Genomic DNA, 72089 nt, shown 5'->3' on the forward strand with positions numbered 1-72089 from the left:
TCAGTTTAGGCCTTTAAAATGTATTTTGTATTTGTCAGCATTCCCACTTCTCATGAAAGTTGTGATTTATACAAGAAAACACACTCTAGGAGAGAATCTCATCTGTTGACTTAATTTATTGAGCTCTGACTATGTGGCAGACACTGTCCTATCTTTTGAGAACTACACAGATCTATTCTCACGTGGCTTGCAATCTTGTATGAATAAGAATAAACTGCCAGTTCAATTCAGGCATTAAAACCTATAGATGGAGGTTTCATGCAGATTCATCATATTACCAAACTCAATTATTTTATTTTGGCTGCAAGACAAATTTAGGACTGCCAAATGGAAAGATTTTTCTATTGGATGCATAATACACTTTAAAGGTTCTCTACTTCCAAGATGAGGTAATTATTCAATTCATCTGTGTTAATAGCCTCTCGTCCCAAGGAAATTCAAAATCAATACCAGAATAATCTTGATTACAGTCTCCTAACTAATCATGATGGTCTCCCCCAAATTTAGCAAAAGCAAATATAGGTTTTCCCTTTTAGCCATTTGAATAAGCAGTGATGTAAATAATGCAATCTGCCAATTAGAGGACCTAAGCAGACCCCATTTTTGATAGCAGAATTGGGGAGTAGGGGTAACAGATTTTGAGTGGGCCAACAGTGGAATCTTGGCTTGCCAAGCAATGGTAGTGTGTAGGAGTTAGGATAGATTAGGTAATGTCATAGGGCTACATGATCTAAGATGGTCTCGCCATATAATTGGTCCTCAGCTGGGATGTCTAGAATGACTCAACACACATTCTTTCATCTCAAGCTTCTTCACTTGATAGTAGAAGCATTCCAAAATGGCAACCTCAGTATGCTGGCATTTATCAAACCTCTGCTTGTTCCATGTTTGCTAATGTCTCATGGGCCAAAGGGAGTCACATGCTCACGGCAAGAATCAGTATGGGAAGGGCTGCAAAAGGCTTACATGCTAGGAAGTATGGTTCTTTGTGGACCATTACTACAACAATCTACTATAGACCACCTTCTGTCCACATTGATTCTTCTTTTCCCCACATGAAAAATACATTGAACATCATTCAAGACTCCCCAGGCCCCATCCACTCATGGCATCAAGCTCGGTGTCCACAATCTGGTAAATTTCTTCAGGTCCAGATGTGGATAATGCTTCTCTGGGGCAACCCCTTTTGATCCAGAGACCTGTGAAAAGGGTTTACTAGGTACCACCTTAAATCTTACTTAGGTCTTACAAAGAGTTTTACTTCCTCATTCTTCTCTTTATCTCTATCTTGAAGCTATTTCTTACTTTGACATTCTTTTGGAGACAGTAGTGGAGAGATTAAGAAAATATGAAACAGGTTTTTTTATTACTAACCAAGTAAGTCTTGATTATTTTATTTTTTCTCTACATTCTGATTTCAAATGAAAGAATTCTCTTTAGTATGTCTTTTCTGTACCTTATCATACATAGCTCACAAAAGGCAAATGGCATTTTTAATATTCTGCTTGAAAATCTCCTTAACCATATACACAAATTCATTTGAAATATTTTTCATTATTCAAGTTACTGCAAGTGACAGGTTTGTCCAGTGTTCTATGATCATCCTTTTTTCAGTTTTCAATTGTAGTTTTCTTCGCTCACTTCCCACTTCAACTAAAGAATCTCCTTGCTGCCTTTAGTGGGTTGAATTCTACCCTCACACAACACCATGTCTGCCACCTTCTATTGGTCAAAACAACCCATGAGGCCATGCCAGATGAAAGTTTGTGTAAACAGACTTCACCTTGATGAGAGGAATTACCAAAAAATGGCTGGGTTTTTCGATCTACCACGATTTTACCATATGGTTGTTATAATAATGAAATGATAATGTCTGAGAAGCACTTGCTTGACATTAAAAAGCATAAAATTTTAGTTTCTTTGTTCATTATATATGCTAATAATAACAACAATAATAATACTACTTAGTGCTGTATTAGACAAAAATACCTATTGCCAAAAGCTAAAGTTGAAAATATCATTACTACTGAGTTTACTGATTATCTTCTGGTTTTAATAAGTGAAATGTATCTTTGGACAACATGTATTTTTTTGAGGTCTGCATCATGTGGTGATATCTTAAATATTTTTATTCCATGACTCTAAACAGGATTTTGTCAATAATTTTATAGAGGCTATCATCAGAAAAATTATCTGGTCTCTCTGGTTGTCACTTCAGATCCTAATGGCCAGAGTCTGGAGACAGATGGCCTCAGTTACCCCCCAAGCATACCTTTGTTAGTTTTGATCACTCTGGAGCAATTCTTGGCTATGGTTGGCAATGCATAATAGTGGTTTATTTTCCCTATGTCCTTGAGACAGTGGTTTACTTTCTCTGTGTCCCTGTGTCCTGTGCAAATACCCCGATGGTCCTGATGTTTTGGCTGAAAATATACACACAATAACCTCTCAGCCCTCAAACTAATAGCCGGTGTCCAAAGAACTGTTATCTTCTCACTTGTATCACATGATCATATACTCCATTCCTCCCCCAGCCCTGGGATTCTGACTCTCAAGTCTCCATAGTACTACTCTACTTATTATTTTAAAGTCATCATATGTGTGTTTCCATCTCTCCTTCAAAAAACTGTAGGGAAAATGTCCACTCTGGCTCCTGAAGAATGGACTTGATACAAATGTGTAGATACTTTCCAGCTTTCATTTCTCAAATTCTCAAAAACTGTAGGGCTGAGTGAAAGGGATAATGAAGAGAGGAAGCATTTTTTTCTTGGATTTTTAACATAGAAATGACATTTCTACTCATAAATACTCACTGCTAAAATAGAACAACTAGATTCATGTTAATGACTAAATGTCCATGTTTATAGATAGGAAATTACATTTTTTTAAACATTTCAAAAGAAGCAGAGTAGAATCTGAGAATAGAAGAGCTTGCTGTTTAGCAATTCCCACTTCTTGGCATGTGTGCCTAGCTTTGGTTAATTTGGTGAATTAGTACATGCTGCAGAATGGTGAAGACGTGGTTTCCTGGCCCACTGGCACTGTTGAATGGAGCATGCATAACAGAATTCTTGGGCTTATAGGACTTGGTTTATATGTTCTACTGAAAAGCATTTGGGATAGGAAAGAAATTTGGATTAGGGCCAGGAGAGTCCCAGGCATGGTGTTCTACTTATTAGATATAGGAGTATCATAGACCAGTATCTCTAATGCCTCAGCTGTGTCATCTCTAAATCAATGCTAATAATATCCACCCTCTCTATTTAGATTATGGGGATAAAATGAAATAACATATATTAAAGTGCTCTTTAAACTCTAAGAGATCATACAATTGTAACTTATCCTGTTTGATGTTGTGTTCTTCACTATTAGTATTATATTGAACTCTTCTGAGGGTAAAATTGTATTAATTCACCAAAGGAAGCCATGAAGTTGTTTCTATATACAACTGTGCAGAACCCAGGGTTAGGCATTTAGATTTCAAAAATCAATTGCCTAAGTAGAGGAACGAGAAGTCATGCTGAGGCAATAGTTCACATGAAAATGTTATGGGGCAATGAGCTGATCTCAAGCTTAAAATGAATCCACAGTGTGATATGACTGCAAATTTCTGGCATTCTTAAGAAGAAAAGCATTTGCATGACATGGGAAATTGTATTTTCATTCATCTTTGCATTGATCCAACCCCACCCACAATACTCAATGCAATTCTAAGCACAGCATTTTAAAGTTCTAGAGGGAAACTAGAATGGTTTGAGGTTGATAAGGTTTGTGAGGAGGCCTAGAAAACATATCACATAGGAAAGATTTGAGTGAACTCAGGGAAGCTGAGAAAGAATGAGGAAATTTGTTCTGTCTTCCCCTGAGGGCAAAGCTAGAACCAGTGGTAAAATTTATAAAACACCAGATTATAGCTCAGTATAAGAAAAACGTTGATAAAATCAGGAGTTGCTTGAGAGCAAGAAAAGATACTTCTTTGGGTAGAGAATTTATTGTCCTCGGAGGCCTTTAAGAGAAGCTGTCTGACCTTCCCCAACATTTATAATGTATGGGAATTTCCAGTTGTGTTGGAGTTTTCATTGGAGGGCCTACAGGTCTTTTGACAATTCAATATACATAAGGCTATTATACCTAAGATTGCCAAATATTTAGTATATCCAAAGCATCATTTTCTGAAACCCACGGAATCTTGATTTCAAGAGATACTGCTCCATTAAAAATATAAACTACCTATAAAATACAATTGAGGAACCCCATTTACTATAACTGATCTTAGAAAATGACAAAACACATTGGTAAATTGAAAACTCTTCTTCTAACAATAAAGGTACCTGTTAAATATTTTTGGCCCAATTTTTCCTTAAAGTACTTGATTGTGCAGTTTTATTTATTTATCTCGCTATCTATTTGCATATTGTCTCTATTATCAACCTGTAGACTAACGATTGGCACAAGAAATCATATGGATATATGAAAATTCTGGATAATTTTGTAAAGAAATGATCCAGATTCCTTTTTTAAATTTATAAAATATATCTTTTATGTTGAAATTTGGAGACATTGCTTATTCTCAAATATAAGGCAGGTTGCAGAATTCAGCTCAATTAATCTAGCTCCTCGGGTGGGAGAAGAGGTGAGATAAAACTGGGTGCTTAGGGTATCAACACGTCCCAGCATCATTCCAGCTGTTAGTAATGACTATTAAGAAAGTAGTAGAGTAGACTTGCTTCTCAACACAACCAATAGATGCTAAGTAGCATATGAATATTTTCCACCCCACTAAATATTAAAGGGTTGAGCTATTAACCTGCCCAAATGCTGAAGTCTTGAATGTGTCTACAGAGTTTTCCAACATTTTCCTCATAGCTCATCTTGCTATTACCCTTCAGCTCACATCCCTCAGGTGCCAAAGTTTTTGCTTTTGTTTCTTCATTTCTCCAGTTTCAAGAGAGAAACTGGTTTTAAGGAACAAGGGGATTCTTACACTGGGTACCACCAATCTGGCATTGTTCTGCCTTTCCGCCTTATTCATGCCAGTTTTGGATCATGTTGTTCCTCTATCTTTTGTGTGGATTTTTCTAGATAAGACTATTTACTACTGATGCTGACACCACCTCTGCGATTGAGTTCTCAGGCAGACTCTCCTTAAATTGTTGGCTGCTTAGAACCGGAAATCACTGACCTACTTGGACTAGATCTCTGCCTCCCTTATCTGAGTTGACAGTATTTGCTCTATGACCCCGCTGACATCTCCTTTTCTCAATGTCTTCCTTTTTATTTTCCCCTCTAGAGTGTGGCTAACCTCCCACGGCAGTATGTTCTAACCCCATCCTGTGAGAATCAGATAAAATGGTCAGTTTGTGAAGACTCTCATTACAAACACACATCCAGTTACTTTATTGGTTGACTTATGTTCGTCTCTGCATGTGATTATATTCTAGGTTGAATTACCTAACATTTAATGGTGTTGCAATTATTTAATTGTGTAGTAAAGGCTCCTGGGTAATGGGAAGAGGAAGACACAGAGAAGAATTTAAAATAAAAATTTTAAGGGAAAGAGTCACAAATGCATGTGTGCTGGGAATTTGTCAGTGTGCCTGAGTACAGAAGCAGCCATTTTCAGAATTCAGAATTAGAACACCATAGTAGAAGTAGAGTATGTACTGCTTGTCAAGTCTGCCCCTTTTTAATGTGCAAGTTTCATAGTACACAAAAGTCATAGCTTTGTGAAACTGTAAGTACAATCAGATGAAGGACTGACTTTCTCAATAACCAATGTATCCTATAAAGTCGTGGTTCCTGCCAACAGACAGATGGCACTCTAAAAAAAGGGCAATTGAAGAAAGTTTTAAAAAGGGAATCTTTATGAAGAATTCTGGATTAAGAAAAACCAATGGGAGATGGTAAAGCACCTCCCAGCTACCAACAGTATGTGGCCTCTACCACCCTTAGACATGAAAAGACAAAGACAGTGAGTGGTTACCAGAACCCCATGAGAGCTGTAGCTTTAGGTGAGGCTAGGTAGCCTGAAAGGAACTACAGCCTTCATAAGCTAAGACAGCCACTGCCAATCAGTGGCCCATCAGGGAGGAGCATGAGGAATTAATACATGGCTCTGTCTCCTCCCAACCTTCAATCCTTCAATCTTGTGCCAGTAGACCGTCGAAACTCAACCAGAATCTAGGAGGCAATGGAGCCCAGATAAGGCTGTACATAATTATCTGCTATCTGAGGCACAGAAGAGGAGGAGAACAGTTGTGAATGAACCGTAAAAAGCAAGCAAAAAACTATTTAACACCATGCCTGGAACTCAATGGATATTTGTTGAATGGAAGGATGGCTGGCTGGACGACTGGAAGGATGGATTGATGAATGAATGAAAACAAGACTGAAATTTATTTATTTGTTCAGTTTTATGAACATCTGTCACTTTTTGGCAGTTAGGTCTCCGCACCCACTTGTATGAAGAATTTATAATTGTATGAGGCTTGGTCAAGATGGCGGCGTAGGCAGACTCTGAACTCACCTCCTCCCGTGGACGCAGCCAATTTACAACTACTCGTGGAAAAATTACCCCTGAGACAGAACTGAAAACTGGATAAGAGGAACTCCTGCAACAACGGACAATCCTAACTGGGGTAGAAGAGGCAGAGACTCCCTTCTGGAGAGGAAAAACACCACCTTCACAAGCCGCCAGCGTCACGGCCGCCGGGAGCAGCTCACAGGTACCAGCCTCCCTGGAGACGCGGGGCCCTGAGCCGGGGAGCGCCCCCGCTGTGGGCATTTTGTGGACCCAGCACAATCGAGACCAGCGGCATAATATCTGACTGTGCCTGCTACTAAAACACTGGGGAGCACCCCCAGAAAACCCGGTTCACAAAGAAACTAAAACCGGCTCTTAAAGGGCCCGCGCACAAACTCACCCGTTCCAGAAAGCATCCTAAAATCACCAGAAAGAAAGGTGCACAGTGCTTTGGTGACAAGAGACTCACCTAATAGGCCCTGAGTGCATCTCGGTGAGGGGTGAGACCTCTCCAGGGACTGGGACATTGGCGGCGGCCATTGTTGTGGCCTGGTGTGGGTGTGCTGACACAGACGCAATTGGAGTTCTCCCTGAGGCCTGCTAGCCCAGGGTCTGCCCCACCCGCTAGAGCACCGACTTAATCCAGCTCAGCCAGGGCAGGCAGCCCATGCTAGAGACTGGCCCCACCCAACAACAAGCCCTCAGGCAACTTGTGGGTCTGCATAGATTGGTGACTGGATTCTCTGCAGCCTGGCAACTGAGCAGACTTGAGCGGGACAGGGTGTGCACAAGGAGCGGGTGGAGAGTGTGGGGCGGTGGCAGAGTGTGTGGGGCTCCCGCCGTGGAGAGACTGGGTCCGCTTGGGGAGGTCGGGGCGCTCACACGGGGCAGGACTGTGTTGACTGTGTGTGTGGACCTGTGGGCAACAGGGCTTGTCAGCTGCAGAAGACTTGTGCTTCTCAAAGACCCACATAGGAGGTTTGCCCCACCTTCCAAAGCCTGAAACAATTGGGTGCTCCTGTGCCTGAGGCCAGCCCCACCCAGCTGCAATCCTCAGAGAGCTGACAAGAGACCTAATAGGCTAGAGGCTTACAGCAATTGTAAGGCCCTGAGCCTAACAACATGCCACGGTGGGTGCCTACTCACTTAAAAGAAATACTGCAACACAAATGTGGTATTAGAACTTACAACCAACTGTGCTGGGGCTCCCCACACCTGATAAAGAGACTGAAGGGCCCACAACAACTACAAGCAGCTGAGCATTACAACAGCTGGCCAGGAGTATAACTCAGCCTCCCTGGGCGCCTATAGGGAGAGCTAACAGGCCACAATAGAAGGACACACATAGCCCACATAGGGGCCCCCCCTGGAACATTGAGAACTGAGGGAAGCACACTGGAAGCCTCCTAAGGCATCACTTACATAAGGTCACCTATCCAAGAGCAGGAGACATAGCTGACCTACCTAATACGTAGACACAAGCACAGGGAAAGAGGCAAAATGAGGAGGCAAAAGAATACATTCCAAGTAAGGGAACAGGACAAAACCCCAGAAAAGGAACTAAGTGAAACAGAAATGAGCAACCTACCCGACAGAGAGTTCAAACTAAGAGTGTTAAGGATGCTCACTGATCTGGGGAGAAGAATAGATGAACTCAGTGAGAATGTAAACAAAGAAATGGAAGATATAAAAAAGAACCAATCAGAAATGACGAATACAATACTGGAAATGAAAAATTCATTAGAGGGACTCAAAAGCAGAGTAGAGGGTACAGAAGAACGGATCTGTGAGCTGGAAGAAAGACTAGAAGAAATCACCCAAGGTGAACAGGTAAAAGAGAAAAGAATTAAAAAGAGTGAGGACAGTCTAAGGGACCTCTGGGACAACATCAAGCTCACTAACATCCGTGTTATAGGTGTCCCGGAAGGAGAAGAGCGAGACAAGGGGGAAGAGAATCTATTTCAAGAAATAATAGATGAAAACTTCCTTAACCTAAGGAAGGAAACAGACATCCAGGTACAGGAAGCACAGAAAGCCCCAAACAAGATAAACCCAAAGAGGCCCACACCAAGACACATCATAATCAAAATGTCCAGAATTAAAGATAAAGAGAGAATCCTAAAAGCCGCAAGAGAATGTCAAGTTACATACAAAGGAAACCCCATAAGGCTATCAGCTGACTTCTCAGCAGAAACCTTACAGGCTAGAAGAGAATGGCACGATATATTTAAAGTGCTAAAAGGAAAAAATTTACAGCCAAGAATACTCTACTCAGCAAGGTTATCATTCAAAATGGAAGGAGAGATCAAAATTTTCCCAGATAAGCAAAAATTAAAGGAGTTTGTCACCAAGAAACCAGTGCTACAAGAAATGTTAAAGGGACTGATTTAAGGGGAAAAGAGAAGACCACAAATAGGAAAAATTATCTATTTCCATGATAAGAGGGAAATGGATACAAATGCACAAAAAAGAGGTTAGATATGATATCAAAAACATAAAAGGAGGGAGGAGGGGAGTTAAAGAGTACAGCTTTCAGACAGAGGTCAAACTAAAGTGACCATCAATTCTGTATAGAAGTAAGGAACAGAGAAGGACTATTAAAACACTGAGAAAAAAAAAAAAGTTAAAAAATGGCAGTAAGTACATACTTATCAATAGTTACTTTAAACGTCAATGGACTAAATGCTCCAATTAAAAGGCATAGGGTGGCTGACTGGATAAAAAAACAAGACTCATATATATGCTGCATACAAGAGACACACTTCAGACCTAAAGACACAAACTGAAAGTGAAGGGATGGAAAAAGATACTCCACGCAAATGGCAATGAAAAGAAAGCTGGGGTAGCAGTACTCATATCAGACAAAATAGACTTTAAAACAAAAACTGTAAAAAGAGACAAAGAAGGGCATTACATAATGATCAAGGGAACAATCCAACAAGAGGATATAACACTTGTAAATATCTACGCACCCAATGTAGGTGCACCTAAATATATAAAGCAATTATTAACAGACATAAAAACAGAAATAGACAGTAACACAATAATAGTAGGGGACTTTAACATAAAAATACAATGAAACAATACAGAAAAACAAGAGTCACTGCAAAGAAGAGCCATGGTCAATAATAAATTGTTAAAAGTATGATAAACTATACACTTTCCTTGAGTTAACCACCTATTGTATTGATCTCACAATTCACAATGTCCCTTATAAGTAAACAAACAAGCAAAAAGAAATCAACACTGAACAAATACTTAGGAAAAGCAAAACTATTCTTTCTATAAAGATGAGAGGGATTTCTTTCGGAAAGCTTCATAAATAGGACACTGTATGATGTAATGAACAATGTCCTTGGCAGTACCCTTACAATGAGTGATGAGTTCCACAGGGCTGTTTATTTTTTAACAACTCTCAAACTAGGTCAATGACATCACAGTGGAGTTTGCTTCACCACAAAGACAGCATCCTGCTACATACCAAGTGGAAAAGGTTCTGGATGTGGAAGAGAGAAGGGAAGAACTGGAATGGAGGATTGATTGGCCTTCTCAGATGAGAAAGAAGGCAATGACTGGTGGCAGGTCCATCAGACTGGGAAAGGTGAAACTGAGTTTATCAATTGGGAGATAAATGAACTGGTCATCACAAAAGAAAATTTAAGGGTTATAGGGACACCTTAAATGTGGCTGGTAGAGAAAGTAATGGACACGAACCAAAATCTAAATAAGGAACAGATTCAATTCGGAGCTCTTGGCTCTTATAAGAAAGGAGCAAGACACAAATTCTGTATTGCTGTCTTTGGTTCCCACCTCCCTGCTTTCATCTTCAAACTACAGGGCTTTTGAATGCTCAGAGTTCAATCTGCAGCATGTTGGATGTCTGACAACTTTTTGGGGCTGAGAAAGTTGTCAAAATAAATCCCCTTCATAATGCAAGAGGGAAGCCAAGCTCCGCTTCCTTCTCGATGCAGCAAATGTGCAAACTCAGCATTGTGCTTCAGCAGCCCATGGATTAGGGAGATATTTTGGTCAAGGGTGGATTTCCAAGGACATGCCTTCGGAATTTCTATGCAGTTCTTTGGTTTTTGCATATAAGTCAGTTTCATTTTCCCGGGGCAATGCTTTTCTGATGTGCACATCTACATTTAGTAAGGGAATGAGCCGTTCTAGTGGTAGTAATTTTTAGAATTATTGCCAAAGTTGTTTCTTTCTTATCTAAGGTCAGTCACATTTAACAAATAAATGCTGACTTTTAACACGCGAGAGTTTAGCTGTTATAAATATCTTTCTCTATTAAAATGGGTTTTATGATCCATGGAGTATTTAAATCTCCATTTTTATTTTAAATTCTAGCACTCTGATAATGAAAGTAAAATAAGCTAATGTGAATTTTACTTTAATTCCTAGTTAATACAGAGATTTTCTTCCACATTGGAAATATTTCTATTGGGCCATTTTGTTCATTTTTTCAATAATAATGATCATTGGGGAAGGAAAGCAAAAGGCCTGGTTTGTACTTTTCACTGATTTAGTAATGTCACAGCAAGATATCCTACAACTTGAGACTGTTTTTGACTTTATGTCCTACTAAATATTTTCATTAGAAAATATAGTATAATTATGTTAAAGGAAACAAAAATAATGATGACGTAATGCTTAATCCTACCAACCATATGTCTTTTTTACATGCATGCATAAATTTGCATAATTCCAATCACATATACCAACTAACATTTGCATTCTGCTATTTTCACTCAATATTATGTCATAAAACATCCATGATTTTATTTAGACATCATCATTGCCTTTTTTTTTTTTTTTGTGAGGAAGATCAGCCCTGAGCTAACATCCATGCTAATCCTCCTCTTTTTGCTGAGGAAGACCGGCTCTGAGCTAACATGTATTGCCAATCCTCCTCCTTTTTTTTCCCCAAAGCCCCAGTAGATAGTTGTATGTCATAGTTGCACATCCTTCTAGTTGCTGTATGTGGGACGCAGCCTCAGCATGGCTGGACAAGTGGTGCATTGGTGCGTACCCGGGATCTCAACCCGGGCTGCCAGTAGTGGAGTGTGTGCACTTAACCGCTAAGCCATGGGGCCGGCCCCATCATTGCCTTTTAAAGCTTGTCTAGTGTTTTGTTGTGTGATGCCTAATATTTTGCTGTATTGTTAAACATTTTTATTGGTAAAGCGTTCCAAAACCAAGTGGCTTAAAATAAAACCACTTATTTAGTTCTTAATATTGTGGTTCATCAATTGGAGCTGAGCTTAGCTGAGTAGTTCTCCTAGTCTTAGCTGGGCTCTTTCACTTGTCAGTCAGTAGTCAACTGCGGGTCAGCTGGATGACTTTGCTTTGGGGAGTTGCTTGCTTTCAGCTAGAGCAGTGGGGATGCTTGGACCACAAGTTTTTCATCCTCCAGCAGGCTACCCACAGGCTTGTTCACATGGCAGCTGCCAGAGTTCCAAAAGGGGAAATTAAGAGCTTAGGTTGGAACTGGACAAACTCATTTTCATGGTCTTCTATTGGCCAAAGCAAAGCCTGAGGCCAGCCTAGATTCCAGTGGTGAGGAAATCAGTACAATTCCATTTCTTGATGTTGGAGCTTCAAAGCCACTTTGCAAAGGACACGACTACAGGGAGGGGTAGAAACTTCTGGACATTTCACAATATTAAATATTTCTAAAGTAATTACTATTTCAGTGAACTCCATTGTACTTATAGCTTTTGTTTGTTAGTTTCTACTGAATAATGTCAATAACATCATCAATAAAAATTTCAGGATAAATTCCTGGGAGTGGAATAGTAAATGAGAGGTAAGAATGTCTTTATAATAACATCAAATTAATAGCAAGGTTTGAGTCATTTTCCTCGGTTTCAGCAACTGTTAATGTCCTCAGTTTCTGCAGTGTCTCAGCCCCTTCCACTCCCTTTCCATTCTGCCCTTTCTCCAAAATGAATATCATGTACAGTATCACTGTTGGAACTTAGTGCTCAATAATATTAGCCATTATTATTATTATTACTGTTATTATTAGAACCGTTATTATATTTTGCTCTTATCACCAGACTTTCCCCAACTCTGCTACCTTCAGTTGCTCATTCTCTGCTCTGGGATCAACCAATCATCACAGTTCATTGATTTAAAAGAAATTTCTGTTGTCTAAATAAATATAGATGGAAATATCAGCCATTTACTATGTAATTACTATGTGACTGGACTTTGTTAAATTTATATATATTAACTTAATTCTTCTGGAATCTGGCAAGCTAGATATTTTATTATCCTAATTTTATTGCTGAAAAATCTGAAGCTTAGAGAGGCTAAGTAGCTTGCCCAAAGTCATACAGGATGCATGTAGTGGGGCTGGGACTTGAGTCATGTTTATTTGAATCCAAAGCCTATATAGTCTTAAATACTCTGTGCTTGTCTTTCCTCTTAATGATATATATTCATATACACATCCGTTTAAATCTAAAACAGTGACTGGGCACACAGTAGGTGCTAAATAAATAGAGACAGGATGATCCTAAAGTGGAGTAGACTGAACTTCTGGCTTGGAAACAAAAACTTTGCCTGGGATGCAGGCAAACAGCATCAGTAACATCTTTCAAAAAAGGGAAGCAAGGCTCCAGTTAATAGGTTGTGATTCAGGAGCACAGCTCGCACCACCAGGAAGGACACTGACGAGGATAAGAGTAGGCCTTGGGCTGGAAGGCCCAGTTTACCAGGCAGACAATTCAGACAAGAACTTAGAAATGTTCTAAGTGAATCTTGGCTGTGGGGTGTAGGACACACATGTTGTCTAAATCGTGAGGCAATGGTCAGAATCCAACATAGGATGGATGATCAAAGGGAGACTAGTCTCAATAAACCTTGGTGCTGATTCCAGTGGACCTCAAAGCCTGGGGAGAGGCTCGGTCTGCTTGGTAGAGACGAAGATCACAGCCAAGGTATCCCAGCTAGTTACCTGGCATACAGGATCAGATTTCTTTTCCTCTTCCTTACCCTCTAGTGACTAATCATTTCATATTGAAACCTCCAGCAAATTTTAAAAGATGCAGAAAATCTTCTCCTTTGTGAATTGCTGAGTGGCTTTCAGAAATGGTCTCTGCTTGTGGTATAGTTTAGACAAAACCATTATCCCTCCAAACCGTGCAGTAATGACAGAACACATGCCGTTTAATGTAAACTCACAACCCGGTGCTGGGCAGATATGATTAGGCTGTCATCTTCCCCAACAGCAGCAGCAGGAGAAAAATAAAGAAGTAAAATTGTCTTATTTATATTTATTAGGGGGCTTTGTAATGGGCCTGATGTCCTGGTGCAATTGACATTTTTCTTGCATTCTTGGCTCATGAGCTGGGGACCAATTTAAATTAATTCATTCACAACCTACGAAATACCCTGACTTTTATAAGGTGATATGACACCAGTGCCCCCTTCTTCCCAAAGCTTCACCAAATACGCATATTCATTAATTCTGAAACTGGTCTGATTTCAGATCTAGCATGATTAGATATTGTTTGCAAAATTTAAAAATAGAATAATACAACTGAACCTATAGGCAAATAAAACCTTCAAAAAATTCAATTATTTGTCTTCTAATTTTGTGTTTGTGTACTATACCCCAACATATGCTAATTCACGCACACATAGTCATGCATGCACATTGAAAAACATGCACATGTGCCCATGCATGCATACACACACACTCCTATCTGTGTCTGTCTGACCACCTTAGTGGAAATCAGAGTCCAATGAGAACTCAAAAGTAAGTTGAATGTGCTCTGGCTCACTTTTTATTTGTATTTTAGAAAAATCTGTGCCTATGCATTAATTCTTGGGTATGACCATTGCAGAAAAGGACTTTCCTAATATATGCATGTGCAAAAATCAGAAAAGAGAGAGAACATGAGTTCAACTATAAAATAACAGTACGTTCTCTGTCATTATAGAGAGAAACAGAAGCATGTTCGTTTACAAAACTTTATAGAAACGAGAAAAGGGCTTGCTCTATGTCCATCGCTTTGATTCAAAGCCATTACTCCAACTTTCCTGATTTAATTATGGAATACAGCAGCAGACTGACAGGGAAAGAGATTAAAGATCTGTAACCTTCCTTCAAACAACCTCAGGCTGCCCTGCCCACCTGAATGACAGCACCTAAGGTGAGGGAAGAATACATTCTCCTGGTTCATTCAGCTCTCATCCTCCCTGTCTGACACTGGCAAGGAGAAGCCAATTTCTGCCAAAGTGCCCACTGTCCAGGAGATGCTGAGATTAGAAACTGGCCAGGAAGGCTCAGCTTGTTTCTGTCATTGAGCATTCAGTGTCAGGATGTGAGGAACTTGCCTCCTTGGATGCAGAGATGACATCTTGATACATTAGCTTGCTAAAGAGTCAGCTGGACCATGTCATCTCCTGGCTGTTGGCATCCTGGATTCATTTACTTCCCAAATAGTTAATGCAGCAAACCAACCTTGTCTGATGAACTTCTGCTTACATTTGCAAGGGTCATTGAGCATAAAAAGAGATAATGAGCAAAGTGTTTCTAATACTTTTAACATCCTCTCTCACTCATCAACTCTCACCTGGATTGTTGACAAACCTCTTCTACTAAAGAAATCTTCTCCTATGAGAAATCTCATGTCTGATACTTGTTGGGATAACACTGAATTTGGGCACATTTCTAGGGTCTGTGATGGACAGAGCGTTTTTCTGTAAAGTTGGTCATGACGGATGGGCTCCGCGAGGGTACCAATCAACTATATTTGTACCAACATCGGATGCACAAAATCCATGCAAGGAAAGGCTGCTTTACTTGTGATTCTAAAGTAAATTTATGTGTATGCCATAGGTGCTCTGAGGCCACTACAAATTCCTTAGTTCCAAGCACAATAAATCAACCTCTCTGTAATTTAATGTTTCAAAATTTTAAGGAGAAGAAGTGGAGATCCTGGAATCTCATCCTTTAGCCTCCATTTTAACTGCTCAGGCACATGCATGTATTTGTATCGCCTTCTGTTTTCTTCTTTGCCAAATATGGAAAAACCAATTAGATTTTGATAGGATAAAATAAAACCCTGAGGAGATTTAACAACTGGTATTTTATCTAAAGTAAGTGGAAGTACAGAGACAGTGGTGGTTGCGAATTTTGATGTCTTGACAAAAAGCAGCATTAATAAATCCCTCCCTGCGCCAGGCACACTGCTGTGTGCATTCACCTTTTGTATTTCACTTGGCTCTCACAGCAACCCTATGAGATAGTTAATGATTAGTTTCATTACTTACAGCTGCAAGGAGGCAGAACAGAGGCATTGTGAAGAGCATGCAAGGGCTCTGGAAACAGCTTCTCTGCTCTAATCATGATGCCGCCTCTTACTAGCTGGGTGACTTTGGACAAGTCACTGAAATTCTCGACACATCAGTTTCTTCATTTATAGAAAATGGATAATAATAATGCCTTCCTCCTATATTGGTGATGAGGATTAAATGAGTTAAAACATAAATCTGTTAGTGTAACGCCTAACACAGTGGTTCTCAAAGTGGTCCCCAGACCCTCAGTATCTGCACCTCTGAGAACTCTTTAGAAATGCACATACTTCGGTCTCAACACAGACATACTGAATCAAAAATGGGTCCCAACACAGATATACTGAATCTGGGGATAAGTCTTATTAATATGTGTTTTAACACACTCTCTAGGTTATTCTGATGCTTGCTAACATTTTAGAACACTGGAGTAGAACACAGGAAGTACTCAAAAATATGCTAAGGAAAAAAAATGTTCCCTTTTTGAAAAGAAAACAGTTCCAACCTTGTATATACGGTATTGAACCCTTCCCAACTTTTGGATTAATATAAAGTGATTGAAGAGTCAAGAAGAGATAAAATACATATTGACATGCAGGATTATAGAAAGATATTTCAAGTAATGGGTTGATAAAATTTGCAAAAAGTAATCATATAAAGTTCTGAGCACAACATTATGCACATAGAAGGCTGTAGGTACTCACCGCATGTGGATTAATGTCCCCAGATATGTCGGTGATGACAACAAAAGCTAAAATTTGGCCTAACATCTAAGAGCACAGCTTAGGGGTCAAATCTCAGTTCTGCTATTTTCCGTCTCACTGATACTGGGTAAGTTATTTACCTTCTCTTTATCTTACTTTACTAATTTGTAAGATGGGTACAAAAATCATACATAAGTTTGTTGTGAGAGTTAAATAATATGATTAAAGGCTGGTCTGGTGGTGTAGTCGTTAAGTCTGCACACTCCGTTTCGGCGCCTGGAGTTCGCGGATTCAGATCCCAGGCACGAACCTACATACCACTCATCAAGCCATGCTGTGGCCACGTCCCACATACAAAATAGATGTTGGCTAACCGATGTTAGCTCAGTGCCAATCTTCCTCACCAAAAAGTAAATGAATAGATAAATAAATAAATAATATGATTCATGTAAATTGTAAATATAAGTAGCTGGCAGATGTTAAGTTCTCAAAAAATATTAGCTATTATTATTATTAACGATGCATTTTTTGCTCTATATGAAATCATTTAATCCTCCCAATAACCACACACAGTACCACTATTATTACTGTCCTTGTCTTATTGATAGGGAATCTGAGGATCAGAGAGATTAAATAACAAGCTATACATTACTCAGCTATTAGGTGTTCCCACAGCCGAAATTCAAACTGGAGGGTCTGATTCCTGAACTATCCACTTAAATAAAGATAGGCAGATAGTTACTGGTATTTCTGACTTCCCCTGGATCAATAAAGAAAATAAGTGGTTTGAGGAGAAACCTCAGATAGATAAACTGTGAGGCACTGGCCATGGTTCTCCCCAAAGAGAGAACAGCATCACCTTTTGTCTTTGATGCATCCTGTTGTGGTAGAGGAAGAATTAGAAGCCATTATTTCAAGATTTGATCTTGAAGAAATAAGCAATGTTGGAGGAGAAAAGAAAGAACACCCCAAAGTTGGGGAAACTATTCCCTTCCTGGTCCTCCTTTTTTTTTTTCTTTCTTTTTATTTTATTTTTTTTTCGTTGCGGTAACTTTGGTATGTAACGTTATATAAATTTCTAGTGTCCATTGTTATATTTTGATTTCTCTGTAGATTACATCATGTTCACCATCCAAAGACTAATTACAATCCCTCACCATACACATGTACCTAATCATCCCTTTCACCCTCTTCCCTCCCCCCTCCCCTCTGGTAACCACCAATCCAATCGCTGTCTCTACGTGTTTATTTGTTGTTGTTGTTGTTATCTTCTATTTGTGAATGAAATCATATGGTTTTTGACTTTCTCACTCTGACGTATTTCCCTTAGCATAATACCCACAATGTCCATCCATGTTGTCACAAATGGCCAGATTTCATCCTTTCCTATGGCTGAGTAGTATTCCATTGTGTATATATATCACATCTTCTTGATCCATTCATCCCGTGATGGGCACCTGGGCTGCTTCCAAGTCTTGGCTATTGTGAATAATGCTGCAATGAACATATAGGTGCATATATCTTTATGCATTCATGTTTTCATGTTCTTTGGATAAATACCTAGCAGAAGAATAGCTGGATCATATGATAGTTCTATTCTTAATCCTGTTTGCACTTCCACCAGCAGTGTATGAGAGTTCCCTTTTCTCTACATTCTCTCCAACACTTGTTATTTCCTGTCTTGTTAATTATAGCCATTCTGACTGGCATGAGGTGATAACTCATTGTAGTTTGATTTGCATTTCCCTGATAGTTAAGGGTATTGAACATCTTTTCGTGTGTCTGTTGGCCATCTGCATATCTTCCTTGGAGAAATGTCTGTTTAGATCTTTTGCCCATTTTTTAATTGGGTTGTTAGTTTTTTTGTTGTTGATGTGTATGTGTTCTTTATATATTTTGGAGATTAACCCCTTATAGATGTATGATTTGTAAATATCTTCTCCCAATTGTTAGGTTGTCTTTTCGTTTTATTGATGGTTTCCTTTGCTGTGCAGAAGAAGCTTTTTAGTTTGATGTAGTCCCATTTGTTTACTTTTTCCTATTGTTTCCTTTGCCTGGTCAGATATGGTACTTGAAAATATGCTGTTAAGACCAATGTTGAAGTGCATACTGCCTGTGTTTTCTTTTAGAAATTTCGTAGTTTCAGGTCTTATGTTCAAGTCTTTAATCCATTTTGAGTTAATTTTTGTGTATGGTGTAAGATAATGGTCTACTTCCATTCTTCTGCATATGACTGTCCAGTTTTCCCAACACCATATATTACAGAGACTTTCCTTTCTCCGTTGTATGCTCTTGGCTCCTTTGTCAAAAATTAGCTGATGTGTGGGTTTATTTCTGGGCTCTCAATTCTGTTCCATTGATCTGTGTGTCTGTTTTTGTGCCAGTACCATGCTGTTTTGATTACTACAGCTTTGTAGTATATTTTGAAATCAGGGAATGTGATACCTCCAGCTTTGTTCGTTTTTCTCAAGATTCCTTTGGCTATCCGGGGTCTTTTGTTGTTCCATGTAAATTTTAGGATTCTTTGTTCTCTTTCTGTGAAAAATGTCATTGGAATTTTGATAGGGATTGCCTTGAATCTGTAGATTGCTTTTTGAAGTATGGACATTTTAACTATGTTAATTCTTCCAATCCAAGAACATGGAATATCTTTCCATTTCTTTGTGTCTTCTTCTGTTTCTTTCAACAACATTTTATAGTTTCCAGCGTACAGGTCTCTCGCCTTTTTGGTTAAGTTTATTCCTAGGTATTTTATTCTTTTTGTTGCAATTGTAAATGAGATTGTATTCTTAATTTCTCTTTCTGCTATTTCATTGTTAGTGTATAGAAACACAACTGATTTTTGTATGTTGATTTTGTATCTTGCCACTTTACCATATTAATTTATTATTTCTAAAAGTTTTTTGGGTATTCTTTAGGATTTTCTATATATAAAATCTTGTCATCTGTAAATAGTGACAGTTTCACTTCTTCCTTTCCAATTTGGATCCCCTTTATTTCTTTTTCTTGCCTGATTACTTTGGCTAGGACTTCCAATAGTATGTTAAATAGGAGCGGTGAAAATGGGCATCCTTGTCTGGTTCCAGTTCTTAGAGGGATAGCTTTCAGTTTTTCACCATTAAGAATGATATTAACTGTAGGTTTGTCAGATATGGCCTTTATTATGTTGAGGTACTTTCCTTCTGTACCCATTTTATTCAGAGTTTTTATTATAAACTATGCCCTTCCTGGTCCTTCTTATACTTAAAGATGAATGAAAGGGACTACTTTGGACTGGGCATCTGAAAAGAGATTCAATGAAGACAAATGGTGTTGTGGGAAGCTTTTGACAAGCTGTTTGATTCCTTTGGCAAATCTTTTTCCTTGGCCTCAGTTTTCTTATCTAAAAACGTGACTGTGGAACTAGATAATTAATAAAGTCTTGTCCAGTTACATTAAGCATTTTAAAATATTTTTTCTAGGTATCAAGATGAAGGTACAATATAAAAGAAGAGATATTTTGAGACAGCAAAGAAGGAGACTTGCCAATATTTTGGGTTTATCACTTGATTAAACCATAGCTCAAAGCCCTGGAAGCCTCAAAGTTGTGACCCTGGAGCCAAAGCAATGTGGATTTACTTCTAGCTTTATTTCTAGCTTTGATTCTGAACACTCTGTTTTTATACAACATATATATAAACCATCTCAGTCATGATAATTTCTCCCAATTAGTAATTCTATAAATTGCTTGATTTGTGATTATATGGACTTGCTTTAAAAAAAGCATAGTGAGGGCATGAGGGCATTTTAGTAGTTGAAGTCCACCAGTATACATTTTCCACTTGAATCTTTTTTTTTTTTTTTTTAAGATTTTATTTATTTATTTCCCCCAAAGCCCCAGCAGATAGTTGCATGTCATAGCTGCACATCCTCCCAGCTGCTGCATGCGGGACGCGGCCTCAGCATGGCCGGAGAAGCGGTGCGTGGGCGCGCGCCCGGGATCCGAACCCGGGCCGCCAGCAGCGGAGCGCGCGCACTTAACCGCTAAGCCACGGGGCCGGCCCTCCACTTGAATCTTGATCTTACCATATCCAGCATAATCAATTTTCTCCAATCGCATAGTAAAAAAAAACAAGGTAAATATATCATCCATAAAATATCCTTTTGTGGAGATGGGTAGGGGATGGAGATGGAGGGAAAATTCACTAAGACACATCACAGTTAGATAAGTTAAAAATTTTTATTCCTACTACCAGAAACTACTACATTGTCCAAATAAAAGGGAAAATTTTGTGTCAAAAAAAAGTTAACGTTTCCAAGAAAGGGCTTTGAGGCCCAATTTCTGTGTGTAATGTTCACCAATATTTTCTCATTTTGAGTTTGCCCATGAATGCAGATATGCTGATTTTTCCTAGCAAATCTTCATGCATTAAGTATACCAGACATCAGTAAATACATTTTCCATTATTCTTTCTTTTTATTCAGTAATGTATAATTGACATACCACATTATATTAGTTTCAAGTGTACAACATGGTGATTCAATATTTGTATATATTGCAAAATGATCACTCAATAAGTCTAGTTAACGTCGTCACCATACATAGTTACAGAATTTTTTTTCTTTTCATAAGAACTTTTAAGATTTACTGTCTTAGTAACTTTTAAATATACAGTACAGTATTATTAACTATAGTCACCCTGCTGTACATTACATCCCCATAACTTATTTATTTTATAACTAGAAATTTGTACATTTTCTGTTACTCATGATAGGTTGATAGTTTTTGTGAAAGTCAGTCATGATAATGTTTTGGGTCATTGTGAGATACAAGAAAGGTTTACTTCACATTTAAAATATACGTTTCTAGTGGAAATAATCAGAATATTTTAAAATGACATTTTCTCTCAAGGGTCAATAGTTTAGACAAAAAGGTGAAGCTTTCTGAATTAGCAAGATACTAATGATTATGAAAATGTCATTTTATTACCTTCAACTGCACATAATATACAAATTAATGGACAATAATGTATTTGACAAGTTGCTGTCCTAATAGACCTGCTGTCTAGGTCTTTCTTAATGAGTAAGTATGACTGACCACCAAAATTCAGACTCTTTGGGGGAAAGATCAATAGAGAGAGATACTTCTTTATCTTTATATGAGATAATAGCACTAAAGATAGAATTTGGATCATAATCAAGTAGGAAAGCTTAGTTTATAGATTAAAAGTAGTGCCAACTCCCCAACCCTAAATTATGGTAAGGCTCTAAATTAGAGAATGGGTAAGGAGGTTAGAATTTGGCTATACCAAGAAAAGGTCAGACAAGTCCTACAAGACTAAGGGAAAAATGAGAGTGTAGACATCTGCTTGTACCTTCTGATGGTCACATGACTTAGAGGCTAAGGGTGGGAGTGGGAGCAAAATGTTTGGAGGATCCACACACACTATAATGATACATTTGTTTTACTTGATGAGAATCACTTTGTAACCAGCCCATTAATTCTTATCAAATTCTTATCAGTAAACATTTTATTCTCAAGTGTTACATTGAGCATTTGTCCTGAAATTATGTTTGTACTCTTAATTGGCGTAGAGAGCACTTTTTTTTTCCCCATCCCATAAATGTAAGTTTAGGTTGCTTGGTGACATAATCAAACTTTCTCATTTAAGTGGCCTACAAATGAATGAGATTGATATATTCTGTTTATTTACTATGTTCTTTTTCTTGCTTCTGTTTTAGAAGTACAGCATAAGTACTCCTTAAAGAATCATAAATGACATAAGTTTTACTTGGTATGAAAATTTATATTTCAAGATATATTGTTATAGCTAAGTGTTTCATCAACTTCTATATTTGAAACACTAATTTTTTTACAGTTTTATAGTAAAATGTCCAATAGCAAGGCTATTCAAGAATTTGTATCAAATTCTACCATTTAGGTAACTGCATTGGAAGGTGCTCATTAATATTATTCTCTGATGGATCTATTCCTTTCACTACAGGAATATGAGAAAGACCATTAGAAAGAATGTTTCTAAACCAGTGATGACTGAAAACATAAGTAATAGACCCTAAGCAACAGATGGAGATGAATGGGTTGCAGTATAATACGGCATGTAACAGCATTGGCTTGTGAACCATGCAGCCCTGGACACTATCTCTTATTAGGTGAAATCAACAATTTTCTTAACATTCACGAGCTTCAGTTTTTTTTCATATAAAACGTCTTAGGAGGCTGAGCTTATCAAAGGAAATAATGCACATGCATAGAAATAAACACTTAATTATAAATTTTAGCCATTAGCATTATTAATTATCACAACTTGACTTGGCAAGTTGCTTCCACTGTTGTACCCCACTCCTGACCTCCAATTTTCTACAACACATACATACACACACACCCACGACATAATTATAATGCCCAGAATGGAAAGAATATAATAAAGGTAAAAGTATAATAAAAGTAGGGAGAGAAAGTTCTGGGCCAAGAACCCAGGGTCCTAGGTTGATACTTAGGCTCTGTCTCCGACTTGTTAAGTCACATTGGATATGAAAATTTACCTCTGCAGCCCTCAGTTTCCTTGCAGTTAAGATGGAAACTTTGGTCTAGATGTGTTTCTTGACTGAATGGATAAAAAAAAAAAGATAAAATGATTCACACTACCTCCAAATAGGCACAAGAAAGACAAGAAACCCTACAGTGAGTCTTTTATTTGGTGCTTTAGGAAAGGAAAGAGAAACATTTTTTTTCTTGTGTTATTTTATGTTTAAAAACCCTATTCTTCCTTGCTTCATCTTAATGGACTTATTCTGAATTATGTCTCATATTTTTATTACCCTTCCTTGACACAGTCCTCTGTATTACTGTTTGAAGCTCGACAAACCATTTCTGCAAGAGTCTCTTTGTAATGAAGGTTTCCAACACAGTCCCTCCATGTGTAGATAGGCTACAGTAGCTGCTCCTCAGTCTGGATGCTGCTTCAATTACCGGAATAACTCTTTTTCATCCTTGATCATCCCAAGCAAAGCTGTTGAGTATGCCTTCACTGTATCAAGTTCTTACTAACTTCCCTGGATATATCACACCTTATTGCAGAGATTTTAATTCAAGAAATATTTATTGAAAAGCTACTGTGTGTGCTAAGCACTGAGGACAGACACAAAGATAAATGAGACACATTCATTTGTTCCTAGAAAGCTTATAGTTTAATGAACAGATAGGAAGGTAAACACAATAAATTGAGTATGTGGGTGGCAATATGTACAAGATAGGAGCTGCTATGAGGAGCATCACTTTGGAGTGCAGTCAAACTTTTTTGGATGAGATGATGCTTGAACTGAGTTCGAAAAACGAATAGAAGTTATTCAAGGGAAGAATTATGGGAGGTATTTTCCAAATAGGCTGATCATCAAGAATGAAGTTGCAAAATACCATAATATGTGGAGAACTGCAAGCAATATAAAGAAAAATAAGTTGGGAAATAAGTTTGGACAATGGAGATCAGATAATGGAAAGTCTTTAATTCTATTTCTTAATAGCTTCATTGAAATATAATTTACATGCCATAATTTCACTCATTTTAAGTGTATGGTTCAATGATTTTTGGTAAATTTGCAGACTTATGCAAACATTGCCACAATTTAATTTTTTTAACATTTCCATCACCACACAAAGGAACCTTGTATCCATTTGTAGTCACTGCCCATTCCTACCTCCAGCCCTAGGCAACCACTAGTGTATTTTCTATCCTTATAGATTTGGGTTTTTTGGACATTTCCTGTAAGTAAAATCAGGCAACATGTGATCTTTGTTTCTAGTTTCTTTCCCTTAGCATAATATTTTTGAGATCCATCCGTGTTGTAGCATAAATCAGTACTTTGTTCCTGCCAAATAGTATTCGATTGTATGGGTGTATCAAATTTTGTTTATACATTCATCAGTTGATAGATATTTTGAATTGTTTCAACTTTTTGGCTATTTTGAACTGTACTGCTATGAAAATTTATGTACAATTCTTTTTGTGGATGTATGTTTCATTTGTCTTGAGTAAAACCTAGGAGAAGAATTACTGGATCATAAGGCAACTCTACATTTAACATTTTAAGAAACCGCCAAACTATTTCCCCAAAGTGGCTAACCATTTTATATATTCTCATCTGCAATATATGAGAGTTCCAATTTCTCCCTATCTTTGACAACATTTGTTATGTATTTTTTGTGTGTATGTGTGAGGAAGATCAGCCCTGAGCTACAATCCATGCCAACCCACCTCTTTTTGCTGAGGAAGACTAGCCCTGGGCTAACATCTGTGCCCGTCTTCCTCCACTTTACATGGGACGCCGCCACAGCATGGCCTGACAAGTGGTGCATCCGTGCACGCCCAGGATCCGAACCCGGGCCGCCAGCAGCAGAGCGCATGCACTTAACCGCTACGCCACGGGGCAGGCCCCTTTATCTGTCTTTTTGATTATAGCCATCTTAGTGGGCATGAAGCTGTATCTCATTGTAGTTTTAATTTGCATTCTCTAATAATTTAATAATGTTGAGACTATTTTCCTGTGCTTACTGGCCATTTATATATCTTATTTGGTGAAATACTTGTTCAAATCTGTTGTCCATTTTTCAACTGAGTAATTTGACTTCTTATTGAGTTGCAAGACTTCTTTACATATTCTGGATACGAGTCTCTTATTGGGTATGTGATTTTCCTACAATTCTCCCAATCTTTAGCCTGTCTTTTCACTGTCTTCTTGACATCTTTTGAAGTGCAAAAGTTATTAATTTTGATGACATCTGAGTTATCAACTTTTTCTTATATTGTTTGTGCTCCTGGTGTCTGATCTAAGAAATCTTTGCCTAACCCAAAGACACAAAGATTTGCTCTTATGTTTTCTTCTAAGAGTCTTAGAGTTTTAGCACTTACATTTAGCTCTATGATCCATTTTAACTTAATATTTGTATATGGTTTGAAGTAAGGGTCTAAATTCATCTTTTGGATGTGGATATCCAATTGTACCAGCATCATTTGGTAATAACCATTCTTGCCCTATTAAACTGATTTAGCACCTTTCTCAAAACTCAAGTGACCATAAATGTTAAAGTTTATTTCTGGGCTCTTAATTCTTTGGCATTGATCTATGTCTATCCTCATGCAAGTACCACACTGTCTTGATTACCAGAGTTTTGAATTAAGTTTTGAAATGGGAAAGGGAAAATGTAAGTGCTCCCACTTTGTTCTTTTTAACAATTGTTTTGGCTCTTCTTTTATGCTATTTTAAGGAATATTCCTTTATCCCTTAGGCAATGGAAATTCATTATTTATATCATCTCTCCTAGACTGTAAGCTTCTTTAGGGAGGGAGTTTATCTTACTCATTACTATATCAATAGCAAGTGACACAGTGTACAGCCTCAAAAGATGTTTTTTGTAGCCATAATATTCACGTTATGCAAGATGACATTGTAACTACCCAGTGCAATTATTTCATATATGCTGATGAGAATTGATAGGCTGCATTAGAAAGAGCACTGATTTGGGAGAAGGGAACCCTGAATCTAGTCCCTGATCTATGATAGACTAGATTTGACCTTGACAAATCAGGAGATACTCTGAGCCAGTTTTTGCATCTATAAAGATGAAGTTAGTGCTAATTGTTTTATAGGATATCTTGACTCTAAATTCTTAAGATATCTTTAAGAAAAATGATATTTACTGATCAATTGCCATGTGACAGATAGTGTAATAGAAGGATAAAAGAAATGTAAAGGGTAGGTCATGTTCTCAAGGAATTTGTAATCCAGATCAAGCTGTAGGATACACATATTTAAAATAATGCTTTATTTTCAACTTTCACAAACATCGTTATTATGGAATATATGCCTTCTTTAACTTTTAAATCTTACCTTTGATATGGACAACTTCCTTTTACTTTGACATTCAGGTACTGAATACAATTCTGCAGAATTCCAGCTATACTTGGCACGTCATCAGCACCTTTGTTTTAACACATTTTGAGTTTTCTTATTACTCAAGCTTTGTGCATCAAGCATAGCAACTTAGATGCATTAGCATTCTTTGTTCCTGTGACTTAACTTACATGGCAGAACAATTATCTCACTTGCCGTATTTGAGATTTCAGAAATGAGCACAGGGTTGTTTAAATCCAGTAAGCACGTTTCCTCTGCCCTTTGGTCAGAAGTGCTGCGTGCAATCTAAATATGTTAGAGGAAGAGAGAAATGAGATGAATAACCCAAATATAGTAGCTTATTTCAGAGATCATTTACTATTACAGCAACCAAAGCAACCACTTCTCAAAAATCCCAAGTAGGCAGCTCTATTTCCATGGTTTGCATTATGATTTTTTCAATGAGTATAAAAGTAATATTTTAGCTGCAAGGTCCTGCGGTTTGCTGGAGAGAATATATTTCTATACGAGCTTGTGTATGACATCAGAAATTCACTACCTTTTAATGAATTTTGAAAAACAAACCTCAGTGGGAGCTTTTTAATTTTTCTTCTTTCAAAAAAGTTATTCTTCTGTGGATATTCAGCCACAAGGCAGAGTACTGGAAAGTGTAATTGACTAGAAACACAGATTACAGCAATGAATCCATTTGTATTACCCATGAAGGGTATAAAACGCAATAACTAGAATAAACATTTCCTATTCAAACTTCTTTAGATTCAACCTTAATGATAGTAATGAATGTTTCTTCTTTCTTTAAGGGAGAGGGTGCAGAATAATACCAAAATTACCTTTCAATAAAGAGAAATTTGGTATGTTTAATTCAATTTATACGTTTTGCCCTGAGGGTTTTACACAATACCAGGTCTTTTATTAAATTTGCTTTCTTAGGTCACTAGGGTACAAGCAGAGATTCACAATCAGTTTTATCTGAGTCTCATGGAAGATTATTTGATATAAATGTTTAGGACTAAAGTGTTTAGTCCCGGATTGTGTGGTCCTGGAGTTTTAGGAATGGATGTCAATATCTTTTGTACAAGTTAATAATTTTCCAGAAAGCAAGCCACTTGAGCTATGCTGTCTGTTATTTTGTAGGTTAATTAATCTTTTATCCATAAAAGGAGCCATCAGAGAATTCCAGGCTACAATAACTTTAAAATTGAAGGAAATTGAAGGGATAAGATATATCTAACCAATGGAAGAATTGAGAAAAAGTCAGGGATGTTGCATGCAGAGTGACCACAGTGATCTTCTCTAGAACTTCTAAGGACAAAATTTATAACATGAAATCCCTTCACTGCCATGATCACATGCCTGTCCTCCCAGAGTGGAGACTTGGGGTTTGAGGGAAGGGAGGAAAGCAGAGAAGCAACCCCACGTGTGTGTATATATGCACCCTGAACCAAGACTTACCCCATTCAGCTTCCTCTTCACTTCTAGATCCTACTGTAGAACAGAATATTCAGGAAAGTTGGAAAAACTAACGTAGCTCTAGTAGCTTATCGCAGGGAGAAGTATTTAAAGAAGTCACAGACACAGGGAAGCAATGGAGATCGAGTTAGATTAGAGATGTGCAAAGCACTTAAAGGATGTAAAACTAAGAGGTCTCAGGCTTCAGATGTGCCATGATGTAAACAACAGGGGTGTGAGGCAGGATCATGGGTGGTCCATACCGTATCTTGATGTTAGAAAATAAGTCCTTTGCTCAAGACTTACATTTTGGGAAATTGTTAAAATAAGACATTTTGTTGCCATCTGCTGGAAAAGTGCCATAATAAATATATAAATTCCTGATGTCTAAGAAGTAAATAGCATTCCTTTAGGGATTGGTAAAGTTGTTCTTGGTCATCTCTTAGAACAGAGTGGACATATAATCTGAGGGATTGGTTCTAAATATTTTACTATGTGATATTGGAGGTTCCATGATGGTCGTTCCATAGGCTACTAGTATTTTGGGGGGCCTTATTGGTGTTACTCATGCTTGTCAGTTTGGAATGGCAGCTCCATCTTGGGAGCTCCCTCAAACCTCACATAGAACACTGCTCATATCATGGTGGTGTTCAGATGTCCATCCTTAATCAATAGGTGTATAATAATACCATGGTAACATTTTTATCTAACCCGTCTTTAGGAATCCTTGGTTTATGCACTGAGCTGATTGGGTTGACACAACCAGGCATCCAAAGGTCAAGCTCTGTGGGAGGATCAGAGGTTATTCAACATGGAATCATATATTAGAATTCAAACAAAGGTCTCCTAAAATTCCCCAACCAAGTTTTCCTTCCAGTGTATCGTGTTATGCTTTTCCCAGTAGTTAATAGGCTTCTTGATTATTTCTTGATATGTCAAGTCAAGTATGGTGAAAAGGAGCCACAATCCTACTCCTGGGACACATGTATGAGCATCCTCATCCCCCCATGCTTTCTGTGCCTTCAAGTCTTACGAGAAGTTCTGTCTGTTGGCTTGGCAACATAAGAACCTGTCCTGTCCTTTAGGTAAAAAGCAATATGCTTCAGTGGGTAGGAACTCACTTGGTTCTAAACCACTTACCATTTCATATCCATCTCTTTTCATGCCTTTGAGGACTACATAAGTTGTTAGCATAAAATTATCCTGGAAATTGTTGTCATGCTCCATCAAATGTATTTTTCTTGCCGCTGCCAAGGTGATATTTACATACACTCATTGGAGTACTGGAGTATGTCATTCCTCTAGATAAATCTTTCAATGGCTTCCATTTGCTCTTTGGATAGAATCAAAATCTGTTGCTATGGCTTACAAAGCCTTAACTGGTCTGGATGCTTCTACAGCCTCTCTCTAACACCCCTCCCTCATTCCATTCACATTATATGTTCCAGCCAAGCAAACTGGACAGATACTCCTTCCAGGTCTCTTTTACTTCTCTTCCTTGATCATTTTTTCTGTCTTCCCTTCCTTCCTCCCTGTTTCCTTTTTTGTTTCCCTTAAAAAAATATTCATTATAAACACAATAGAACACTGACTCAGTTGCCACTGATGAAACAAATGATCTTGGAAAAAAGTATAAAGTCTCAAAGATTACCCCCAGAGTGCTCCTCATTTTTCATCCCACCCATTGCTGCTGATTCAAGTCTGACTGATGACTTGTCTCCTGGCTTCCCTGATGGGATGGATGGCTCTGAATTGTTCTTCGTATCCGCTTCCGGATTACGTGACGCTAATTTGTTACGTGTGTACTTTTTTTTCCTTTGAAAGGAAAGGATAATATTGAGATTTAATGGTGTTTGAATCATATTATCATCCTTGACCTAATTGGCCTGGAGTAATAAGGTGAAGGACCACAAAATGGGAAAGAATATTAATCATCTAACTTTTGAAAAAAAGAATCCTGTTCTTTGCATATTTATTCAAGCTAGTGTGCCCTTGGGTATCTCATATGGTCAATTAGAGTTACAGTTGATTTGAGTGACCACTAAAATATTAATTCCATGAGGTCAATACTGTATCTTGCTTATTGTCCCTAATATTTAATGGGGGATGCTATATACTTAGTAGGCTCTCATTAAATATTGATTGAATGACTGTGTACACTCAGGGACAATGGAGCACATAGGGAGTTAACATCTGTGGGTTTTGGTTCTAGGAGTAAAAATTAATCACTGTCCTCTTCACACTCTCAGGTCTGAAACAATTGGGAAGTCAGACACAGGAGTCAGACAGGTAGAAATATAAATATCAGCTTTATCACTAATAAAACTGATTTGGAGAAATGTTTTTTCGACCTGCAACCAAAATTTGATTTCCTAACGCAAACCCCTATGCTCCTGAATTAGAGACTTAATTACTCTGTCAGAGATATGACTACAATTTTCTCTTCAACCTTCTAACTCAACTCCCACTTCTACCCCAGACCTGGGGATAGGCTCTGCTCTGTAGGAGAAAAAATCGTAAGTGAACTTCTTAGAAGAAGAGAGGTCCATATGACTGAGCTACAGGGGCCATGTTCCTTTTCCCATTCTCTTCATCAGATAAGTCACTTCTCCTCTCGTGGAGAAGAGCTCTGGTGAAGGAGACCTTACATGTCCTTCCCATCTATGAAATTCTTTCTTCTTCATGAAAACATAGGAAGTAGGAATTATGTAACCCTCATCTTCCTATTCAAAAATAGGATGAAAAGGAAATCTAAAAGTTCTTAATGGACTTAGAGGAAGATATCAGAGAAAGGTCAAAGTTGTGTTCAGGCTTGAAACTCAGCCTTTAAGATTTGAATGAGTTAGAAGAAAGGAGGAGCCACTTGTAACATGCTCTATGATTATTTTTGACCTATTTTAAGAAAGTTATTTATTCAATACATAAAAATTTACTGATCATCTGTTATGTAGTAGTTGCCATTCTAGGTCAGAGGGATGAAACTTTGAGCAAGAAAGAGAAATGCCTTGATCTCGTATAGACCTTATATTTCAACGTAGAAAACAGAAAATAAAGAGAAAAAGAAAAAAGGACATAATATAAACTGAATAGTGATAAGCACAGTGAATACTATGAAGAAATATGAAGTAGGATAAGAGGTTGAAGAATGATAGGAAGTAGCTAGCTATTCACATAGATCATTGGAAAAGGGTTCACTGAGTAGGTGATATTTGAGCAAGAACCAGAACAAAATCAGGGAGCCAATAAGGCCAAGTTCTAGGCCAGGGCATTCCAACTAGAGCTAACAGCAAGCGTGAAGGTTCTGAGTCAGAAACTAGCTTTGAGGGGAATGTGGCTAATTTGTAGTGAATAAGAGGAGGTGCTTTTGAAATGATGAGAGTAAGGTCTGGTACCTTGGATTTTAAAACAAAAAAAGTGTTGTTGTTTTTTTTTCCTGAAAGTAGTAGAAAATCACTAAATGTTTGGAACATAAGAGTAACATGATCAGATGTAGTTTAAAAAGATATCACTGGATGCTTGCAGTAAAATGGCCATAACAGTGCCAGAATGGAAGCAGCAAGACTCTATTAAGATAGTTCTCTAGAGGAAAAGGAGGGGACTGCAGTAGAGAAGCATTTATGGACAGTGTAGTCATATGATACACTAATCAAAGGACTTGGTGTTTTCAAGAAAGGATGTAGAGAAATAGTCTAAAAGCAGCAATAAAGAGTAAACAGTACACATATTCTACTTCCGAGTACTTAGAGTGGAGGAGGGAGACAAAAACACACACAAGAAAAGAAAAAAAAGAACAGGGCCAAAGATACTAAGAATCCAAGGCATTTAATCCACAAATTGTTGCTGTGCTCCTACCATAAATGTGATGGCATTTTGATTAGCTTGCAAGTTACTGCTGCAAGGTGGACTCATTCCCCAAAGACAGCAATAAAGTATTGCCTTTTAGAGTTATATTCAGACATGTTGTGACAAGGAAAAAATCAGTGTAGATGTTAGATCTGCCTCTGGCTACCTGTATGAGTTTTGGATAAATCTCTTAATCATCCGCTCTTTCCTGTGAAAGATGGATGGTTAAATGATGAAGAACAGAAATGTTCTGGGTTTGATTGAGATGGAGTAGTTTTGCAGAGCTGATATTACATACCCCAGAGGCTCTTAGATAAATAAATAATAATCACTGTTATCAACAGATTACCCCTATGGATGTGTGTATACTTCACAGTACCATAATACCACTACTAATAACTGTTTATTCAGATAGACCCTATGTACTAGAAACTGGCAGGATACTTTCCATACGTTAGCACATTTCATGTGTACCAAAAATTTCACAGAGAACTCCAGTCACACTGCTGCTTATCTTTCTCTATTCTAGAATGAAAAGAAGATCTTTGAAGCTATTTTCATGCTAATAAAAAATGTATTTCATCCTTGCAAGCATATGCCATGTGGCATCTCAATAAGCATCATTCTGATCTGCTCTGATCCACTGCTTTACTTAATTATAGGCCTGGCTGTCAGCATGTTCAGTAACTTTGTAGTTAGACTAAATAGCAGGATGTTGGACTGTCTGAGTTATGCATAAAAACACTGGACAGTACACTTGCTTATGATCCTGAGGGAGTAATTCAACTTCGGCAGAATGAATGAATTAGAGGCAGTTGCATTACTTTCTTCCCTCTTCCAACTGTAGCCCCAATGAATCTCAGAGTGCAATAGCTCAAGAGAATGCCCAAGATTACTCTCTGGATTCAGAGAGGCCACACCATGACTTCTTGGAGCAATTAGCCCAGATGAGATGTGGATCATTCACTCTATAAAAGCTTGTTGAGTGTTTACTGTGACCAGTAGTGGCATTTTCAGCCCTATCAACGTGTAACAATGATTGAGTGCCCCTGGCACAGAGCACTGACTGGGTGCTGTGAGGAATGCATAGAGAATAAATAACAGTAACTTAGGGTGGAAAGCTTGCTTTCTCATGGGCTGCTTTCTCTGGGACTCATCCTTCTTGAATACCTCATGTTACTAGGATAACAGAGAATGGTGTTTGAGTGAGCTCAGAAATATATATACGTAATATAATTTATTATATACATATAAAATATGATTTATTATATATAATACATATGATAAATATAAGTATATTTTATATATTATAATAACTATATCATAAATAATTTATTTATTATATATAATATAATATAAATATATTATATTTAATAACTATAATATAATATAGTAAATAATTTATTTATTATATATAATAAATATGTATATATACATACATATACATGTATATGTGTATATGTATTATACATATGCTTTTAAATAAAATATCCTTCTTATAAAGTTAGATTGAACCATACAAAAATGGCAATGTACACAAATTTCTGATGTATAAAAGTAGCAAATATTTTTTGAGTCAACCTAATAGTACATTTTCTTTGTAGAAAGAGCGAAAATACTTGAATGAATTGAAGTTGGAGAAAGTATTTAAAATCCCACCATGCAGAGGCTTCTATTATAATTATATTTTCATATTGCATCCTAGTCTTTATGCATTTAATGCAGTTGTGATAATACTTTATAGGCAATGCTGTAACCCATTCGTTTGTTACTTCTTGGTTGCAAATTCTGGCTGTGTTCCAACTCTAAGAACTTGTACATTACTGAGCTCATCTGTAAAATAAGGCTCTCAATGGATCTAATTCATAGGACATTTACAGGACTTCAAAGAGATAATACATGGAAAGTGCTTAGCACATGGCTGGTATCTGGTTAGTGTTCAAAAAAAAATAGTAAGTATTAGTAGTAACATGGAACAAATATTTACTTGTTATTATAAACTCTTAAAATCATATTTAATGGCCACATGATATAATATCTCATTATATGAATGTCTCTGTTTATTATAGTCATTGCAGGGCATTTAGATTTTTGTTCCCGTTTTGCTCAAATAGCAGCCAAATTATACTCTCTCATTTATTGAGAATAACATTGAACCTGTTGTACATTGTCTATAAAGGAGAGAGAGCTTGTAGAAATGTCCCTAAGGCATTCAACTACTTTTCATTCCAAAAGAATGAGAAGAGTGAGAGTTTTAGAATTAGAACTTCCTGGGTTCAAATTCCATTTGCTGTTTACTTGTTGGTTATCGCTAGGAAAATCATTTAACCCTGTGAGCCACAAGCTACTTGACCACTCTCCAGTGTTTAGCACTGAGCCCGTAAACAGGTGTTTTTCCTTATCATTAATGCCAGAGGGGCATTCTTAAGACGCACTGTCTTCCATTTAGTGGCTTGCTTTCTTATAAAATGAAACACCTTAGTAAGACTAAACTGTACCTGATTTCTATAATGTTATTAGTTCTCTTGATCTGGAAGGTTGACCAATGTGCCATCTCAACTTTCACCAACACAAAAGGATCCTCGGGAACAGCTGGTCCCCCATGTTCCAGTCTTTCCTGTGCTGCAATGTTAGTGGTTAACACGTTTACCACTAAGCGGCAGGCATCCAGGGCAGAGGAGCTGCAATGGTCGGTGGTAGAGAAGTTCAGTTGGATAAATCTGTCCTGTGCCCTCAGAGATGAGATATTTCTTAGTTTTTGTTTGCCAGGAACCAAGCATGTAGATCTCTTTGAGGCTAAAAAAAATATGTTTGTGTGTTTATCTAATTTAAAAAAGCAGTGCATGTTCGTTATAAAGAAATCAGAAAGAGATAAGCAATAATAAAAAGCAACAAAATAGAACACATAGTTCCTTTCCTCACCCCCAAAATGTACATTGTGAGGTGTGTACACCTTGATGGATAATTCTTCCAGATGGTGTTCATTCCTCTCTCTCTCTTTCTCCCCCTCCCTACCTGCCTCCCTCTCTCTCCCATCACACATACTCCTTATATGTTTATATGTCTTCCTATATAACTCATATCATGCACATTCTTCTTACACTAGAGTCCCACTTAACGATATATTGCAAATATCTTCCTAAGCCAATTAACTTTGGAATTATCAATTATTAATTAGCCAATTAACTAAATAGTACTGCATATACTTGCAGTATCATTTTTAATGGTTAAATACTACTCCTTTAAAAAACGGTAGCAAAAAAATGTCTTATTATTGGACATTTAGCCTGTCCATGGAAACGTTTTCTTTGGAATATCATATTCAATTCTTATTACTAAATTTTGTTTCCAATCATCTTATTAATTGCAAATATTTGTATCTACTGGGACAGTATTTATATTTCCAGGGATCACTTCTAAATGTATAATATTTATTGTATGATCCTTATTATTTGTATTTCTAAAAATTAGAAATATATCATTTCTTTCAATATCCCCGATGACTTTGACAGAATATTTATTGTTGTTTTAACATGATTTACAGTCAGTTCAGATGGTGAAGTGATGAGGCATTGGTAGTTTACAAGAAATAGCTAAAAATCTGTGACCCAAACATTGTAAGTTACATGTCAAGTGTACAATTGGAGATATTAGATGCTGTATTAAGAAAAGAGAACATTAAATCAATTGACTCCAAGCCAGGCTTCTTTGTAAAAATGCACCAATATTTCTTAATCAATATAGATTTAACAATCTGAACTGCACTTATGTTTGAATAGAAGATTGCTTGAGCAACGATCCTCTGAAAACTGGCCTTTACATTACCTGGTATTAATGGTCAGTTCCTCAGTTAATGTCCTGAATTTTCTAGACCAAGGCAAAAGTCATCTGTACCCTCACTCACCAGTCATTAACTGAAGTAATGATGGATTTTGTGAAAGTATCATTGCTGCCATGACAATAATTGGCACTTATTTAAGAGCTATCTTGCTTGCTTTATTTTTTTTTTTGATTGTTTATTTTAGGCTACTCATCAAGTGGCCATTTAGAAGAATTATTTGTTTTTAGCTCCATAATTATCAAATGTCATTTATTAGGATATATCCAAACTCACATGTATAAATTCTTGGGTTCAGAAAGTGAACAAGAAACTGTGTAAAATCTGTACTGACTGGGTCTAGGATGTAATTATTCCTTTTCTATCTGGATTCCAAGAATATTTTCTGAGACGGTATTAAATCCTAACAAAATTGTGGGATTTTGTGTCCAGCATATGGGTACTTTACAAGAGGTGGTTGTGTAACTAGTTTCAAAGATGTATGTGTGTGTGAGATTGTTTTTGTAGGTAGCCAGATTGTAACACATAACTTGAGAATAACAGGAATCCTTTAAATAGTTTCTTATGTTTTGGTTATTTAAAATCCAAAAGAGACAAAAATAAGTTGGTTTCTTATGTAGACTCTTACTTCTGCTAACCAAGCCCTCAAACAAATGTTCCGTAGTAGTGGAGATGATCTCCATTTTGTGGATAGATTCTTTCAGGATTTAACTTTATTCATAGTTCAGTTTTCTCTTATATCTCATTTTCCTCTCTGACCTATTTAAATTATCACTTCTTTAGACTTTGGGGAAAATAAGGAATAAATTCCCAGTGCCTTCTTCAAAATCAGTTTTAATTTATTTTCCTTTTCTTTTTCTTCTCAAATTATCAACTTGGTGATGGAACATGGTTCTTTATCCAAATTTTAAATGCGAAGATGATCCTACTGTCTCAACATCTCGTAAACTATTTCCACTCTCATAAAGAGGCCACATGGCAACTATTTACGAGGAAATTGATTTGAGTAGTGAATGTTGTCAGTGGAATAGACCAATGACAATTACCATTCTTTACTGATGGCATAATATATGCCAAAGCACTGTATTAGACATTTTACATACAATCTCCTTTAATTTTTACCGAAATGCCCCCAGGAGAGAGGCATTGTTGTCCTAGTTTTAGATGAAAAAACCAAAGTCAGAATTATTTAACTGTTTACTTTAGACTCAGACCCGGGTCAACTCATTGCTTTGATATGGACTTTCTGGATGCGTTTGGTTAAATTACTTCTCTGGGCCTTGATTTCTTTATTGCCAAAAGCATAACAGAATATATATCTCACAGGATTTATATAGAGATGAAAATAATCACTATTTCTAAAGCACACATAATAATAACTAACTAGTTATTATTATTACCCAAACCACACAACTAGTTAGTTTCTGGGATGGACTACAAACGTAAGCTCATTTTTTCAGGGAACCCATGAATTCATCATGGAAACTCTATAAAGGAAAATTTAAAGATAGTACCCTATAAGTATCCGGGAATATCATCAGATGCGTGAAGGCATGGGGATTTAAACTCATGGAGATTTTCAATAATTGATGAAGTAAATGTAACTGTAATTAGATTATAGGAGTAATGATGTTAAATTTGGTTATATAAATGATTATTTCTTTCTATATTCTTCTGCTTCTTATGTGATCAACTTTTTCCTTTTAGATAATGAAGCCATGTCTCTGATTTCTTTGTTTTGCTAGTATGACCAACACAATACTAGGATATTAAGTGCTCATTAAATAATTTTGCTTTTACACGTATCTCTCTGGACTACAGAAAACCTATATGCAGAGAAGAGTTAACATAACAGACCTAAGACTGCCCTCCTTAGAAAGGCTTGCTTGTTAAGTTTATCCTTCACTGGCACCTAAACTTGGATTTTGGAAGAATTCCCACCATTCTCAGAACAGTTAAGAGTGGCTCACTGTGTCTAAACTGTTTGTACAAACAATGTGGTTTATGCTGAACACCTGCTTTCTTTCTAAGAGTCTGGAATTTTGGTACATACCAAACAGAGGGTGCCTAAGTTATGAGCCCCCAATAAAAACTCCAGGCATTGGGGGTCTAATGAGCTTCCCTGGTAAACATTTCACATGTCCTGTCAGAATTCACTGCTAGAGGAATTAAGCACATACTGTGTGAATCCACTGGGAGAGTACTCTGGAAAGCTTGTCCCTCATTCCCTCTGGACTTGGCCCGATGTGTCTTTTCCCTTTGCTGATGTTGCTTTGTATGCTTTCACTGTAATAAATCATAGCCATGAGTATGACTATATGCTGAGTCCTGTGAGTCCTCCTAGCAAATCATCGAACCTGGGGGTGGTCTTAGGGTCCTCTGGCATCCTCTGGTTCAGGGATCACCAAGCTTTCTAAACCCGCCCGCCCACAGCAGCTCTAGGCAGGACATTTGGCATGCAGTATCAAGTCTAGGGCATAAAAAAGAAGGATAGGAGTGGAGTGAGGTAGGGTGGGGTGGATTGAGATGTGTGATAAAAAAGCCAAAGAACATAAGTTATAAGGCAGAGAGGATAAATGGAGATAGAAGAAAGGAGAAAGTTATTAGTGTCTTTGAATGATTAAATGATTATCTCTTCTCCCTCTAACTTGTTTCAGAACCAATCGAGAAATAAGACAAAGGCAGAATGTGGAAGCCAGATTACTATCTTTATTACTTAAAAAGGCTGTGTTTCACTTTATAAAGGCATAATTATTGAAGTCCCAATGGGTTTGCTATTAGAATTAGACAAATTTACCTTTTCCATAAGATTACGTATGGCTTGTTCGGTCACCTCCTTCAGTTACTCTTATCGATCTCCTTTCTAACACAAGGAAATACCAGTAATGGAGAATCATTATCACTTAACATTGGAGACTGGCAAATAGAAGGCCCGATAATTATTTCAAATGCTCTCCAATGACTAAGCAAGATACAAGAGAGGTGGAGTCCAACAGTGTGGAAGGTCAATGTCAGGAATTTACAACTGGTGAAGTCTCCTCTATAAGAACAGACATGTTCTCAAAATAAGCTGTTTCGCAAGGAAGCTCCAAGAGACTTCCAATCGGAACTCAGAAATTCAAAGTCAGTTTAGACACAAATCTGTTAGCAAACTAGAATATTAAAGAAAGAGGCAAGGATTTTGGTCTAGGTGGATCATATGGATGTTTTTGAAACATCCTGAGTGTTTTGAAGTTATGTTGCTCACCTGCAACACTTCCAGTGTACTGTCAACCTGATTAGTGAGGTGATAGGTTGAGCTGTTGTACTGGAGATCCCACATAACAATGACTTAAAAGATAAGTCAACTTTTGATCTCTCATTATAGTCTATGCTGGGGAGGGTTGGGTCCATGATGTCAGGAACTCAGATTCCTTCAACTTTATTCTTCCACCTTCCCTAGGGTATTGCCATCTACATGTGATTGAAGATGACTTATCACTTCAGACACATTCCTGCCAGTAAAAAAGAAGTATAAATCTCCTCAATTTAAGAACATTGCCTGGAAGTTGCACATTTCATTTTTCTCACATCACATTGTGATCTTAGACACATGACCATACATAGCTGCAAGGGAGGCTGGGAATATGTCTTTTTCTTTTCTCTTTTATTTTCTGGGAAGCCATGTATCCCCCCCCCAAAAAAAAATAGGTTTCATTACTATAGAAGCAATGAATTATTATTAGAGAGCAATGAGTATTTATTTACACACTCCATCCTTTTAGTCCTCTAAATATCTATGTTCCTTATTCAAACCCTTTACCATTCTAACATACTCACTCACTCCTCTAATAAAACAATCCCAAGCTCTCATCTGGGATATCTGACTTTATACAGACCTCTGCATCATATTTCTGGATGTGGTTTAGATTTTGCCAATTAGATTTGGAAGACATAGGTCTCTGTCACTTTGGTAGCTCTGTGGATATAGAGTATTCATTTTGTGGGCACAGACTGCAGTAGGTCCAACATAGTCCTGGAGTCTACATCTGTAGCTGCAGTTTACTGAATTGTGGCAGCTTCCCTGGCTGTAGCTGTTATGTGACTGGAATTTTCCCAATATCAGCAGCTTCCAATGATGGCACCAATTGTGTGGTTCAGGGGCTATCAGTTGTAGTAGGATTGTTCCAGTTTCACAGGCAGCATCCTGATTATTAAAGATTCAGAAACTTCCTTGGAGTCCAGATTCTGTGTTCTGTCTTTAGGAGTAATCTCTTAAAGCATAAACTGGTCTATTTCTTCTACCTTTCCGATGAATCTGTAAGCCATTTAACACCTGGTAATAACTCATTTCTGCTTAAACTAGTGAGTGTGGATTCTCTTCTTGGCAACTGAACCCTTCTGACAACTTAATAGAGCTGTCTAACAAGTCATTTGACCTATTTGTTCATTGATGTGAACAAAGGATATAATGTTCTCAAGCAACTTATAAATTGATAGCTAATATTTACTGATGATTTGAAATGTGCCAGGCATCTAAGAGTTTTTCCAACAGGACAGTATTTAATGTCAGCAATCACCTATGTATTAGGAATGACTGTATCCTTGTCCTGTAGATGAGAAAACTGAGTTTTAGAAAGTTAAGCAGATCCTGAGTATATAAAACTTGTATACAGTCCAGACAGCATTTGAAACCAGATGATCTGGCTTAACAATTACAACTGTAGGAAGACATTTATTAAAATCATATTAAGTAGATACTAAATTAATTGCAATTGTGATGAGGGAGATGAAGGATAAGCATAAGATAATAGGACAATGTAGACACAAGTTGGAAGATACATTGAAACTGTTGGGCATGTTGATGGGTGCCATTGAAGGTTCTGTTGAGGGGAGCAATAATTGAATTACATTTGCATTGTTACAAAATCGCTCTGACTGCTGAGTAGAAAATGGTTTGAAGTGTGAGCATGTCCAGATGTTCGGAGACCAGTTAGCTGGATATTACACCAGTAAACTGGAATGGCCGTGGTGTCAGCTATGCAGTGGTAGTGGGAATGGAGAGAAATGCAAAAATATGAGTGATATTTGGGAGGGAGATTCAAGAAACGGTGACGATTAATTTAATATTGGAAATGAGAGGGGAAAACTAATAGAGGGTGATGTCCAGATTTCTGGTTTGAGAAAGTAAATAGATGTTGATGTCATTTACTCCCTGTTCGTGGACAACAGTTCGGAGATACATCCCTGGCTACAGCAATCACAGAACAATGATACTGGAGTAAAATTGTACTAAGAATTTTGTTGCCAATATCCCTGCCTTAAAAACTTCATGCTACATTTTTCTGAGCAAACAGTGTTAGTTTCACAACATTGATTAAAAACGACTGATCTCTGTTTCCCTGGAGGCTTATTAATTTTGCCTTATTCCATACATCATCAGTGGTGGTGAAAATTTAAGAGTAATCTTTTTTTTTTCTTTAACTTTTAATAGCACTTTATGAAGTTACTCTTTCATGGGGGAATGGGCTTCAGAATAGCAGCTTTTAGCTGCTTTGAACTGCATTCTTTTTGTCTTAAAAATAGATTCTAAACCACAGACAAAGTCAACAACCTGTAGAAAAGCACAAAGAAATTTTAAACTTCTCTCAATTAGAATATATAATTATTTTCATCATTATTTAATCTAAATATTTCAGATCACTAATGAGACAATTAAAGTAAAGCTGACTTTTTTTATAATTTAAATTTAGGCAGCATACTATATAAAATGTGGCCTGAAATTTTTAAAATTTAAAGTTCTGAAACCTTGTATAGTAATGCTTTACTTATTTTCTCACCAGGAAGTCCTGTGACTTCGAAGTGGTTGTTTATTGGATGAACTGCTTTTATTAGGTATTAACAGCTTAACTTTACTATTTTATTATCAAATAACACAGCAGTGTCCAATAGAATATTAATGAACACAATGATTTTTTACTGGCATACTACAGAAACGTAATTTCAGCTTGAAGAAAATAATCTTGATATTTTACTAAATGAGTGCAGCCTTATTGTGGATCTATCATTCTTTAAAATACTGAAAATCAGGCATAAGACTTTAGTGTACATATATGGTTCACTTTGACATATTGAAAAGTAAAATTGAAATATTTTTTTATTCCTCTAATGGGAAATTTGGGCTTTAATACACAAAGATTCAGAAACTACTGACTTGGAGGACAATGGGTCTTTTAGCATAAAAAGCAGAGAAACTTTTTATTTGAAAAGTGAAGAAAAAAATGAGTTTGACGATTTAAGTTTTGCTTGGTGTGCCTTAAAAATCTCCTCTGAAGGACAGGATCCCCTTCCTCCTAAATCACTTGAAATAAGGAAACAGGAATTCCGCTTTGTATTGTGACTGCCAGCTGTCTAAATATTCTTCAAGTGCTTGCCTGTTCACTTCCATGTCTGTTACCAGTCTGGTACTAAGTGCAAGATAGGGCCTAGAGTTACAATCTCTGAAGCCCATGTTTTGCTAATCATCTCTGAGTTCCATAAGGAGGTGTCCCCTGCTCTCCTGGAAACATTTCCAGACACTCAGAACCTCAGCCCCCTCCAGTTCCTGTAGAATAATAAGAATGGCTGTGAGCAACGATGGCCACTCTGGATTAGGCACGCTGGTGAGTGTGTCGCAAGGCATTGCTTGATTTGATCTTCCTAACAACAGTGTGTGACAAATCATATTGTTATCCACATTTTATAAATAGCTTAGAGAGGTTAAGTAACTTTCTCAGAAACACGCATCTAGTCAGAGGTAGAGCCAGAATGTGGATCTAGATCTGTCAGACTCGGAAGCGAAGGCTCCTAAATACTATGCAATCCTTCTGCTTTATACCTTCCTTTTTCTCAACTGGATAGTCACACCTCCAGTAATTGACAGCTACACTGCAAGTTTCTACGTTTAAAGGCAACTTGGATTTCTGAGAGTATTCTAGGATTTTGAAATTCCGCTTGGGCTTCCTACAAAAAATGTATTTCAGCTCCTCTTGCTTGCCTGAACTTCAGAGTTGTTATTGTTTTTTAGGATTTGGTTTTTAAGATAGTTATCTCTTGTGTTCACATGTGTGAATCTATTATTAGTACAGTCCAGTTCTCAATGGTTCCATAAAGGAATTATTCCTTTCAACCGCCACCAAGAAAATGATGATTCAGCATTGCTTCTTAACTGGTTTCTATAAAACACACCCCTGTAGCTGACAGTTTCCGTAAGATAATCCATTCACAATGGCTATTAGAAAATACAAATTATTTACAACTTGACATTCATTTGTGGTTAAGAGCATGAAGATTAATTTGTCTCTAATTCTGTGTTTAATACATATTTTAGAAAGACAAGCTTTAAATACTTTCTCCATATTCAGGTACTAATATTTCAGTGATTGTGTTGTAAATCTATCGAGGGTTATTACTTTTTTAAATAGAAATCACTCAAGCCACATCGTTTTTAATAATTTAGGTTGAGAAAATGCTGGCTGTGATGACTCTTGGGTTTTCTGGAAAGTGACTTTACTTCACTCCATCCTGTACCCATAAACCCTACTTCAAGCAAATTTTAAGGACAAAAGAGCATGGAATCATAAATTTATGAAATGACCTAAATATTGTCTAAACAAAATGCACACAAAGATGAAAGTGACTGTTTCAGGGCCATACAACCTACTACTGGCTAACTTGGGCACAGAATCCTTCTCCTTAAAGAAGTCTGATGAAATTCCTGCTAAAGAAGTGATTCTCAATATTTTGTGACCCCTGTAAGCTATGGAGTTTCTGCAAGTTTTGTGACTCATACCACTAACTGTTATCTACAGACAGACTAAATTCTGTTTTGCACATAAATATATTACTGCTTCTTAAATGTTTGTAGAACATGTTATTATGTTTTTAACTTCAAAATGTTACTAAATTAATACTATATGTTATCTGAAGTAAAACACTATCAATTTAACGTGCACTATTATTTTTTGTACCTCTAGGAAAAGAAAATACTGCCAATTACAATTTTATGACACTGTTGATTGAAAGATGCTTCCTCATTTTAGAGATGTTAAAATGTTAAAAATAATGTCAATCTTAACATAGATAAAATGTAGCAGCATTGTTTGGTCTGTATCATTATCTTGTACTATAGATACGATACATGTTATAATGTCCCATAGTCTTTCTTCTACACCAGAACTTTGAACCACTGGATCATTTTGTACTCTACTGATTGGCAGGACTTACCTTCCTGGTTGTAATACAGTGATCTCATGGCACTGTGGTGAAGGTTATCTGAGCAAGGACATAGAAAGCTCTTAGAAGAATGCATGGCACGCAGTGAACAATTGACATTAGCTCTCAATATTGGAACCACTACTGCCACCATCATGACCGCTTCTACCACCACTACTTCAAGGGAGACAAACTTGTATGAAAAAGGCAAAGATTAGCTATGGAATCCATGTTTTTTCCCAAAACCCCAAGGTGATTGACTTGGGCAGCCAATTACGAGAGCCCAGGATGAAGATGACGTGGCATTTACTTTTTTCCTTCTCCAAATATTCATTGTTGTTCAAGAGGAGTTGCATGGATTTGTCTTGAGCATTGAATAGATATTTTGGTTTACTTCTGTGCTTATGGAAATACCCAACTCTTGAAATTCAGCGGCTTGAAAATTAAAGGAAGAGAGTCACTGTCTACTAGGCTTGTGAGCTACATCTGAGAAGTTACACAGGCAAATAAAATGTCTGAGTTGATCTCAGCTAATATTGGGACTTTATCTTTTAACTACTATTCAGAGTATACTAAGCATTTTCACATGGGATTCTAATTCACCTTTTAAAAAATTGTTTCAACCACTTAGATTAGAATTAAAACAGAGGATAAATGTATTGTCATTTTAAAGCTAGAAGTAAATTAGAAAAAGACTTGATTTTGGATTTTGTAACATTTAGACGAAAGAAGGCCAGAAGTATTAACAGCAGAAATAAAACAATGACATTTAAGGATTCATATTTGCCAGGCAATGTGTTTAACATTAATATATAGTATCTTTAATTTTCATAACAACTTTTATGAGACAGGAACTATTTACGTCTCCAAGATACAGCCTAGGACACAGGTTCAGAGAGATTAAATAATTTGCCTAAGATCACACAAAACAAATGTGTGTGTGACCCAGTGTGTGAAAACAAATCTCTGACTCCAATGGTCTTTTTCTCAATCACAACACCAGACAATGTGTACTTTTAGTTCGCATTTTAGAAGCAGGGGTTAATTCTCTCTTTGCTGCTACTGGTTCTATTGTTTCTTTTTTTGAGAAGATCTCTTGATAATGTTCTTCCTTGGTAACCGTGGAGTCCCTACAGGCATTAGCTCACATCAAGCCATGTATTTTCCTTTGGTAAATATTATTTCAACAAATATCAATTAATATGTGAGATACTGCATTGCATACTTGAGAGATCTGTACAAAGAAGATGTGGGCACATAATTCAGAAGTTTATAATCCTGCAATCATCAAAAGCACGTGAGAGTAAAGAGCCTTGCAAATGTAGGTATTCTCTACAGATTCACTGAATGAAAGTACATGTTTTATTCTCTCAGATTTTTTCACTGGCATACATTACACTATTCCAAAGTTGGATGGTCCATATTCTCTGTTGCCATCTTGTCCCAACAGGCAAGTAGAAAAAATATGTCTATTATCTCTCCTTTAATATGGACTGTCCAAGTTCTGGTACTCCAGGGGTCTCTACAATGTCCATATTGCCCATCCTATCCAATGCTTTGGACACCTAACAGAATAATCATTTCCTGTTAAGGAGGCAATAAAGTGACCAACAAAAGTCTCCTTTTGTCATCATGGTGGTCCTGGAATAAATTAGAGATGCAAGTAGAAAGGATGCATTTTTCTCTGTAGCTGTATCATTTGAAGTGACTCAGAGGATGCAGCAGGATGCCCTAGCTGTAGTGTGTGTAAATGGGAAAGACAGTTCTGGGCAGACTGATGAATGTGGGTGAGTTGAGAACGTCAGTGTAGTATTTACGTCCTGTGCTGTGTTCTTAATCACTTTTCATCTATAAGCTTAGTTTTTGATAAGAAGGATGCCGATCACAATTCCCTCAATAAATACCTCTCCTCTTAGCTGCTAGTGGATGAATAAATTGCATTTGATGACTTTCTATAAAATATTTCATTTCCTAATCTGCTTGCAATTATAGGTTGACCAATAAAGTGACTAGTAGGAGCAGATAAATAGCATTTTTTAGATTAGCTCGAGTTTCTTTGTTAGATTTTAGCAAATATTTGAGATTTTCTTCATGGACTGCTAAATAGCTATTGTGTTCAAAATTTGTTCAGAGATATCTTTCTTTCTATCTTGCACAACCTGGTGAAAAAAAAATGCCCTACTGGCCCTGTGGCCTAGTGGTTAAGTTTGGCCCGCTCCACTTCAGTGGCACAGATTCAGTCCCCAGCCGCAGACCACCCAACTCATCGGCGGCCATGCTGTAGCGGAGACTCACATACAAAATAGAGGAAAATTGGCATGGATGTTAGCTCAGGGCGAATCTTCCTCAAGCAAAAAGAATAAGATTGGCAACAGATGTTAGCTCAGGGCAAATCTTCTTTAGCAAAAAAGAAAAAAAAAAAGCCCTAGTGTTAGCAGCCCAGTGTGACTCCTCTCTAGTTCTTTGCTCCATTACGATGCTCTGAGACATGAGACACGGGCATTTCATATTCTAAAGGGAAAACATGTAATTTAGCAGCCAAACCATTCATTGGTGAAAAGGGATTTTATCTTTTGTTCAAACATATTATCACTATAATAAACACCTAACCTAGCTATTTTTTGAGACCTCTGGTTCAAGGAGAAGACTTGATGGGAAAAGGGGGTGGAGGAAATCAACAACAGGTCAAAGGGGAAGAAAACAAGGACAAGAAACTATATCAGAATATGAAAACTACAGAAGAAAGAGAAACAGTAGCACAAAGGATTACTAGGGAAGGAGTATGTGAAGCAGCAGTAAGAACACAGGCTTTGGAGCTAACTCACCTGCATTGAATTTCTGGCTGTGCCACTTGCTAGTTTTGTGACCTTGGACAAATTATTTCACCTTATTTCCTTTATTGCAAAATGGTAGCCATAATTCGTTTTCCATGTCATTGTGAGAATTCAGTGGCATTTTATGTAAAGTACTTAGCTCCATGCTTGGCACAATGTCACTACTCAATAAGTAGGAACCCTGAATAAGGGTTTAGTCTCTCTGGAAAATAAAAGGCATGAGAGTTGCAGCTATAAGTGGGAGGGATAGACTGCCCGACACTACTGTCTCTGATGTCGTTCAGCTACACCAAGTGCTGTTAACCTCTGAACCAGTCTCTAATTTCGTGTTAATGCTGTTCCAGTTGCATATTTAGAAGCCAGGCAGAAGGATGGTCTGATATCCGCATGCACCATGGCTCTGAGATGAGTCTCCATCAGAGCCGATTCCACTGTATGTATTTGTCTGAGCTCATGCAGTCTTGTGGCATTTCATCCTTCATGGGCTTTCCTGGGAGCTGATTTAAGGTGCACACATCAATCAGAGCCTAATCAAGCTCAAAGCCAGCAGCTTCTCAGGGGATGAGAAGAGCCACTGTTGAGACCAGCTCAATCAAGGTGGCCCTTGGGTTCAGAGGTCCCCACCTGAAATAAATCTGGAGAGTGCCTTTTAAATTCAATGAGGACTGATGAAGCACCTGCCCATAGGGAGACCCTGACTGTACAGTATAAATACATCTATCCCAGAGCAGCCATAAATAACACTCTTTGGTTTTTATGCATAATTAACACTGAGTAGTAGCTAGTACCTTGGCTGAATTATAATGACACATTCTAAGGCTACCTTTTTGTGCCTTGGCTTCAGAATAAAAGAATGTAAAATTATGAGCCTATACACTGTGGTATGTGTGTGTGAAAACTCTTATATTTGGTTTATTGATTTATTTTATTCTGCATAGGATTATTAAATGCAACTTTATTTCTATGAGAAACATTGGGAATCACAATAGTTCAAAGTCCTTTGGCTCTCATTATTTTAAGCTGAGGGCTCCCTGCAATAGGTGGGTAATAAGGTGAACTGAAACCAAGGTTGTTGTTATCCAATAGGACCTACTGAAAGAGAGAGCCAGAAGCTTAGTGAGCAGAAAGGACTCCTCAAATAAACAAGACTTTTGAAGACAGCAAATAGTCTTGATGCTGGGATGTGCTGGTGTGAGGTGAAGACTGCTTGGTGAGAATTCTCTACTGCATCTTTGTGGACCTTCTCATTCAGTGCCTTCTTATCTATGTAAAACAAAGACAATTCTCTCTTATTGTTTATGTTTCCATGGAGAGGTCCATTGGTTCCATTAAAGTAATGCAGTTTTGGGGCCGGCCCCATGGTGTAGTGGTTAAGTTCTGTGCACTCTGCTTCAGTGGCCCGGGTTTGTGGGTTCAGATCCCAGGCGTGGACCTGCACTACTCGTCAGCCATGCTGTGGTGGTGTCCCACATACAAAATAGAGGAAGACTGGCAGAGATGTTAGCTCAGCGCTAATCTTCCTCAAGCAAAAAAAGAGGAAGATTGGCAACAGATGTTAGCTCAGGGCAACACTTCCTCAGAAAAAAAAAAAAGCAATAATAAAAAAAAATGCAGTTTTAAATGCAGTCTATTTCATATAAAATTCTTCACATACTTTCATTTCTGGTTCAAAAGTTACTTGCTTTTTGTGACACATTTGAATTAATGATACATTTGATGTCTAATTACAACTCTCATTAAGAAAACTTGATTGATAGGTACAATAACTCAGACGTAATAACGTATCTTTTCTATCACTCCTAAAATAGCTCAAGGTCTGCAATGGCTACTTTTAGAAAGCCTCAGAAAATGCAACTGTGTTCCAAGGTGACCAGAAGCCTATTCACATCCCATCATTTAACAGCTGTGTAGCCTTGCACTAACCACTTACTCCATATCTTCCTCAGTTTCTCCTCCTAGAAAAAAAGGAATAGTGATAGCTCAAATACGTTTCTTAGAAAATGTCTTGGGAATGCTGTCTATGGATACTTCAGAGTAGTATTTAGAGACAAGAACTCACCCTTCAAAATGACTTCTAGAAACTTGTTGGATGTGGGATTAACAAAACCGAAAGTTATAGTTACAAACTCTGGACACCAGAGGTCACCATGACTCCCATTATGAGTTCCATTTCGCGGTGATGATGATGATAATGATGGTAATGATGACCAGTTCAATACCTTGAAAGGAAATGGACACAAACCCAATCCCATTTTTTGAGTGACCTTCTCATTATCGCTAGAGCTTTGGGTACAGGTAAAGATTGTATTTTTCTAGTTACGTAGATCTAAGCTCTCCCACTGTCTTTGTTCAGTTTAAGAATAGGTCACTGACAGAGATACAGCATCTCTTTTCTGAACTTACTGACCCAGGTATTGCAACATATCCTATTGCCTTTGTGTTCCACATAAACAAGGCATTTTTTTTACAGAAGACATTCTCGAAGATTTCTTAATCTACTATGAGTGAACTGTTTAGCAATTCAATTTAAAATTAAATATTAAATATCCCTCTTCCTTCAAATCCTTGCACCTTATTTCTCCCCAAACTCTGGACTTTTGTGTTCATGACTGTACACCCTCTCTTTTGGGAGATATTGCTATTTTCCAGGAAATGTAGGATGGAGTCTCCTAGCAACTTCCAAACAACCTCTCTCACTGCATTTCGCAAAGCAATCTGATGCTCCCCAGAGGCTCTGTTCAGTCTGTTACAAGACTATGTCTGCATAACAAAAATGCAGTGGGAGGAAATGAATTGAGAGAGATAATCTATGGCCAAACATGCAGACCATTTAGACAATGGTAAAGATCTTGGGTTTTATTTTTAACAAGTTTAGAAACTATTAGAGGGTTTTGAATAGGGAGAAAGAAATGATCCCTAACACGTATTTTAGAAGTATCACCTTGAATGACAAGTGGAGAATTGATTGTACAGGAGAAAAAATAGTGGAAGCAAGGAAAACAACTAGGAGGTTATTGCAATCACGTAGGCAAGATATAGTAGTGGTTTGTATAAATGTGGTTATTAGCAATAGTGGTGATGAGAAATGGTCATATTTTGGAAATATATTGAGGATATAGCCCATGACATTTGCTTATGGACAGTAGATAGCACGTGAGGGTAATAAAGAGCTTTTTCAAGGTTTGTGACTTCATCTACTAGAGGCCTGGAGTTGCCAATATCTCAAATGGGCACTGCTGCAGGAAATCAAGTTGGGACAATGGGTGAAGCAGAATTTTGGTTTAAGAAATCTTGAGTTTCAGATGTGTATTAGGTATCACTAATACACATCTGTATGTGTACAGAGACAGACTTTAACTTTAACTAAAGATAGGAATCTGAAGTTCAGAGGATAGATTTAGACTGAAGATTAAACGTGGCAATCATAATAATATAGATAATATTTACACTACAAGTTTGGATGAGGTCACCTATGGAGATGAGTGTAGAGACGGAAGAAAGGGGGTCCTCAAAATATCCCCTAGGGCACCTCAATGTTTAGAGTTCAGGACAAGAGAGTAGAATGCTGAGATGAAGTAGCAAAGGTGTAGGAGAACCAGGAGAGACTAGTGTTCTGGAAGCCAAGTAGAGAAAGAGATTCAAGAAGAGAAGAATGACTTACTGATTCACAGGCTGCTAAAACGTTTAGTAAAATGATGACCAAGGTTTAACCAGAGTTGTTAACCTTGACAAGCGCAAGATTATTAGAATGGCAGAGCTGAACGCCTGATTAGAATGCATGCAAGAGAGAATGTAAGGGAACAAAGGACAGACAATGCATATAGATGACTCTTGAAGGATTTGCTATAAAGAAGAAAATAAATGGGATTGATGGTGCCTAGATGGTGATATGGAATTAGGAGAGATTTAAAAAAATTTTTGGAGGATGTTAGTTTTTTTGAGGGAACATATAGCAATTGATGATGGTTCAGGAGAGAGTGAAAATGTGTTTTTTGTAATTAAAAGGGACAATTTCAGGGAAGAATCCCTTGAGTGAGTAGGTAATGATAAAACTTCCTTTGTAGTAATGTTTGTGTTAGTTGTAGGTAAAGTCAAAAAGACAATAGAAAGAGAGAGAATGAGTGGCCCATCATAGAGGTTTAATAAAGGCTAGCTGTTATTATTAGCTAGGAATTGCACATATTATTTATTCACATTCTGGTAGATTTATTACAACAATATCTTCTTACTGGAAATTGAACTTGTTGAAAATATGTTGAAGAAACTGAGGAGAACCATTGGTAATTGTCACTGTCACCTTCACTGTTGGTATCGATTCACTCAAAGAGGAAATGAAGAGGACAGCCTGGAGCAAAGAGACCTGAGCCTAAACACCTCATGCAAACTGGCTTCCCCATATCTTCATTGAAAATTGATGGTGATGGGAGGAGCTGGGGGGAAGACTCAGATACTGGAGCACTCAGCAAAATTCTCTTCTCCAAGGCCAGACTTGGATTTCCAGGACTATTGAAGCCCATTTCAGAAGTTGGCCTCCACTATAAGTTTGCTTGTTTGTTGGTTTAATTTGCAAACAACGATGCCTGAAACAAGCTTAACCTGCTAGGTAGTGAACTTGAAATCATGCTTCTCCATAATGAAGGTCATTACTGATGGACAAACAGAGAGCTGGTGGTTAAATTGCAGTTTTCAAGGACTTTCTATGAACTCCAGCTGTAATTCCAAACTGGTATTTCAGTAAGTCAGAAAGGACTTAAAATGGCCTATTTCCCCTGTTCTTTCTGGCAATTTGCTCTAAGTGCTGATTATTTTGTCAAGCCTTTTGAGCTCAACACTCTGCCTGTTATATCTGCAGCCTCTGATGGACTGTGGTTAGGGCAGTAAGTATTGGAAACGAAATGTCTTGTTTATTTAAGAAAAGAGTTGAAAGTGAAATAGGGTTTGCTCTGCTTTGGGGAAGGCTGAGTAAATGCTAACGAGAAGTAATTGGGAGTCTTTATTTGAATATGAAAAATCAAGTACAGGTAATCTCTACATGCACAGAATTGCAAGGCAAGTGATTTCATTCTAGAATAAGGAGCACCCTTAAAATGAAACAATCTCTGTTTATATTTTATTCAAGAGTTTTAGGAAAAGTGACGTATAAAGTGTAAATCTATCATCCTTTATGCCTCTGTGGTTAGTAAATGTACTGGCTCTTAAAGAAGGGAGGTTTTGCTTATTAGGACTCTAAAATTCTTATCTTGTGAAGTTTCCTTTTAAAATCTAAATAATACATTTTTAAGAAATTGAACTGAGGGTGAAGGAAATCCTGACAATTTGTTATCAATGCTCATGACAGCTGATCTGAAATATTCTAATAATATTCTAAACATTAATTTATTTCAAAGTTATGTCTGAAGTAGTATTTATAAAGTAATATTAAATCAAACAGGACAGGAGTTCACATATCCTGCAAAACTTTAATTATCAAAATAATGCAAGATACCCTGGGTTTCATTTATTATGAGCATGTCTATTGGATGCAAGAGTATTTGCTTCCATTTAACAACTATTCTGAAGCCCCTTATTGTGAGCTCAAAACTATACCATGTAGGCACTGAGGGAGAATGAGGGAGGAAGGGAAAGAAATGGTGAGAATTATAAAATAAATAGGATGCAATCTATGTTTTACTTAAAGATCTAGAAGCTAACAATCTATTGTGGACAACTAAAACATAATCACCACAGAACTAAGGACCAACAATTCTGCAATCAGAGCACTTAACGAAAACAACAATCTTAACAAAAATTACTGGAGTGATTAAAATATGATTGATTTCTAGTCAATAAATGCTACAGGAAATATAGGACTTGATGCTTTATGTTGAGCACTCAGAAAGATGAGAGTCGTTTCATAGAATGGAATATAAGGAAGAATTGAGTCTGTGAAATTATGGAGACTAAGGAAAAATGTACAACGATCAGGGAGAATTGCTTCATGAGCACTTCCAAGCCAGAGCATGTGATCAAACTAAGCCAAAAAGAAGCAAGAGGAATAAACGGGCGTCCTCAACACTATGATATTCCTCCACACATTGCTGCATTCGGCTATGCCAGTGTGCTCTGAGAAATATGAGCATGCCAGGAAAAATCAAATGCTAACTAACGTTATTTTTCCTTAGATTTTATTGTTTCCGATTTATCAAACACAAATGAGCTACTTTCCATTTTAAAGATATACATCGTTTCAGAACAGATGGTATATAGGGATGTAGTGAAGGCTTAATAAGGAAGAAGGATTTTATCCTAAGCCGGAAGAATGGAGTTTGAATAAATAGAATAGATTAATCTTGTGGGTCAAGAACTAATGATATTATTCAACACTAAACTATAGCATTATCAATATGCATAATAAAAATTATGTTACAACGTATTAGGTACCTATCTGGGTGAATTGGTAGAGAAATAAAACAGTTTTAGGTGGTTAGAGCAACTGAGAATTACGAATCACTTTTTTTTTTTTTCTAGATCAGTCCTTAGGGATGTTGATAAAGCATGGGGTTTAAAACTCAGACTCAATTGGGTATAAATCAGAGATTTTTTCCTCTTAAATGTTTGATATTGAGTGTCATCTTTGATTGCCCCTTTCCTCACTACCCATTTTCAGGCCTTCATAAGACCTGCCAATTCTACCTCCAAACGACAACCCATCTCCACAGCCATAACTCTGGTCCAAGGCAGCGGCAGCTCTTCTGCCACGTACTGTGATATGATTGATGCTTCCCAGATGATTCTCTACACGGCAGCCAGAACAATCTTTTGAAATGTAATTCTGATTATGTCGGTCCTCTGCTCATAATCTTCTGATGATCATTAATAGCCTTATAAAAAAAAATGCTTACCTTGGCTTCCAAAGCTGTTTCCTGCCTAATTCTCTGACCTCATTGGATGTCACTCTTTTCATTCACTCCTCTGCAGCCTTCTTTCTGTTTCTCAGACATAACACAATTATCCTCTCCAATTGGAACAATCATCCTGAGCTCTTCAGCATGGCAGCTTCTCTCACCTTTTAAAGAGCTTCTTCAAAGGTGCCATCCCTAACTCTTCTATTTGTCATGCCTGTTCTCTGAACTATAACATGTACTCCATCACTCTGTATCATATCACTTGATTTGCTTCTTAGCACTTATCACTGAATGAAGGAATCTCGTTTATTTTTTATTTATTTGATCATCATGTGTCTCCGCCATACCCAACTAGATTCTTAGCTCAATTAGGGCAAGGATTATATTTTTTGTTTGTTTACTTTTATATCCCTAGCAAAGAGAATAATGCTTGGCAATAATATTTCCTGAATATATAATAAAGGTATAGTTTCTTTCATGCAAAATGGGGAAAAAGTGCCTATTTTGCGGGACTGTTGAGATTATGTGCGTGGCACATTCCGTGACATGCAGGACAGATGCTGTTCACCAAGGATTAAATCCCTTCCTCTGACCCCTTATATCTGGAAATATTTTCGTCTTTAAACTAATGCTATGGGTTGTATATTGGTTTCCTTGTGGTGTCATAACAAATTACCACAAACTTGGATGATTAAGATAACAAATTTACTATTTCAGAGTTCTGAAGGCTAGAAGTCTGAAATCAAGTTGTCAGCAGATCTTTGCTCGTTCTCTGAGGGCTCTCAGGGAGGATCCTTCCTTGCCTTTTCTTAACTTCCGGTGGCTACCAACAATCCTTAGAGTTCCATGGTTTGTAGCAGCCTAACTCTAATCTCTACCTCCATCTTCCCTCTGTGTGTGTGTTTGTGTGACTCTGTTTTCTCTTCTTACAAGAACACCAGTTGTTGAGCTATGGTCCACCTGAATCCAGTATGACCTCCTGTTAACTAGTTATGTTTGCAAAGACCATATTTCCAAATAATGTCACATTCTGTGGCTCCAGGTGCAGGTGAAGTTTTTGAGGACACTATTCAACCTAATACTGGTTGTGTCCCATAATATTATAAATTCCTTAAAGGCAGAGACCATTGATTACTGCTCATCCCTGTGCTCCCACAGTACCCAGCAGAGTGATTTCCTGGATTTAAGGCGATAGATTTTTATTTATTATTTTGGGAAAAGGTTTGGTGGTCAAGGAGTAGAAGACAGTGCATCTGCATTAACATATTTAATGGAAACTTTTGTGCTATGAAGGAGAAGACAGTAAACCAAGCAGAGCAATTAGTCACATGGCAGATTAATTTCCCCCCATAGAAAACTGTGTAATTCAATACTTAACTTCTATATAATACTCTTAAAGCAGCAACAGAACATGTTAATTAGACGACGGTGTGCTGAGTCAAATCTGGGGTATTTCCAATCACATTAGAAAACTAAAACATGCTTCTCCTTCTATATTATTAGTTAAATATGATGTATTTACCTTTTATTATCAATCTTGATTTTATCTTCATAAAATTATAGAATCTTTGGGCTTGAAAGAAACTTTATGACAACTGATGAAACTCTCCTTTCACTTACCTAATATTTGAATTCCCCTATATCATCCCAGATCCTTGACCAGCCTAAACGTAGCTATGCTTTCTTGCTAGAATATAAGTACCTTAACGACATGGATTATGTCTCTCTTCTCATCCATTTTATCCCCAGCACCTAGTACAGCGAGAGGCTTAGGGTAATCACACAACAAATGTCTGTTAAATGCAGAAATAAATGTATTTCAAATCATAGATTTCAGGAAGGTGGTCCAGGAGTGTCTGGATGCTGTAGGAGGTAACATACACACAGAGATTGGTTCCAGGGTTCGTTGTTAACACATTTGCTTTTGCACTGTTTTGACCACACGGAGACAGATATAATACAAAACTGCAATAGTTCCTGACTCTAACTCAAATTCTAAAACATTCATTGAAGTAGGCAAAACTAAACTTTTATCCATGCAATATATTTGCAGTTTTCCCATCTACAATGGTCCCTCACCCAAGGTGACTCACTGTATAGTTTAATAGGTCCTTGACTACAATGGCTGGCTGGGGTGGAGAGTGACAATTAGGAAGGGTGAACTGGTGTTAAAGACCTAAGAGACTAGTTTGATTCCCAAAGAAAGGCCTAGATTAAAACACTATATTAGCTATAAACTGATGGCAGATGGAAAGTCTAGTGATGAACACAGGATGCCTTCTCTTTGGTATGGTGCTTACACTGACAGAATTTTTAGTAAATGAGGAAAATCCTCAATTCCCACTTGGGTGTTTCCCTCATATGTGAGAGCATGTGACATCTCCTTCCAACAGGCTCCCAAGGTATCTCGTTTCTCTTTTACAACACTCATCATATTTGTGATTATATTTTTAATATCTGCCCTCCTTCTGGACTATACACTCCCTGGGACAAAAACCATGCTGGTCTATCCACTGCCGCATCCCTGGTGCCCAGCACAGTGCCTGACATGCAGCAGATGACCAGTTGTTCTGTGGATTTAAATTTAACTGAGTCACACTGTTGATCCCAAAAAGCAGGGTTCTCTTCCCAGATGAATCAATCAAGTGAAAAGACAAGTTGCTTTCCAAATTACAATAAAATACACCAATCCAAATTCACTAAATGTCGTTCTTTAATTGGGCTTTTCTGTAGCTTTTCAGTCTTCTGCAAAATGCTTCATGTTGCTGTTCTTTGCTCATCTTGACAAAGTCACCCTGAACCATGTTCTTCATATCTTCAGAAACCATTTAGTTCAACATCTTCGTTTTATAGAATATAAAGTGGCCTCGATTAAAACAATAAATAAAAAAAAAACAATAGAGGGTCAAAATTATCTGTTAGAAAGTAAAGAAGAAGAGACATTCAATCAATTCACTTTAATTGATGATTTGATAGAAGAAAGTTGGTTGTACGTTAAAACCACAGGTTACTCAGGTCTTTGGATTGGAAATGGCACAGTTTCTCTGTGTCACATTTTAATCAGCAACCTTGGCATTTTAGGCTAGTGTGGAATTTTGGGAAATAGTTGCATTTGAATATCTTCAAGCAACACCACTGGATGTTTAGCAGTTTCCAAAAACTTTGACATATTTGCTAAGGAACCAGCATAAAATCACGTTCCTTGTGCAGTCTCTTCTCTGAGTGTCTACTGTCTGATAGGGAGAAAGGTTTCTGCTCTCTGCTCGATTTCCTATCTTCCCTCCCATGCAGTTTTAAGTGGGCCAGTGAATGTTTATCAATTTGAATTGAATATCTTTCTTTACAGAGAATTGCCATGTTATCCACTTCAAAAACATAAGAAATAATTAAGTTTCTATTTTATTCCAGTCAAAAGTCAATGTGAGGGAACTGGTAACAGGGGTGAATGATCGGTTTTGTGCATAGGGGTGCCAAAGCAAAGGAGGTTCAGAAAATGCATAGGAAGAGATTTGATTCAGAAGTATGATTCAAACTGGAGTAGCAGCTCCTACTTGTTATCACACATTTTTGTCTGATGACTCTTCTGATCTTAACTAATGAATAGTTCCAGTCACACCAATATATGACTCAATGAACAGTGCAAATGACTTAACATGGCAATTAAGTTCAGTTACTCCCTAACACTGGGATTACTAAAGCATTTCCCATTACAGGAGACAAGGGGAAATTATTGTGCTAAAACCATTTCAGTTAAAGTACACTAAATATTCTTTTGAGTTAAAATCATTAAGACTGCAAAGACTTCAACATTTTAAATAGGGAAACGTGAAAAGAGACATTAACATAGATTTTTACTGAGCTGAATAACCTAGCACTTTCCAGTCTAGAACTTCTTTAGGGCTCTGCAATTGAGTCTAGGTCACTCAATTTCTATTTATATTAGTTATCCATTGCTGTGCAACAATATTACCACAAACTTAGCAGTTTAAAAAACATACATTTATTGTCTCACTGCTTCTCTGGGTCAGGACTCCAGCCACGGTTTAGCTGCATCTTCTGCTTCAGGGTTTCACAAGGATGCAAGTGAAGACACAGCCAGGTCTGGAGTTTCATCTGGCTTTGACTAGGGAAGGATCTTCTTCCAGGCTCCCATGGTTACTGACAGCCTTTAGGGCTGAGGGTCTCAGTTTCTTGCTAGCTATCACCAGAGGCTGCCCTCAGTTCCTTGCCACATGGGCCTCTCCATCATGGCTGCTTGCTCCATCGAAGTCAGCAAGGGAAGGTCTCTTTAGCAAGAGGGGCATTTCAACTTATGTAACAAAACCAGGGAAGTGACATCCCTTCACCTTTGCCTTAGGTGCAGTCCTGCCCACACTCAAGGGGAGGCGGTGACACAAAGGCATGAGTACCAGGAGGCAGGGATAATTGGACCTCATCTTACAGTCTTCTGCCACACTTGTCCATGAGATGAGAATCAGTGGCTCATGCTTGGTTTATGGCTCTGAACTGATAGAGCCAAGAAACACATTGCTTGATTTATAGAGGGACAATTTTTCAATTCAAAATGTGTGCTTCTAGAATTAGATTTCATGGCCTGGTAAAATTTGGTTGAGAAGAGAGAAAAAAAGAAAATTGGAATATATAGGATTGCCAAATTTTGTTTCACCAAAAATACATTAAAAAACCCAAAAGGCTATTATAATTATCATTAAAAAAAAATGGAAAGATTAAATGCCAAAGAAAAAAAAATAAGGATAAAAGTCTCAGAATAAAGAATATTTCTTTTTATTAAATGAATATATTTTTATTAAAAAATTCTAGATTTGTGTTTTTCTTTTTTTATTACAGACCGGTGAGAAGTTAGTAACCACACCTCACTGTTCCTCAGATTGCCATATGGGAACTACTGTAGCATAGAAATGAAATTTTTTTTCTTTAATAATTTAAGAAGTATAACATGCTTAACTCCTAAAGAAATTAACTAGATTTACGACTTGAATATGGAGCAAAATGAAACTTTTAAATATGAAAGTGAACAGAGACCATTGAAAGAAGCAGATGGAATAGATGATACCAGATGCCAAAAAGAAATGAACAGAAAGTAGGGCACCGCATTTGGCTCTAAGGTCTTTGGCCATTAAGTTTCCTTATGTAGATGACAAGTTTAGATAAGAGAATGTGTGACTCTGAGGACAGATTTTTCTTTTTCCTTGGACTTGAACTCGATCAGAATTTAACCCATGAATTGTTCCATGAAGAACTCATCTTCCTTACAGTTTTCCAGAATTTTGAGCAATGTCTTTTAAACAGAGAATTCTTAATGTTTACAGAGTTACAGAATTCTTAATGTTACTTCATATTTCTTCAGAATTCTGCCTTATCCTTTTTTATACCCTTTTTGTTTTCTGAGGGAGATTCGCCCTACACTAACATCTGTTGCCAATATTCCTCTTTTTTTTGCTTGAGGAAGATTAGCCCTGAGCTAACATCTGTGCCCATCTTCCTCTATTTTGTATGTGGGTCACCGCCACAGCACGGCTGGCAAGAGATGTAGGTCCGTGCCCAGGATCTGACCCCACGAACCCGGGCCACTGAAGTGGAGTGTGTGGAACTTTAACCACTCAGCCATGGGGCCGGCCCCTCTTGATACCCTTTTAATCATTGTAATCATTGTATTACTCAGTAGGTAGGGTGGATACAAGGGAGAAAGTCTGGGTAGATACTCAGATATAATGTTTTGTCCCAGACATACGTGGTTTCTGATGATGTTACCCAATACAAAATAGAACCTAGAAGATACAAAGAAAGGTGTAGGAGATAAGAAGATTGAGTGGTTTTGGTGATTACAATTTCCTCTGTCTCTATGAAATCTGATAATTTTTTAAAAAAATAAACTTTGCTGAGGTACAATTAACATACGATATGAAGGAAGTAAATTATATTAAAAATTTAAAAGTTACTACCTTAGAGACAGGCACCTCCACGCCCTAAGGATTCCTGGTATAGGAGGGAACGTTTATCAATCCTGACTGACTCTATTCATGAAAGACCCACCCTAAACTGTTCTGGGAAGAATTGAGAACAAGAGAGTGCTCCAGAGGGATAAGTTTGGGAGGGTCGGGGTGGAGGGGGTCCAGATGGGGACGCGTGTGTGTAACCTGATAATCGCTTCGCGCCATAGCAATTCGCGCCATAAAATGTAACTGTTTAAATGTTTTAAATTAGCCAATCATGTAAGACCGCGCCAACCTTTTCCCGCTTTATGCTTCCGAATCCTATAAAAGAGTTTGCCCTTTAAGGTTCGGGGTCGACTCCTCTGTCTCCTGCGAGAGATACGTGTCGGCCCGGAGCTCCGCTTAATAAAACCTCTTGCGTTTGCATCAAGCTCAGTCTTCTGTGTCTGTGGGTCCGCACCTTCCCGAGGCTGGAGTTGGGGTTCCCTTTTTGGGATCCTACAGATAATCTTTTAGAGGCTCAGTCGGCCTTCTTTCTTTGCTCTTAATGTGTTACATTGGATGCTAGAGCATGCTGTGCCATTGGGCTAGGGTGAAGAAAGAGGAGAAAGATTCAGTAATGGGGAGGCCAATGGTTTACAGTGAACAAGGACAAGGTGGAACTTAACTAAGAAGCCTGGGCAAGCTAGAGAAATACAACTAGAAAAGCTCTCCTATGAAAAAAGCAGAGGGAAAATCACAGAATCCCAGCATCTCAAAGCCAGTCACCGGATAAAAAGAATGGAAGAATGGAATTCAGGCAATCTCTGAAGAGCATGGCTTGGAAAGGTATTACAGAGGTCAGTGTAGAAAATAAATAGAAAGCAAAACAGTCCATAAAAAGTATAATTGATTTTTTTATCCCCTGAAACTCTTGAAGGGGCTGAGTCCCAGCTCTTCGATAAGCTGAATTCTTCATGTTACAAATGGTTGAGTAAAGCATGTGATTGCTACAGCAGTTTAGAAGTTAGACAAAAAGTGGAATTATCTTTTTCCATTTCTATATGAGTGGAAATCAGACTTGGTAATAGAAGTCAATAGAAAAGATATAAAAGACTTGATATTGTATTCATTGTCCGCTTCTTTGCAGTTCAAACATACAAGGGAGTACAACTAACTAATGAACAATGATCCCGATCAGTAAAGTCATCAACATTTACATGTTAACTGTCCCAAGGGATCTTTATGCAGCAGAAAAAGAAAGAGCTTTTGGAACTGGGGACAGATTTTTATCAAGAGCTCGTGAAGCCATGGTCTCAGACTTCCAGGTACAAAATATTTTGTGGGAAGTTGGAGATCTTTTTTATGAAAAGAATAATCTCAGAGATTCCAACTCATTCAGCTGGGAGAAACTCTGGAAGATAAGTTTATTCCAAACTCCCACGGTGAGTCTAATGTTGGTAGTCAAAGGATCACACTCTGAGGGACATTGTCTTAGAGGAAGTATAGCCTTAAATTGGTGTGGAGGTAATTCCTTGGTTGCAGGCCTCTTGGTAACCAAGGACTCTAGAATTCATTTTAATAACTGCCATTTAATGAGTGCCACTATTCTTGGTATTATTCATGTATTTACATGTAATTGGACCTCACTACAACTGTTCAAGGAATATAATAGTATATCCAATTTACAGATGAGGACACTTAAGCTGAGAGAGGTTAAGTAAATTTTTCATGACAGAGCTATTAAGTCATGAAATTGTGATTCAAAATTAGTTCTGATTCCAAACACTGTTATCTTCCTCTGAACTATGATGCCTCCCAGAATGCCTCCCTGATATTAACTGCTAATATGAGTGCATTTGCAGTTATCAGAGGAGATGGTAAAAGTGAACCTATAAAGTACCATTTACCTCCACATCAATTAAGTTTTCCTCCATATCCCATCTGCTGAGTTAATCAAGCTCTTATGGGTCATTGGTAAATTATATTTTATTCATTAAACAAAGTGTCAACTATGTATGAAACACTGTTATATACTAGACAGACCAACAAGACAAAGCCCATGCCTTCTGGAACCTTCCATAATGTACTTCTAGCCACTCTGTCCTTGAAAGCCACCACCTAGATTGCTGGATTGTCAGTCTTAGTGCCTGGGATGCTCAAAGCTACATAAGCATTATGCCAATGTCCAGCAGGGAGCATTTTTCCATCTTAGTAAAAGAAATTTTGTTTCTTCTAGATACAAAATTCATCTTAAATCTGTACACTTCTCTTTGGCTTCACTTTTACTCGGTCCAAGCCACCATTATCTCTCACCTGAATTAATATAATAACATCCCACCAGCCATTCTCTCTAATTCCACTTTTGCTTCTATGCAACCCATTTCCAAAATAGCAGTGTACTAAGCTAACTGAGCTAACTTTTCCAGGCTTAAATTTACTCTGAGTGTGTCACTACTTCAATCCCTTCGATGGATTCCCATTGCTGTTAGCATAAAACTTATACTCCTGACAAAGACCCACCAAGCCCTGTATAATATAACTCTTCAAACTCTTTCCAAATTAGTCTTTCCATTGCTCATTGCTTCGGTCACTCTGGCTTCTTTATTTATTATCCAGCAAGCCAAGCCCTTTCCTGTTTTCAGGGCCTTGGACCTATTTCCTCTGCTTAGGCTATTCTTCCCCCACTGGGGTCCACGTCCCCCACGCAGGGCTCACTGCAGTATCCCGGGCATCTAGTAAAATGTCTAACATACAGAAGAAACTCAATTAATATGTACAGTATGAAGGAATAAAAGTTCTAGACTTTACATCCTTATTATAAATCTACACTCATTGCAAAATGATACCATAGAGCTTTCAGAGATGAATGAAAATGCAAAATGCCTCCAGGTTACTTATTAACCATTATACAAAGAATGCTAAAAATTTTCAAAAAAGTACTATTTCAAGGTGAAAGAAAAAACGAAAGAGGAATTAAAACAACTGAGAATCTTAGGCCAAATATTTCCTCTTTTACACATTCTCGGCACACTTTGCTAGGTTATTCAAATTGCGATTTATTCATCTGCTCATTCACTTACCTTTTCGTGAGTACATTTGGTGTTACTATCTACATCTTACAGAGAAAAGTTTAAAAAAAGTATTTATTCTGCTTCCAAGGATTTTAACGTGAAGTAGAAAAGTTACGACAAGGACAAAAATAAGTCTAAGTATAAATTTGAGAGGGGAAAGTACCGAGAGATCTACTGATAAAATGGGAGATCAGAAAGGGGAGAAAAAAGTCTATAGAGGAGATGGGGAGGTAGCTTCATAATTTGACCTCAAAGGACAAAGAACTCAAAAAGCAAGTATGCATACATCCCAAGTAGAGGAACGCCATGAGAAAGGTATATAAGGAATGAAGTCTGGGCAAGTTTGGTTTTTCTGGAACATAGGAGTTCGAGGGAATAGTGAAAAATAAAAACAGATGAGGATTGGGTTTGATTATACACAGTTCCGACGTACATTACAAAGATTTAGATTTTAATTCTCTGATTAATAAGGAGTCATTAACATTTTTTGAGCGAGGAATGGTGTTACTAAAGCTTTGCTTGAAGGAGATAAATCTGAGTAGTCTTTCTTAATTTTATATATATATATATTATTTTATTATTATTTCTCATTGACATATAATTCACCTAATATAAAATTCACCATTTTAATATGTACAGTTTGGTGGGTTTTGGTATATTCACAACCATCATTATTATCTAATTCCAGAACATTTTCATGACCCCAAAAAGAAACCCCAAACTCATTGAGCAGTCATTCCCCTTATTGCCCTCTCCCCAGCTCCTGACAAACACCAATCTTTCTGTCTCTATGGAGTTGCTTATTCTGGACATTTCATGTAATTGGAATCATGTAATATGTGACCTTTTGTGACTGGTTTCTTTCACTTAGTATAATGTTTTCAAAGTTTCTCCATGATGTTTCATGTACCAGAACTTCATTCCTTTTTACGGCTAATACTCCATTGTATGAATATACTACCTTTTAATTATTTATTCCTCAGTTGATGGACATATGTTTTTCTTCTACTTTTTGGCCATTATGAATAATACAGCTATGAACATTCCTGTACAGTTTTTGTATGAACATATGCTCTCATTTGTCTTAGGCATATACCTAAGAGTCTGCTATGGTCACTGTGTAGAAAGGGGATGGATCTACAGCTAAATTTGCTTTGCGTATCAAGACTCAATGATGCCACACACACATACCAAGAGGGTATAACAAGTTTTATTATAATGAGGCTTTCTGGGGAGAGCAGGGCAGGCCTCCAAAGCTGGTCCAAAAATTGCTTAAAAGAGAAAGAAACAGAGACTGGTTTGGAGTATTTATTGTGGTTAGGGTGTAGAGCCGGGGTGATGGTTGCCACACAAGCAAAGGAGGTTAAGTAGTTTGAATATCCCAACAGTGCCAAAAGAGGGAATACCCACACTTTCTTATCAGTTTGCCCAGATGTGGGGTACAAGGGGAAGATGGAGGGGTGTGACTTAAAAGCTGTCAGCAGTCCAACATCACAAAATGGAGTCAGACTCTGCTACACAGTAGAGTTGCTGGGTGATATGGTAATTCTATGTTTAGCTTTTCGAGGAACTGTCAAACTTTTCCACAACGGCCGTACCATTTTATTACCACCAGCAATATAGGAGAGTTATAATTTCCCCACACTCTTGTCAAAACTTATTATCGTCCATCTTTTCATTTCTTTTCTACTGTAATCATCCTAGTGGTATTAAGTAGTATCTCATTGTAAGTTTGATTTGGATTTTTCTAATGACTGATGACGTTGAACATCTTTGTATTTGTTATTTGCCTTTTGCATATCTTCTTTGGGAAAATGTCTCCAAATCCTTTGCCAATTTTTAAATTGGGTTATTCGTCTTTTTATTGTTGAGTGGTAAGTGTTTTTATATATTCTGAATACAAGACCCTCATCAGATATATGGTTTGCAAATATTGTCTCCTACTCTGTGAGTTGCCTCTTCACTTTCTTCATAGTGTCCTTTGATTCAAAAAAGTTTTAAATTTTGGCGAAGTCACACTTATTTGTTTTGTCCTGTGTTGCTTTTGCTTTTGGTGTCATATCCAAAAAGCCGTTGCCTAATCTAAGATTACTAAGACTTATACCTATGTTTTATTCTAAGAGTTTTATTTTTAGTATTAGCTCTTGCATTTTGGTTTTTTATCCGTTTTGAGTTATTTCTAGTATATGGTTTGTATTAGGGGTCCAAATTCATTATTTTGCATGTGGATTTTCAAAACCTGAGTATTCTTGGTATTCACAAGAGTTATATCCTCAATTTGCAAATATTATTATTCTTGTAATAGTCTCTATAAATCATAGACTATAACTGATCCCTTAAGATCTGCAAAATGGAAGTCTTTGAGTGTTATTTTGTTTGCTTGTAGAGCCAGGAACTGTCACATTCCTAGACTACTTAGCTTTCTCTATAGTACAGTGATGAGGATGGGTGAGTGGCTTTATTTTCTAAGCCACTTTTCACTGTGAAACTAAGTTTGTCATTTCATGAGAGTTACTGATCACAGCAGTGACCAGCAGAGAATAACAAACTATACTGGGGTGCAGATGCTGGGTATTTGGCTGCTCTCCCTCCCAACTAACTGATTCATTGATGCACAGTGGTCAGCCTCAAGACGTACACGATTTAAAATCTTCTTGAAACTAAATTAGCAGTATCTACAAACGAGGGTTCTACAGAGTTGCACTGGAATACTCCAAATCATGACTGTTTTATCCCCAGTTGCCATCACATTTTTCATAAGAGTGATTTCTTTAATCTCCTCTCCTCTCTGCCCTAGAGTCAGACACTGTTTGATATCTGTAGAGTCGATCACACAGCACATACATGGTCTGAGCAAGGGTTCTGTTTTCATACTCCCTCTGGGACCCAAGAATTAGAGTCAGAAAGGCATAAGAAATGATCCTTCCACTTATTAGCTGTTTAATTTAGGTTACTTAGTTTTACCAAGCCTGTGCCCTTGTCTGTAAAAAAAGGCAAGGATACTTTCCTTGTGGAGTGGTTGTGAAGAAGAAAAGAAATGAACCGTTGTGCAAAAGCACCTAAACCAATACCCGACACTCAAAACACATTAGCTGGTATCACAATAATATTGTTCTAAGGATTATACATAGTTGTTATTTTATTAGCATTTTCAAGAACAAATTAACCATTGAAGCATTTTGAAATGAAGGTGTTAACCAAAAATACAGTCAGTTCAAATATTCATGCTAATAAAACAGAGCTAGTTTTTCTGCTCTTTTTCTTTCTACTGGTTAGCTCTCTGGTCTTTACATTTTAGGAGTCAGGATGAAAAATAAAAGGCATATGTAGTTCTGTAAATTTTGTGTTTATTATTTGCTTCTAGTGGAAGCAATGGCCACAAATTGAGAAAGGTGTTGTGAGTTTTGTATGTATTTAAAATTCACCATCTGGAAGGTTACACTGTTCCCTGGAGTGGAGACACCCATAGGGTGCTCTTTGGCTCACCCTCATCAAAGGTTCACTTCTCCACTTGAGCTAGGAAAATACTTTCCAGGTGGAAGTCAGCACCCTACCATTGCCGGGCCTTCTCTGCATTACATAGAGATTGCTAATCCAGTCTGGGCATGGAATCCTTGAGCCCCTCACATCCCTGTGATGTTTGATTGTTCCCACCAAAGCTGTGTGAACTCATCCTTGTCCTTCTCTCCTTTGTGACACCAAGGGAGCACATATCTTTACTTGAAGTCACCAGGAGCTCCCAGAGAAGGGGGAACATTTGGACATGGCAGATTAAAGGCACCAGTGTCAACTCATCCTTCTGTCTCCACGGTCTGGATTACTCTATCCATTCAGTAGCAAATGTTGAGTAGTAATTATCTTTCTACTAACTTCCTTTCAAATGCCAAGAGGTTATAAATATTCTCATGGGAATGAAACAGCTTGGAGAAATGTGAAAAGGAAGTAAAAGGAAAGAGTGGGTCTCTTCTGATGCCAATCATTGACTATGCTGCATGGGCTTGCCACTTAACTGTGTAAGGAGCCTCAGTTTCCACACTGAAAAAATTGAAGGAAATCAGGTAGAAAACTTGTAAGGTCTCTTCCAACTCTAACTTCTATATGTCAGTAATTAGGAGAAATATCCTTTGTCTTAGCATAAAACTTATGAGATTAAATGACATCAGTGTACAGTCTTCGTCAATAAACAGCAACCAAGGGAAAAAAAAACTGACTAGGTATTCTGGACTTTTAACTGAGAAAATGCATGCAAATCACTTAGGCTGACACAGAGTAGGGACTGAAATATTAGATATTACTATTGACTTTGAAGGTAAGTGGAAAGAATAAGCCTAATACAAACTTCCTTATAAAGCACATTTGAAAAAGGAGTGACATTTAATATTTTCAATTAATAAAATGCCCTAGCCACATCCAACATCTTGGGGAGACAGGGAAGAACTGCTTGTAATTTAATAACATGTTCTTTCTAGACATGTTGGTGGTTTGGTCTAAGGCCATAAAATGCAAGAACTGAGAGGATTTGAGTGTCTCTTCCTAGGACCTGCCTATTTGGGGGTCCAAGTCAACCTCAGAGAATCAGGTTCTCCCGTGTCCATTCCAGGCACTGCTGAATCATAAGAAGGAACAATACAATCCCATCAAATCAAACACTCCGAATTAAATCCCTTCTCATCATGGCAAAACATTCTATCTGTATCAACATGTTGAGTTTCTATGAGGCTTGCATCAAACAAAGAAGCAAAAACATGTGGCAATAGTTCATTGGTATGCAAAGGTGCAAACCAGGGACTCCTTATATCTAGTAATTGTCTCATGGCTCACAATTACCATCCATGCCAATTAGAGCGAGAAAAATGTCTTTCCATGTGGTAAGAACTGAAAGACAGCTGCTCGTTTACTACTAGTCATTTGTGTCCATGATTTGTCTGAGGTTTTTCATCTATTGCATCCAGGCTAAAAACACTTAACAAAAAAGAAGGTATTCCTATGACTGACATAAATTAATATATGAAATATGGGTCAGCGTGCAACTCTAACTATCATTCTATTGCCCATTAGCAAACTGGAGATTTCATTACCCAGTGCAGCTCCCTGAAGATCTAAGAGAAAAATGATGTGGGTGAACTGTAGAGAAATATTAGAGAGAAGGTGATGGAGAAGGGAGCTTTAGGGAGGTGGCGAGAGCAGAGTTGCAGCAAAGAAATGTGCATTAGACAGTGAATTATGCTTCAATTTTAATCTTTCCACCTACACTCCTTATGGTCTCTCCATGTGGCTCATTTTTGCTCTGACTTTTAAGTTAAGTAACTTAAAATTGTAAGTTGGAGAGAATTTTGTTCTGTGAAGAGACATAAAGTTAGATGCCTATAAAGGGACTCAGAGGTCAGATTTGGGTGATTATTCATACCAGCTGACAAACAGGCTTTTAAGCAAATCCTTGCTCTCTAGGTTGCCCCATCTGCCTCCTAATCCCATTGAAAGTCTTTGCCTCTGTTTACAAGCTTTGTAACTGCAATTCAGGACCTGGGTATTTCAGAAAATCTACAGGCTTGCTATCATTCAACAAAGATTTATCATCATGGAGCAAGTGGCCTGTCCTTTATCAAAGAAGAAACATTCAAGACACAAGAAGCTTTAAAAATAAACTCTTAGAACTGTAAACCTTTTTTAGTTGGAAAGGAATTGCAGCTTTTTTCTTCCTCTTCTTTCTGGTCAGTTAGGGATCTGGGCTAGAGAATTTTAGTGGGTAAATTCTTGTCAGCATATTTTGATTTGGGAAATTCATCTTTAGCGTAGTACAGTTGTAGAAGGCCAACAAATCAGATTCATACAAATTTCAAAAGTGTACGTATGTGTGAGTATATTGTATGTGTGACCATACTTGTGCGTATATACCTATACATAATGGTGAGTATGTGTGAACGTTGAATATAAGTAGGCAAGTGTGTGAGAATGTGTGTGTACACATTCAAGTAAATGTGAGCTGTGTGGGTTTGTGTGTGTCTATATGAGTGTGGGTGTATATCTGATCTTGGATTATAGTTTAGCCTCTTACTGACTGTGACTTCTCTCAGCTGGTAATGATCTTGTGACATAAGGTATATGATAATGTTTTGTGGAATCTACAGTGCTTTCCAAGTCTATTTCATTATTATAGATACTACATAAAAAAAAACAATTTTAAAGTTTAAGAATGGAACAGTACTGCAACTTAATCGCCATACTGTCTGAACGTCTATATGTGGTCATCGAATATAGTCTAAAACATTTATATATACATATATATATACATGTGAAATGGAACTTTTACACTCTTTCTGGTATTCCTAATTCATAAGCTATCCATTCCCAATAATTCTGGAAAGATGTCTCTAGTACCATTAAAAACAAGCTGCCTTGGTAATTTTTTATCTCTCCTCCAACTTGGCACCAATAACTGTAGACATTCTTGCTAAAAATTTCCCGTTATTATTTTGCAGTTTCAGAACAAGATACTTCTCTTTCTGCAGAAAACTGGAAAAGAGTTGCTTCTGCATATATGAAGGTGTTTCAGATAGGATGGTTCCCATTTCTCAAAACTTATTCAATATAATATTCCAGGAAAGCACATCCTTTTGTAGGTACCTCTTAAATTCTGTTAAAAGACGGCATACTAAAGGCATACTAAAAGTTTTAACAATTTATTTGAGAAAACATTGATTCAAATAGGGCAGCATCCAATCTAGTGACAGAAAGGAGCTTCAAGGAGCTGTAGAAAATGAAAGACTTTTATAGGCAGAAGGGAGTAGGAAAAAGGAAATTATACTGGCAGAAAAGCAGGTTTGTTATTGCAAGGTCACTTTCCTTTAGGGAATGGCAGGGGTCTATCAGGCAGTTTACCAACTATTGCTGCTAGGGGGAATCCTGATTGACTGGTTTAAGATTCTACTTCTAGGAGAGCTGAAACTGTAATTAAGTCTTGGTTTGGTGACATGGGGCTTAACATAAGTGACTCCATTTGGGCCTATTGTCTTGTTTTTCAACAATTCTGAAACAAATTTCTTTCAATAGCAATCCTTTTAGTGGGATAAAACTTTCCTTCATTTTAATGTATCTTTTTGAACCAAGGTGGTGTGAGCAGATCTGTGCAGAACACAGACACAACTGTTCTGGGGCATGTGGGGCTCACTCTCAAAAATCCAAACAAGTAAGAAAAGTTTTTAAACAAGGGAGAGGCCCCACCTTCTCAGGACATTACATGTAGCTTCAAGGATCATTAAATATCAAATAAGGTTCTTGTCTATTGAATCAGACAGAATGCTTCAGATGGAATTGAGTCACTATTAAGGCCTCTGATTTTTTAAAATGTCACACTTCGTATAAATTGGAAGTATTTAGAAAGAAAGTGGCAAGTGGTGTTTGTACTTGTAGTTCTGAGTTTGGAAGTCTTTTATCACAAGCCTGAAGATTTTCTCTCTACTTGGACTCCTTTTTCTTGGCTGAAGTCTGGAGGATGTGGAGTCTGGTCAGAGATCAGAGTCCAACAGAACTGCTACAGTGAAATGCGTGTTTCAGTTGAGAATTGGTATTAAGAGAGTGCCATTCAGTTTTAAGCACAATGTTGAATGAAATTGGTGTTCCTTCGAACCTTTGATGAATCCTTTGCTATATGTAAAGTCTTTGCTAAAGTCAGTGCGGGTGTATGTGTGTGTTTGTATGCATATGTACACTTATATATATAATTTAAGAAATTTAGGGTTTGCAGGACCTGAGAGATCTCAGAACTCTGCATATAGTAAATATGTAGTAAATACTTGCTCATTGGCTGTCTGACTAGTCCTCTGGTTCATGATTTTTTTGAGATATATCTATATACTTTTGAGAATTTGATGAAACTATTCCCAAGAAAAAGCCTCGTATGAATGCATACACAGTTTTATATAAAATGCCCAGGGAATTAAGGATCAGCTAAAGCCCATTGTGGATACACAGAGGTTGTTGGATCTCCACATACTCCTCCCCAAACCAGTTCAATTCCTTTTCACACAAGCAGAAACTGGGGCCAAGAGGTCAAATAAGTAAAAGAGTCTGGGTGTAAAATAATAGGGAGTGGTGAGTTCTGTGGTCAGCTGACGAGCACATACCCCTTCTACAAGGGATTTTTTACACTACTCCAGCCAATTGTTGGCAGGTGGGAAAGCAGGCCCAGTGCTGTCAGATTTCCTGGTATGTCAGGTGAAGACTAAAAAATATTTATTTAAAAGTAAAATTTCTTAAGTTTAAACAGTGACAACTAATTCCAATTATTTAAAAAATATTGGACGGCCCAAAAAACTATCCTAACAGCCTATTTCTGGTTATAGGCCAATAGTTTTTCTCTCTTTCGGATACTATATTTCATATATGTTCACAGTGTTCCATTCATATTATAAATGGTCATTAAAAGTTATTATATTCAGGGCCGGCCCCGTGGCTTAGTGGTTAAGTGCTTGCGCTCGGCTACTGGCAGCCCGGGTTCTGATCCCGGGCACGCACCAACGCACAGCTTGTCCAGCCATGCTGAGGCCGCGTCCCACATACAGCAACTAGAAGGATGTGCAACTATGACATACAACTATCTACTGGGGCTTTAGGAAAAAAACAAAAAAAAGGAGGAGGATTGGCAATAGACGTTAGCTCAGAGCCGGTCTTCCTCAGCAAAAAGAGGAGGATTAGCATGGATGTTAGCTCAGGGCTGATCACCCTCACAAAATAAATAAATAAATAAAAAAGTTACAGTCATGAAAACATTTAAAAAAATAAAATAAAAAAATAAAAGTTATTATATTCAAAACCCTGAGCCAAGCTCTGTAAATGGTACAAAGAGGAGTACAAGGATGCTTGATATCTCTGAACTTAATACAGAGATAATAGACAAAAAAGGTCATGCAGGTGCTTATGTGGAGAAAACACTTAGCAATATGGAAAAGCAATGATATCCTAGATCCTCTGATGGTCTGCTGAATTTGTGTCATCTTAACCAACTTGACCCGGCTTGTACCAGGGTTATACCTCCTGTAAAGTCCACAATTGTTCTCTCTTTGTTTGGTCTAAAGTCTACTTTAGACTGTTATTGATTTGGTGGTGGAATTGGGGAAGGGTACACGCTCCTGCAGATATGTGAATCCCTAAAGAGAGAGACTTGACAGCACAAAAAAGAAATTGTCTTCAATCCCTATTCTTTCCTTTAACTGTTCTGTAGTGTGGTGGTCCCACAGCAGTTGCAAATAGAGAGATTCCCCTCCAGCCAGACTCTTCACAATAATAGTAGATCATTCCACAAATGAAAATATCCAACTCATTCATATTTTGAACCTGACAGAGTATGTTTAAATTCGACTTCATAATGCCTGCCCTACACGTTATAATTAACGTGTGATGGGATTTCTTCGTGAAGAATGAATGTATGTATACGTGTGTGTGTGTGTGTGTGTGTGTGTGTGTTTTCTTCATGTTTCCAGAGTATACGAGTAAATGCACATTTCTTTCCTTGTTTTCCTGAGTTTATAAACTTGAACTTACACAAGGCCCCTAGA

Source organism: Ceratotherium simum, chromosome 34, assembly GCF_057802395.1.
Source record: "Ceratotherium simum simum isolate JZ-2026a chromosome 34, ASM5780239v1, whole genome shotgun sequence".
Taxonomy (NCBI): Eukaryota; Metazoa; Chordata; class Mammalia; order Perissodactyla; family Rhinocerotidae; genus Ceratotherium; species Ceratotherium simum.